The 72,089-nt window shown below is 38.5% G+C and overlaps 1 protein-coding gene across 1 annotated transcript; it reads right to left on the reverse strand.

Annotated features, from left to right (window-relative positions):
• Positions 1 to 11,859: 11,859 nt before the first annotated feature.
• ufm1 (ubiquitin-fold modifier 1) lies at positions 11,860 to 40,604 on the reverse strand. The gene is made up of 6 exons (XM_028799271.2): positions 40,505 to 40,604; positions 40,358 to 40,414; positions 39,871 to 39,928; positions 26,895 to 26,934; positions 26,416 to 26,448; positions 11,860 to 13,127 (listed from the first exon to the last, which is right to left on the reverse strand). Coding segments are annotated over exons 1-6 (258 nt in total). The 5' UTR covers positions 40,507 to 40,604; the 3' UTR covers positions 11,860 to 13,059.
• Between the last annotated feature and the right edge of the window lie 31,485 nt (positions 40,605 to 72,089).

Here is a 72,089-nt window from a genome sequence, read left to right on the forward strand (position 1 = left end):
ATCTTCAACCACTCAAACGTTTAGTGCTTCACTGTCATTGGCCCAAGACAGGTATCTCCACCATGGGTTGTGACAAAATGCTTGCGTTTACCCTCTTTGATCAGTAGGCCCACCCATGCCAACTCTTCCTCCAGCTGGACGAAGGTCTCCTTGACCACTTTAAGGTTTTTGCCAAAAAGATCTGCATCATCCACATATGCTATTTAAAACCTCTGTTAAAGACAATGCTCCTCATGACTCCCTCTTCCATAAGGCTGAAGAGGCCACAAGACAAAGAGTCTCCTTGCCATAGTCTGCAATTCACCTGGAAATCTTATGACATGTCATTGTGCACCTCATCTTACATGCAGAATTGATTAACATCATACACACTAGTCTCATCAGTAACCTGGGCACCCCTAGTTGATTCATCATCTACTACATATATCTGCCATCTGCGCTGCCATATACATCCTTGTAGCTGATAAACAGTTGATGTGCTGGGATGTTGTACTCTTGATATTTTCTCAGGAGGCATTGGGCCAAGAAGATCTGGTCCATTGTGGACCTACTGCAGCAAAACCACATTATTGGTTGTCTCCCAGGACTTGCTTGGCAAAGGGACTATATTGTCTGGATATCAGCTTGGTTAAGACCTTGTATCCTACATTCAAAAGTGATATTCCACAGTAGTTGGCACACTCCAGGTCTTTCAGCCATACATGACAACAGGCCAAATAACCATCCTGTATAAGGTGTTCTTGGTCTTCTACGACAGAAAGCAAGATCTCATGAGATGGTGAAAGCTGATGTAACGACAATTTCTCGTGATTATCCTTGCCATGACCGTGGATCTCTTCTTGTGGATGGGATTGATTAACATGACTCTCCACTCACTCTGCAATGCACTCCTTGCATCAGACTCTGGTAATAAGGGTGTGTAGCTCACCCTTGATCTCCTCAGCAACATATTTGTACGGTACCCGCCTTTACCATGTCTTTCCCTGGGGCCTTGTGGTTCTTCATTCTCCCAACAGAGTCCATTGTTTTGGGCAGTATACGTTTGGAGATGTCCTTGTCCTTTGATTCTAGAAGGTTCTTGCTGCTCAGGTTATTGCTCCCCACCAGTGCTGGATAGCTGCTCATCAAAGTGTTCCAAACATCACTCCACTTCTGCATCTCATTGGCTGGTATTGGTGGTCCACTCATTAATTGCTTTAAGCTTAGAATCTGCCAGGGCTGTTTCTAAAGTTGCAATGATGGGAAGGGTGTTGAGCGTGGGTTGGTATTTTTCATTCTGTATAATAAAATGGTTGGTTTCCCTGTTTGATGTCTTTCATTTGATGCTTTAACAATTTTATTTATATCTTTGATTAAGATTGTTCTAAAAATGTCACAAAAAAACATATTAGGACCATAGCATGGCTGACACCACTCTGAGACTCTAGGCAATCTTTTTGTAAATTGCACACTATGTCACTACAGTTCTATGCCACATGTTACACAAAGCTGTAACTCGAGCAAGCTAGATGCAGAAAATTATTACGCTGGATACCACAGCATGCAATTGAAAGTGATGAAAGATTAAGGCTTACTAAGAAATTGAACTGGAACAGCTTCACTTTAGCAAATTTAATAAAGCTTTTGATTCTGAAAAGTCAGTAGAAAGATTTCAAGAAAGATAGAAACTTCCGAATTGCCTTTTGAAATCGCACTTTATCAGATGCTGATAATGTTCATGTCATTAGTTTATTTTAATCAAATGTATTCAAATTGGTCTGTAACTCTCTAGTTCAAGTTCAAGTTCTTTATTGTCGTTGTATAACACAGTGCTTCCCAGACTCGGTCCTGGGGACCCCCTGTGGCTTCAGGTTTTTGTTCCAACCAGCTTCTGTTTTTAATTGAACTCCTGGGCTAATTAAGTGAATTGTTAATTGCCAAGTTCTGTGTTTTGGAAACAATAGAGAAATTAGAAAACTTGGTTTGGTAAAAAAAAAAAAAAAATTAAAATGTACCAGGCTGTTATATGGGAATAATGTTTTTATTTTTATTTAACAACTAGGGGGCTTTTCCCCTTGTTTGCTTCGCTCGCCAACCCCTGTGCTTGCGCTACGCGCTAGTCTCTTTGTGGTTCTCCTGCTCGCGTATGGGAATGCGGACGTACAATTTACTATTTTACATTACAGCGAGTAATTAACCATATTAAAAAATATTAAAACGTAATAATTTGAATGCAAATTATGTTTCATGTTGCGTTAGAGTTATTCGTTGCATAATACGATTTCATTCTGTTTGGCTTTGAAATTAACATACAAAAACTTTTTAAACTTACACTTTTACTGTAAAACTTAAGTAAAAACAATTTTTTGAATTAAATTTTCATCAATATCGCACTGAATTGTGATTCTGTGTTTGGACTTTCATCGTGACAATGCCACATATAACTGCATGTGATTGAATTTCGTTTCTTTCTCTCTATTAAATAAAATGACTTTTTTGAATGTTTGGCTCTGAGATTTGTAAATTGTCTTTGCAAAAGCTATTCTAATGGAAACTTGTTAACATTTTAATATGAATGGCATATCAAGATCTCCTTTGTTGTCTAATGTTATCTTCTGAAGATGTACTACATTACCTTTCTTGGATACATCCTTCTTTCTACAGTAATTCGTGTGGAGGAAGACCGGACAGTGTTAACGGTTGTAGATATTCTTTGGGATATTGTAAGTTGATGTTTTTATCTTCTGCACGATCACCACCAACTGTTTCAGCATAGTCTAGTGATACGCATTTAACCAATTTGCAGTGTAACCGCTTGTTATTTTTGGCGTTAATTCATTTGACTTCATCGTTTCTTGGTGCTAGGATTGCCCGTGTACTAATTTCTTCTGTTGATAACCCTTCGTAATGAAACATAAAGTGAGGAAAACGTTAAAATTTAAAAGAGCTGAGAGCAAGAACTGTGTCTGTCAAAAGCATTCACACGAATGAGAGGTTAGAGTACCATGTGCGTGGTTTTCTATGGTTGAGAGGAGGGCATGACTTGAAAAAACCTCCTGGCCAAAGTCTCGACTCGCGAGACCAGAAAGTCTTGTCTCATCGAAAGGGTTTTTTATTATAATAGAGAGAGATTTTCATCTTGATTTTCATTCTGCTTTTCCAGATGTTCTAATTGTTTAATCAATCCATTATTTACTAATTAGTGAGTCTGACACTAAAGTAGTTGCTGCTTTTGATTATTCAGTGTTGTTTGTCTGGGTGTCTACTCTGCTCATTGTTAATTGTCATTAATAAGATACAACGAAGGGGAAGTCTGCACAGAGAAAGGGCAAACCAGAATGAAATCAACAAAAGAGAATTAAGCATTTAAATCTCTAGCAAACGCAGAAATATTTCTAAATGTCTTATAAATGTAAAAATCATGCTGCTGTGCTTTTCTGAATGTAGAATAAAAGAAAAACAAATACCAGCTAATTAAATGAGATCAGTGTTATCAGGTGTTGTCACCGATTATGAATCTGGTTGGAACAAAAACCTGCAGCCACAGTGGGTCCCCAGGACCGAGTTTAGGAAATACTGGTATAACACAACAAAATTACTTTTGTGACAACCTCAAGGTTATCAGCCATACCACATGCACTTCAGAAAAGGTCATCCACCTGAAGCTAACCATTTTCAGGCCTGGCCAGTACTTGGATGAGAGGCCATCTAGGGAAAGCTTGGGTTGGTGCTGGAAAAGGTGTTGGTGAGGCCAGCAGGGGGCGCTTATCCTGAGGCCTGAATGTGGATTACAATTTACCAGTGCAGTGACGGGGACACTGCTGTAAAAATGGCGCCGTCCTTCAGATGAGATGTAAAACTGAGGTCCTGACTCTCTGTGGTCATAAAAGATCCCTGTTTGTCCTTCATAAAGAGTAGGGTGTATCCTGATGTCCTGGCTAAGCTGACAAGCATAGTCTAGCCATTCTGGACCCTCAAACACCCCCAGTCTCTTACTGGCTAGCTCTCTCAACTCCTAATAGCTAATGTGTGGTCAGCATACTGGCACAAAAATGGATGTCGTCGCATCATCCATGTGGATACAACATATTAGTGGTGGTTGAAGTGGCTCTGCATTAACTGAAGTACTTTGAGTAGTGAGAAAAATGCTATATAAATGTAAAGAATAATTACTATTATTATTATTATTAACGACTTCATTCTGAAACTTGCATAATCATGTATGTGCTGGAGGTTATCCTGGGATTATTGAATACAAGGCAGGAACCAACCCTCAATGAGTGTCATTTTTGATTCCTCCCTCTCTTATTCCGCCCACATAAATCATATTAAGAAACTTTCTTACTTTCACCTCCATAACATATCCCATGTTCGCTCCTTCCTCTCCTTCTCTAATGCTGAGAAACTTGTCCATTATTTATCACATCCCGCATCGATTATTGTAATTCCCTAACAGCAGGTGCCCCTTCTAATCTTATATCACAGCTCCAGCTGGTTCAAAACTCAGCTGTAAGAGTTCTTACTCGAACCAGCAACAGCGAGCACATCACATCCATCCTGCTCCGTCTTCACTGGCTCCCTGTGTCTTACAGAATTGAATATAAAATCCTACTAATAACCTACAAAGCCTTAAATAACCTCTCACCAAACTACATCAGTGACCTTCTCCATCACTATGTGCCTGTCCGCCCACTAAGGTCCTCTGATTCTGGCAATCTTGTTGTACCCCACACTAATCTACACTCCAGGGTGACAGGGCCTTCAGCTGTAGAGCGCCCAGACTCTGGAAGGACCTACCGAAATTAATGAGATCAGCTGACTCCATGAATTCTTTTAAAAAAACAACTAAAAACTCATCTATTCAGGAAGGCTTTTAGCTCTACTTGACTTTATTACCCTTCTCTCAGTTTACTTCTCTGTCAAGATGCTAATGTAACCTGTGTGTGTTTGTGCTAGACCATCAATTATGTTGTCTGTTTTTTTTTTTTCAGAATTCAGTCTTAATCTTCTTTATTTATTTATCTGGTTTGTACAATGCTATATACTGTATACGCTGCTGTTCTTTATTATATTCTGTAAGTGCCTTGAGCATGGGAAAGGCGATATATAAATGTATTATTATTATTAATGACACTCACATTCACATAATGAATGTTGAATCTCCAATTACCTGAACACAAAGACACCTTTGGGATGTTGGGAGAGTGTATGAAACAAAATGCATGGGGAAAATGTGCAGTCTCTCCTCTGACAGCAACTATAATAGTAATCCAAGGCAAAATTTTAACAATGAGGCCAGTGTAATGCAAGTTCTGTTGGATGATGGACAATTTAGAGCTTGGCTTGGAGGAGCCAGACTTCCTTGAAGGATATGCTAGCTGATCCAGCACCTCAAGCTCAGGGTCGCTAAACTGGAGTTGACTGGCCTGCACTGTAGTAGAGAATTGGCATACTTTGGCACAGGTGTACCTTAGAGTGATAATATGCATCCCTAAGGTGGTGTGGGAGGAGATTCCAGACCAGACATTTGGAGATAGGTGGGTTACAGTCACAGGGTAAAGGGTGCACACTGTCCAGGAGCATCAACTCCAGAATTGGAAGTATCAAACCATTTTCAGGTCCTTGTGGAGCTTGACAGTGTCTCTGAAGATTCTAAGGTGGTAGGCAAGCATGAGGTGTCCCAATGGGACACATTAAGATAGATAGATCTTTATTGTCATTGTCACTTTTACAAAGGAACAACGAAATTGAAGGAACAACGAAATTAAAACCAGTTCCCAGAAAGAGATATGGTGGATTTTCTCACTATCACAACCTAAGGCAGACTGAAACGCACACTTGCTCTAGATACAGAGAGTATCACAAGGCATGTTACCTTCTGGGGGTAGAGGTGGGAGACCTCCCTGGAAGAATTAATTGGCATTTGGTCTCTTCATGGCATTAAATCTAAATCCAGACTCTCTTTATGTGTTGCTACTAGTTGGTGGAACGAGATTCCCACTTCAGTTCAAACTGGGGACTCCCTTAATGTGTTTCAGAAACTTATGAAACCAGTCTTGTTCTGTGAGTATCTGATAATATCTATGATGTGTTCTTTAAACTTGGAAAATATTAACTCGCCTTGTGTCATTGTGTATGGGTTTAGAGCTCTTCATTTGTGATGGTCAGTTCTGTAACCATGTCCTGTAACACCTGCACATGAACCGAGCCCAGAATGATGTTTACTCAGTTATGTTGATCTCTTTTTGTAAGTCACTTTGGATAAATGAGCTGGCTAAATGAAGAAACATAAATGTAAAAGATTTTTGATTATTTTACCTACCCCATGCAGAATTATCTATTGTTACATCTTGGTGATATTTTGCTCTAATGTTTCATGTATACTTTACATAATTGTCTTGCTTGTTATAGATGTTTAATCATTTTTCATTATTTTAGCATTTGTTTTCATTTATTTTTATTTGCACTTATTTGTATTTTTTCTTTTTAACAGCCATTATATTGTACCATTTTTCACTTTTAATTGTTAACACTCACTATAACTATCACAGTACCCTCCATAATGTTTGGGACAAAGACATTTTACTTGATTTACCTCTCTGCTAGACAGTTTAAAATTACAAATCAAACAATTCAGACATGATTGAACTGCACATTGCATATATTCTTTTAAAGGTATTCACATACATTTCAGTTACAGCATGTAGCAATTACAACACTTTTTCTATGTTGTCTCCCCATTTCAGGGCACCATAATGGTTGGGACACAGCAATGACAGGGCTATTAAAGCTGTTATCATATTTAATACTTTGTTGCACATATCCCTTACATACAATGACTGCTTGAAGTCTGTGATTCATAGACATCACCTGGTGCTGATGATCTTCTCCGGTGATGCTGTGCTAAGCCTCTAATGCAGCCATCTTCAGCTCCTGCTTGATTCAGAGGGTTCTCCCCTTACGTTTTCTCTTCAGCATATGGAAGGCCTGCTCAGTTGGATTTAAATTGGGTGACTGGCTTGGCCATTCAAGAATTTTTTAGCTTTGAAAAACTCTTGTGCAGCCTTAGCAGTATGTTTGGATCATTATCTTGTTGTAGGATGAAGCGCCACCTAATTAATTTGGGGGTATTTACTGGAACTTGAGCAGATGAGATGTTTCCATACACCTCACAATTAATTGTGCCACTGCCGTCAGCAGTTCCATCATCAATGAAGAGAAGTGTGCCAGGACCTGTGGAAGCCATACATATCCAAACCTTAAGACCCATCTCCCCATGTTTAACAGATTAGGTGGTCTACTTTATATTTGGACAGATCCTTTTCATCTTCACACTTTGCTCCTGACATCACCCTGTTGCAGGTTCATCTTTATCTCATCTGTTCACGAGACCTTTTCCTAAAATTCAGCAGGATCTTTTAAATCCTTTATCATAAACGGTAATCTGGCCGTCCTGTTTTTGTGTCTGTCTAGTGGTTTGCATCTTGCAGTGTGGCCTCTGTATTTCTGTTCATGAAGTCTTCTTCTGATAGTCGTCTCTGATACATTCACATCTGCTTCCTGAAGACTTTCTAATCTGTCAGACAGGTGTTTGGGGCTTTTTCTTTACCATAGTGAAGATTCTTCTGTCATCAAAAGTGCAAGTCTTCCTTAGTCTACCAGTTTATTTGTGATTACTGAGCTCACCAGTATGTTCTTACTTCTTAATGATATTCCAAACAGCTGATTTAGGTACTCCAAAGGTTTTACTGATGTCTCCAATTCTTGTTCTTCAGCCTCATAATGGCTTCTTTAACTTTTATTGGTACAGCTCACATCCTCATGTTAAATAATGGCATCTACAAACTCTAAAGGGTAAAAGCAGGCCGAGGAATCTTATGAAGGCATGAAACACACCTGAGGAATCAAACACACCTGTGACACCAATTGCCCCAAACATTATGGTGCCCTGAAATGGGAAGACCATCTAGAAAATTCTTGAAATGTCTACATGGTGTGACCAAAATGGATGCAAATGTGCACTTTAATCCCAATGTCTGAAGTGTTTGATTTGTAATTTTAAACAGTGGAGCAGAGGGGTAAACCAAGGCAAAAAAATGTGTCTTTGTCCCAAACATTATGGAGGGCACTGTATTGTTTGTGTTAAACACTGTGACCATGTTTATTTTTGTTATATTTATAAAGCTATTTTTATTATCTTTAACTGTAGATTTAATTTTTGGCTGTAATTTCTGAGATTATCCTCTTTAATAAAATCCCTGTGTGCGTCCAGGTGTCCGTGTGTGTGTGTCTTCTGGAGAAGTGCGCATGCACAGGGCACAGTGCGATGTGCGATATTACTGTCAGAGAAAGTTAGAGGCGTTTTACGGAAATACAAACCAGTATTACTGCGAGAGGAAATTAAAGGTACACAATACAGTGACGCATATTACAGCCATACAAGCCAGTATTACTGTCAGAGGAGATAAAAGGCATATTTCCGACACGCACACTTGTATTACCGCAAGAGAAAATTAAAGGTATATTACAGATGTACAAGCCAGCGGACGTACAAGACAGTATTACTGTCACAGAAAATTAAAGACACAATACATGGCGGCAGCCCATGAAGAAAGGTCAGCTCAGCAAGTAATCAACAAAAGAAAAATACGACCAACAAAAAGAATGAGGTCAAAGTCCCTTGCCATTTAATATAGACTGTTCCTACTAATGTTTATGCAATACTGTTCTAGCGCCCATTATTGTAACGGGCTAAATGACTAGTATATATACACTGCCTGGCCAAAAAAAAAGTCGCTACCAAAAAAAAAGTTCACACACTCTAATATTTCGTTGGACCGCCTTTAGCTTTGATTACGGCACGCATTCGCTGTGGCATTTTTTCGATAAGCTTCTGCAATGTCACAAGATTTAGTTCCATCCAGTGTTGCATTAATTTTTCACCAAGATCTTGCATGATGGGTGCATCACTTCATCTGCCTCTCTTCTTACCCTGATGCACCCATGCTTACTCTGGAACAAGGTAAATCTGGACCCATCAGACCACATGACCTTCTTCCATTGCTCCAGAGTCCAATCTTTATGCTCCCTAGCAAATTGAAGCCTTTTTTTCTGGTTTGCCTCACTGATTAGTGGTTTTCTTACGGCTACACAGCTGTTCAGTCCCAATCCCTTGAGTTCCCTTCACATTGTGCGTGTGGAAATGCTCTTCCTTTCACTATTAAACATAGACCGGAGTTCTACTGTTGTTTTTTTTTCGATTTGATTTCACCAAACATTTAAGTGATCGCCGATCACGATCATTCAGGATTTTTTTCCGGCCACATTTCTTCCTCGAAGACGATGGTTCCCCACTATCCTTCCAGTTTTTAATAATGCGTTGGACAGTTCTTAACCCAATTTTAGTAGGTTCTGCAATCTCCTTAGATGTTTTCTCTGCTTGATGCATGCCAATGATTTGACCCTTCTCAAACAGACTAACATCTTTTCCACGACCACGAAATGTGTCTTTCGACATGGTTGTTTAAGAAATGAGAAGCAACTCATTGCACCAGTTGGGGTTAAATAACTTGTTGCCAGCTGAAAGATAATCGCCCATGCAGTAATTATCCAATAGGAGGCTCATACCTATTTGCTTAGTTAAATCCAGGTGGCGACTTTTTTTTTGGCCAGGCAGTGTATATATATATAAGGAAATGCAGTATGTAATGCTTTATCATTACTCTTTGTAACCTCTGCCATTACACCAAATCCATGTGCACCATGGCACACTGGTTTCAGAATTCCTTTGCCCTTCTGGCACCTCCTTTGAAATACCTTGGGATACTTGCCCACATATTGCCTAAAAAGGTGAACAAGGAATTGAAAAACACCCACAAACCCTCAAAATGTCGGTGAGATGATTAACAGTCTGCCGTTTCATTGTTTTGCTTCTTTTGAACCTGAGGTTATATTGTCAGTAGTTTCCTTTTGCACATCACCACAATAAATGTCTTCTGTACTGTATCATACCATCTAGTTCAATTTACTATGTACATTTGTCAAATAAATTAAACTCTGAATACCTCACTGGCCTCCTTTAAGGTTATATACTGCAACACTTACAAATCAATACGGGGAAAAAATAAAGCACTTAGAAGCTGTTCATGGCCACTAATGTGTCCATACATATAATGAGTCACAGAGTACTTATGATACACATGGGACAGTTGACATCACTTTATGAACTCATCCATTCAATTCTTGAACTCACTTATTCATTTATAGTGCTAAATTATTCTTCTTAAAAATAACTACTTTGTTTCTTCACATAAATATTGTTGGTTTTAAAGGCAAAAACAGGTCTGATGTAATTTGCACTCTCATTTTATCATTTCAGGCTACAAAAGCTTACATTTCAATAAGGGTGGATAGACTTGTGATATTCCCTGCACATTTACAAACTGTCTGATCTTATAACCTTTCTGAAAAATATCTAGATACATTGAATTCAATTTAGAATTTTTAATCACTTTTTATATGTGAAAAAGATAAATACACCCCATGTTGAGACTTGATCATAATTTAACAGTATCTATAGATAAAGGTGATATAATACAACACACATCATGCCACATTTATATTTTGTAGTCCAGAGAATAATTTAGATAAACAAAAATGCATATCTCTCAGGTAGATAACGTCCACCCCTACATTTACCACTACCTCAACTACATAAAAAGGGAATCATAGTGTACCAGAGCAGGATGAAATGATTACAGCTGTATTTGAGAGGATCTTGGATAGACTTGTGTTATGTAAACCTAAAACATTTAGCTTAGATTGCTCTTTGTTGTTGAAGTGTATCTTAGCACCATCTTTAGGTCAAAAAACATATCTGAAGCCTTCAAAAAGAATGTTATAGATGCCCAGGAGTCTGGGAAGGGACTCAAAAAGATCTCCAGACAAATGGAACTCAACCATCCTACTGTCCAGAAGATCATCGACAAGTGGATATATCAGACAACTGGCAATTAGATCTACATGTGAGGTGTGCCATTAGGAAATCTTTGCTATCAGAAAGAACACTGGAGCAAGACTAAAGTCTGACACCTAGGCAAAGACCAGGGCTTCTGTAACAATGTGCTTTTGTCAGATGCCAGGGATAGAGTTAATCGGTCACAGTATCAGAATACATGCTTGGTAAAAAACAAACATAGCATTTGACTTGATGAACCCGATACTAACTATAAAGCATGATGGTGGTGGAAAAGTTCTGGGTCAGGGCTGTGGCAGCTCTCCATCACGGCATCCACAATGAATTTGAATTCTTCATTATACCGGAGGGTTGTTTAGGATAATATGGGACCATCTGTCAGAAGACTAAAGCTCATCAAATTGCAACTTGACAAATGATCATAAACATTCCAGCAAATCCACCAAGAAATAACTAAAACAAAATAAATGTTAGACTCTGTAATGGCCAGGTCAAAACCCAAACTGGAATCCCATTAAGTTATTGTGATGGGGTTTAAAGTGGGCTGTGCACGCAAGACACTCCTCAAATACTGCACAGCTCAAAGAAGTTTGCATGGGAGAGTGAGAAAACCTTTCTTCCAGTTGATGTCAGAGAATGCTAGAAAGTTCTAGGAAATACAGAGTTGAGGGGGCAAAACCAGCTATTAAAGCCAAGGGTGGACTTACTTATCCCATAGAAAGACATGGCATACCTGAACATCTTTTATTGAATAAATAATTGCATCAACATTCATTGTCCCCCCAAATTTCATCACATTTATCTAAATATACTGTTTAAAAGGAAGATCAAACCTTGATTAAGTCCACATGTGTTAAAAAGTATATAAAAAAAAAAAAATAAAAAAAAAAAAAAAAGAACACACATTTCAGGTACTTATTTTATCACATGACTGTATCTTTAGTAACCTTTACCATGATTTGAGAAACTAGAAAGATTTTAAACTGGATAGCAATGACACGTTTAACCAAATATATATTCAGTATGAGTCATATTAAATTGTGCTGGAACATTAGCATAGTACAACATCAATCGAAGTTCTCCTAACTGATGTATTTTAGTAATAATTGTCTAAACCACTGCTCAAAGTACAGGCTGTCAATGTTAACAGTACTTCTCTTACCCAATACCAAACAGACACATCTAGGATAGAATCTTGTTTCTGCTTTCTTTCAAGGATTTTTGGTCACATCAGTCTAGAAAATATTTCAAACTGTTTCAGATAATAAATAAATCACATTTAATATATGTTTTTAATTCTGGGGGAAAAATATATCATACACATACTGAAATATATTTTAATTCTCCCTTAACCATTTAGAACCTCATTTAACAGTTTTTCTCTATCCTTATTAAATCATAATCAGTTCTGCAAAATAATAAACATATTTAAGTGCACATGGTAAAAATGAATTGAAAACATTTTAAATTATGGCCTCATGAAGAATTAAAGGCCTATAATACACTATATTAACATTTACACAATAAAGTACCAAGTACATTGGAAAAAATGTTAAAAGTAACAAAATATTTTAAACATTTCTTTACTTTTAATTTTGGACTTCAAAAAGAAATATACAAACTTTTTGATAGTAATACAAGGTTTGTATAAATCCATTCAACCATCCGTTACATAAATTAAATAACTACCACATCAAAATATGGAGTCCTAGAAGGTGAAGCCCATCCAAGTAGCAACAGTAACAAGGCAGGAACCAATTCTGGACAGGTGGTCAGTCCACATAAATTGTTTTTGTAGATAAGGGTGTTTTAAAAAAAAGAGAAGAGACAGTATTTGAAATCCTAAAGTTCACAAGTGAACTTTTGATTTGCTGGAAATTATATCATATTTGAAACAGAATGACCGAGTACACAACAAAATATGAAAGTACTCGATTCCAAAATTGCATCTGCCAATTGTGATACTCAGGGATTCTGAGGACATTCCAGTCTTTTAACATAATTTTAAATGGTAAATTTATAAAGTCTGGTATGAGTGAGGCTGCAGCTAAAGATTATTCCAAAATAAAAGTATTAAAGTGTCTTAAAAAGCAATGATCCAGTGCTCAACACCATCCAACTCGGTCTCTGGGAATAATCCTCAATTCTGATCCATACTTCAGAAAAACATTTCCTGTAAGGAAATAAGAGAAATGTTACTAAAGGTGGAAATGTACATCATTAAACAGTAATTTATTTCAAAGTTGTTTACATACTATTACAAGTCTCCAGGGAGTGAAAAACAAAACCAAAAATAAATAAATAAATAAATACAAACCACAAACACAACTAGACTGCCAACAAAACATTAACGCCGCACCAATTAATAATTTTCAGGCTCTCATTTACTTTTAATTAAAAGAAAACTGCATCTGCTTTATGCCTGCGTTATATAAGCATCCCATTAAGAGCAACTGTTTTATGCAAATTTCAATATACAAAAATATTTTACTATCTTTTTTCTTTTTACAAACCAAAATTGAAGCTGAACTCTCAGGTATACAAACACTGTATGGGGTGATTTTCAGTGTGCACAGGTAGTGCTAACACCCAATCACCTTTGGAGTTACTGCAAGTTCATCTAACTGCAATCTGAGAATCACAGCCTGTCATTCTCACAAAAGATGCTGCGTTCATGTGCTGAGGTTAGGTCAACTTGTCATGTATGCTTTTCATTAGTCTACTTGATTTTTGGATTCAAAAAAACCATAGAGCTGGGAAATCAAGGTAGTTGTGAAAGGCCATTCTTTTGAACATTTCTTAGCTATAGCACATGAAAGCAATAAAGTGTCAGTAAACGGCCTTATTAAATAGTATTATATGAAAGGAAAATGTCTCATTAGAAATGTTTGGTTTGTTGACTAATTTTGTGAAGAGGCTTAACAGAATTGGTTAAAAGCATTATGGTGTTTTTTTTACAAAAATAGGGGCCATTTCATGGGACCAAGTAAAGCTTAATTTACTTGTAAATTTCAAATTAACAGCATTATGTGTTTGTGTTAAAAAACTAGGCTTACAATGGAGCTTTCATGAATGCATTAGCTTTACAAAGTGAGGGAAATATTTACAATGAGAAAGTAAAAAGAAAAAAAAATACAAACATACATACACACATATACAGTGATCCCCCGCCTATCGCGGAATTTTTTTTTTTTTTATGTTCCAGATCCATTAGCAATAGGTGAAAATCCGCGATATTAGAAATAAAACATTGTTTTTATAGTTTATGCCTTAAAATACCCCTCTCACATGCTTTAAACACATGTAAACTTATTAAAGCACACTTTGTAAACACATATATGTGGATGTCGGGCTAAGGATATGAGTAACATCTCTCTATTATAAAAAAAATCTTGGCAGGGAAATGAGGCTTGATTTTCTCAGAAGACAATTTGACATCCGTGAGAGACATTTTAACGTCACGCAAGACAAGGCAGTGTGACAGAAGGACAGCTGCTGTACAGGCTTTTAAATGATCGGCGCGCAGAGCGACAAGCAGAACAGGCATCTTGGCAGAAATAGCACAAACTCAGTAGCTGATCCGTTCACTTCTGCTTAACGTGCGTTCAGCTCCCCCCGATTCACAACACAAGCAGGAGAGACGTGAAGTGGCAGGAGCGTAGCGTGCCACCGGGGGGGTGGGGAGGGGGTTTGAGCGAAGCGATCGAGACCAGATCATCTCGGAGAGACACTTTGACGACACGCAAGACTAGACACTACAACCTTAGGAAGCAAAACCCATGAGACGGTGACTTTTGTACGCCACGCCCTACTTACAAACAATTTAAAACAAGTTCACTGACATCTAACCTAGCAGTTGTTGGAATGCTTTTGGCAGACAAACTTCAGGTGCTCCCAGCTCTTAAAACAACGACAAGCAGAACATGCAGCTTGCCAGCAGCAGCTGCAGCAAGCCAGCAGATGATCTGAGCACTTCTCCTTAGCGTGCGTTCAGCTCTAACCCCATCCCAGCCCCCCCCCCCCCAATCCTCTTCCTTCAGAACGCTAACGGCAGAGAAGCAAAGTGGCAAAAGGACAGCAGCTATACAGGCTTTTAAGTGATTGATGCAAAGCACGACAAGCACAACACACAGCTGGCCAGCAGCAGCAAGACACCAGCTGACCCGATCGCATCTCTTTAGCGTGCGTTCAGACCCCCCCTTCACAACGCGAGTAGCGTTATAAGTCCCGCAAGAAAGAGATTTAACCACGCCCGGGGCAGGAAATAAAGGACAAATACTGTTTGTATAAAAGTTTTAAAGTAAAAATTAAAATAATGCAGATGTAACAATTCCCATGAAAATAACAATCTCTTTAAATTGTTTATCCAGTAAACTGAACCCGGGGTAGGGCGGGCGACGCACCCTAGTAATAATAATAATAAATCCACGACTTAGCGGGGGCGCGATAGCTGAACCGTGATATTGTGGGGGATCACTGTATATACAAATACACACATTATTTATTTTTTATATATCACACACACACACACAGTGGGGCAAAAAAAGTATTTAGTCAACCACCAATTGTGCAAGTTCTCCCACTTAAAAAGATGAGAGAGGCCTGTAATTTTCATCATAGGTATACCTCAACTATGAGCGACAAAATGAGAAAAAAAATCCAGAAAATCACATTGAGGTATACCTATGATGAAAATTATAGGCCTCTCTCATCTTTTTAAGTGGGAGAACTTGCACAATTGGTGGCTGACTAAATACTTTTTTGCCCCACTGTGTGTATGTATATGTATATATATATATATATATGTATATGTATATGTATATATATATATGTATATATATGTGTATGTATGTATATATATATATATATATATATATATATATGTATATGTATATGTATATATATATATGTATATATATGTGTATGTATATATATATATATATATATTTTCACGGCATTCGAAGTCTGTGTCACAATCTGATTGTATGGGTGGTTACCTACCAGGTAACGCTTGTGGTTGGCCAGCAATCTGCTAACATCCGCCACGGTGCCCTCAGTTTGTGAAGAGCAGATCACTGTTCCCAACATAGTGAATCTTTTAAATGAGGTCCGTGGGACATGTGTTTAATGATTTTGTATCATAATTCAGGATAGGTTTCTCTGTTTTGAATTTCAGCACAGACAAACCGATCTACATTATCAGCAGTTAATCATTTATTTTGCAAAGTAACCAATAAATTATCTATCTATCTATCTAAATGCATGCGAGGCAAACTCCGTTTCCGAAATTCTATCGTGCAAATGTATGCTCTGATTTGACCGAACACTGATTCGAGTTCTTTCAATAAACTAATACTTTCTGATAAAAAAAAAAATCTACTTACGAAAGTCGGAATATCCAGAGCCAAAGTAGCCGGTGGCATTGTTCTCAAGAATCAACGAATTTCTGGCCAATGTGGATTGCAAGTCATTGTAATAAATAAATCTGGCTGACCGATAGTTCGGGATATTGCCATTGCTTCATGATAACTGTTGCAATGCTCTTGGACTGCCTTGATACGATGATAGTAATATTACTGCTTTACCTACTTGGAATTTGTTGGCGCTATTGATATTTGAATTTTGAATGTGATCAATGAGACCTTGCATATATTCCGTTCTAGATTTTGCTTGATTCGATTTAATAAAGAGATGATTAGCTTCGACTTTTAGATACGCATTAATAATGTAATGTTGCGATAGACGTTGAGATGACAAAAGTGTGTTAAATACATTGGGACGTATGGCTAATTTTGACCCAAAATATTGTGTGGGTGTTATTCTTTTAACCAAATTCGTTTGATTCATATTATACGACCATCCTGTTTTGCCATCTGGGAAAAGCAAAGGAAAGATTAAAGGATCAGAATGAGGAGAATTAGTCAGAAACGTTGAATCGTGCTCTGCTTTGGCATAAACACAAATATCAGCTCTGTCTTTGATATCTCAGTCTTTCGAAACTATTATTCCTGACAACTCATCACATATTGGTTTATTATAAATGCAAGTGTAATCTTTCGGATTCATATAGAAATCCAAGAAAACTTCTTTGTCCGTGTTTTGCAGACAAATTTCGTGTAAAGTGCGATACTTTTGGACATATGGTAGGTTTTCAATTCCACTTGGTCTGGGCTGATTATTACTTTCCTTATTTTCAGAATTTGCACTTAGATTATTATTGTTCTTTTTGAATTCTTTTCTCTTCAACTCATTTGGGCATCTTTTCGACGCACTGACCTTTCTTCTTCACTTAGTCGTTGACGAGTCATCTAGAATGTTTAAAATTATTGTCCAGAAAAGGACTACAACAAAGGAAACAGATTGTATGTATAAAAATACTGTCCAGAAAAGCTTCTTTAAAGGATGAAACCGAGGACTTTTCATAAACGACTTAAAATGAGGAAAAAGTTAAAAATGTGTAAGAGCTGAGAGCGCAGGAAGTGAGTCGGACAAAAGCATTCACACGAATGAGAGGTGAGAGGACCGTGGGCCATCAACCGGAAATGGTTGAGTCCAACTTGAAAAAATCTCTTGGCAATAGTCTCGTCTCAAGATTTTCTTTAATAACAGAGAGATAAATTCAATGCATCCATCAATTTAATTTTTTGAACCTGCTTTCCAGCATTAGGTGGTTTAGAATCAAAGCCTGTCCCAAACCAGTGTTGTGCAGGATTTTGGCTGCTTTGTTTCAACAGAGGTACTAAAATGAGAGCATCCTAAGATATATAATTTAGTCAGGAATTAAACAAACGTCACCTCCTTTAACCACCACCTTATCGTGGTGGAGGGGTTTGCGTGTCCCAATGATCCTAGGAGCTCTGTTGTCCGGGACTTTATTACCTTGGTAGGGCCACCCAAGGCAAACTGGTCCTAGGTGAGGGATGAGACAAAGAGCGGTTAAACAAACCTCCTATGATGGAAAACAATTTTGGACGGCGTTTTCCCTTGCCCGGACGCGGGTCACCGGGGCCCCACTCTGGAGCCAGGCCTGCAGGTGGGGCTCGATGGCGAGCGCCTGGTGGCCGGGCCTGCACCCATGGGGCTCGGCCAGGCACAGCCCGAAGCGGCAACGTGGGTCCCCCTTCCCATGGGCTCACCACCTATGGGAGGGGCCAAGGAGGTCGGGTGCAGTGTGAGTTGGGTGGTGGCCGAAGGCGGGGACCTTGGCGGTCCGATCCTCGGCTACAGAAGCTGGCTCTTGGGGAAGGAGCCTGAGCTAGTGCGCGAAGTTGAGAGGTTCCGGCTAGATATAGTCGGGCTCACCTCGACGCACAGCTTGGACTCTGGAACCAATCTCCTTGAGAGGGGCTGGACTCTGTACCACTCTGGAGTTGCCCCCGGTGAGAGGCGCCGAGCGGGTGTGGGTATACTTATTGCCCCCCGACTTGGAGCCTGTACATTGGGGTTTTCCCCGGTGGACGAGAGGGTAGCCTCCCTTCGCCTTCGGGCGGGGGGACGGGTCCTAACTGTTGTTTGTGCGTATGCACCGAACAGCAGTTCGGAGTACCCACCCTTTTTGGAGTCCCTGGAGGGGGTGCTAGAGGGCATACCTTCTGGGGACTCCCTCGTTCTGCTGGGAGACTTCAATGCTCACGTGGGCAATGACAGTGAGACCTGGAAGGGCGTGATTGAGAGGAATGGCCCCCCCCCCCCCCCGATCTGAACCCGAGCTGTGTTTTGTTATTGGACTTCTGTGCTCGTCACGGATTGTCCATAACGAACACCATGTTCAAGCATAGGGGTGTTCATATGTGCACTTGGCACCAGGACACCCTAGGCCTCACTTCGATGATCGACTTTGTGGTCGTGTCGTCGGACTTGCGGCCACATGTCTTGGACACTCGGGTGAAGAGAGGGGCGGAGCTGTCAACTGATCACCACCTGGTGGTGAGTTGGCTTCGATGGTGGGGGAGGATGCCGGTCAGGCGTGGTAGGCCCAAACGTGTTGTGAGGGTCTGCTGGGAACATCTGGCAGAGCCCCCTGTCAGAAGTAGCTTCAACTCCCACCTCCGGCAGAACTTCGACCACATCCCGAGGGAGGTGGGGGACATTGAGTCCGAACGGGCCATGTTCCGTGCCTCTATTGTTGAAGCAGCTGACCGGAGCTGTGGCCGTAAGGTGGTCGGTGCCTGTCGTGGCGGCAATCCCCGAACCCATTGGTGGACACCGGCGGTGAAGGGTGCCGTCAAGCTGAAGAAGGAGTCCTACCGGTCCCTTTTGTCCTGTGGGACCCTGGAGGCAGCTGATAGGTACCGGCAGGCCAAGCGGAATGCGGCTTTGGTGGTTGCTGAGGCAAAAACTCGGGCGTGAGAGGAGTTCGGGGAGGCCATGGAGAACGACTTTCGGATGGCTTCGAGGAGATTCTGGTCCACCATCCGGCATCTCAGGAAGGGGAAGCAGTGCAGTGTCAACACTGTATATGGTGGGGATGGTGCGCTGCTGACCTCGACTCGGGACGTTGTGGGTCGGTGGGGGGAGTACTTCGAAGACCTACTCAATCCCATTAACATGCCTTCCAATGAGGAAGCAGAGCCTGGGGACTCAGAGGTGGGCTCCCTCATCTCTGGGACTGAGGTCACCGAGGTGGTCAAAAAACTCCTTGGTGGCAGGGCCCCGGGGGTGGATGAGATACGCCTGGAGTTCCTCAAGGCTCTGGATGTTGTAGGACTGTCTTGGTTGACATGCCTCTGCAACATCGCATGGACATCAGGGACAGTGCCTCTGGATTGGCAGACCGGGGTGGTGGTCCCCCTCTTTAAGAAGGGGGATCGGAGGGTGTGTTCCAACTACAGAGGGATCACACTCCTCAGCCTCCCTGGAAAAGTCTATTCAGGGGTCCTGAAGAGGAGGGTCCGTCGGATAGTCGAGCCTCGGATTCAGGAGGAACAGTGTGGTTTTCGTCCTGGTCGCGGAACAGTGGACCAGCTCTACACCCTTAGCAGGGTCCTGGAGGGTACATGGGAGTTTGCCCAACCAGTCTACATGTGTTTTGTGGACTTGGAAAAAGCATTCGACCGTGTCCCTCGGGGAATCCTGTGGGGGGTACTCCGAGAGTATGGGATACCGGCCCCCTTGATAAGGGCTGTTCGGTCCCTGTACGATCGTTGCCAGAGCTTGGTCCGCATTGCCGGCAGTAAGTCGAACCCGTTTCCAGTGAGAGTTGGACTCCGCCAGGGCTACCCTTTGTCACCGATTCTGTTCATAACTTTTATGGACAGAATTTCTAGGCATGTTAAAACCATAATTAATAGAACTGCCATCATTCAGAAAATATATAACAAATGTAATATAATTATATACAGTGCAGACACCCAAACATGCACACATAAGGTGATCAGGAACATTTTGAGTCTGACTTTAGAAACACCAGTAAAACAGAAGTTTAATTTTTCATTATATTACAAAGTTAAATGTCATACAGAGGACCAGGTGGTAGTCACAGAGGGGCCTGGTCTGGAGAACAGTGTGGGTAGGATATCTCTTTGAACTTCCCAGGGTTCCTTTGCAACACTTACTGAATACTTACAGTGCAAGTAGGGTAAACTGCCATGATGCACAAAGTGAGTAGCTAACAGTTTTCCTCTACTGCTTTGCCCTGTCTGAATTCCACAAATGCCAAAGCCAACAGACATTATTTTCCTAGCTTGAACCTTTGATTATGTTAAGTGGTGAAGAATCACTATGCTTCCCTTGTTTCAACTGTTGCTTGTACAAAATGTCACAGTAACGTATTAAACTTTTATGGCGAGTAATGATATACATTTTTTTTATTCTAACAGTCTGAAATAATTTGCTCGAGAATGTCTTTGAACATTGGAAGACAGTGATGTTTCAAGTCAAGCATTCTGGTACATACTTACTAGGTGGGAATGAATTTGTAAAGGTTTTCGGTTTCCTACCTTTAAAATATGAATTATAGAATTAACATTTTATTTTGGGATTCTAGAGATGTGTTATTTATATATTTAAATTCACAGAAACTAATCATTGGCCATGAACAATATCAGTAAATCAGAATAGCCCTTTTAGGTTTAGTCTCAAAACCTTTTAGTCACTCTTATAAATATCATAAATTGGTCCCTGTGACAGTTACAATGCTTGAAGAATGTTACTGCTTTATACCTACATCAAAAACTATGCAATTCCATTATAACCTAGTGCCTATTTTTTCTTATCACCAAATGAAACTATTTACACCTTAATTAAAAGTATCCAATACACTCTAAAAAGGACAAATGGACAGATGAAAAAACATTTTCTCTTTGCCAGAAAATTCTAATTTCAGGGTCACTGAAATTTGGATTCTGTCTTGGTACAAGGCAGGAACCAACCTTGAGCAGGGTGTTCATCCATCATAGAGCACACCCCTACATGCATTTAATACTTGGCCAGTTTAGAGATGTCAACCCACTTAAGAGGCACCTTATGGATATGGGCAAACAAAAACCAGAATATCTGGCGAAAGCCTCCACAGAAACACCATCTTGGCAGTCATTTGATGGCAATATGCTGGCTTTTTGAAGACATTAGGTGGTTGCCTAAATATACTCTAACATTCACAATTAATTGGAAAAAAAGAATCAATGGAAAAAGTTATTTAAAAGAATAGTAGTCCAAGGTTTTTAATTTTAATGGAGGGGAACAAACGGAAATAGAAGAGAGGAAGGTTTAACATTTCAATGGCCAAAATTTGAACAGAAGAGTGGGTATTTGTGTCAGAGCACCTTGATAAGACATGGCTAATACTAATTTGGAATAGAAGGATAAGTTACATTTTAATGTTTTTAATAGAGAAGGAAATCCACAACAAATACATTGAAAGAATCAATTCAGCTCTTCTCAATTTCAGGGTCTAGTTATGGTGGAAAACAACACGATTATAACAACTGCTGTAAACATCAGACAGGCAACAATTATTGTCAGTAAAAAAAACAAAACAAAGGTGCATCCTAGATGTCTCTATTTTTTCATTTTAAATATTTACTTTTGATTGTACTATTTCTTTAATTGCACACATTTTATCGGCACATCTAACATTTCTTTAAAGACCGAATACATTTTTGGAAACTACTTCTTTGGACGAGGTGCAGCCTCAATTTAATTCAAAGACTGCGTGGGTGTTACATGACTGTCACTTGCATACGAATATTATCTGCATAAATGTGCCACTTTCTTCATTCAGCCCACGTTATAAATTCTTCCCCAACCAAATTAATTTATTCATTAAGGGTTTGCCATGTCACATCAGAGCACACAAATCGAGATATCTAATCCTCTCTTGTTTGTTATAAGAACAGATGAATTTTAAAATAAGATATTAGCACTATTATACTACAAATAGATTATTCTTACAAAGTATGTGCTCAACATTATGATTGCAAGGATTGAGTTTTTTTCCCTTTTTTGGGAAAACAAACCAAAAAAAAAAACTTTAGATCTGGAAAACTGTATTATTGTGAGTACTATGACAAAATACACAAGTAAGAGAGGAGGTGCAGTGCAAGTATTTTGGGACAGGAAAAAAAAAAATAATGAAACAGACATATAAAATAATTTAGGACTATTGCTGAATTGGTGTGCTTAAAGCATATCAAGGGACAATAGAGATACAGAATTTGACTGATGTATTACAATGCATAAGAAACAACACCCTACTAAATAGTGCCTATGTAAACATTTCAGAAAAAAACTACACAGTGGATTCATAGTATCCAGCCCACTTCACTTTCTGCACAAATTTAATGTGTTGTACAGTCATGGCCGAAATTATCGGCACCCCTGGAATTTTCCCAGAAAATGCACCATTTCTCCCAGAAAATTACTGCAATTATAAATGTTTTTGTATATACGTGTATTTCCTTTATGTGCATTGGAACAACACAAACAGAAAAAAAGCCAAATCTGACATCATGTCACACAGAACCCCAAAAATGGGCCGGACAACATTATCGGCACCCTTTCAAAATTGTGAATAAATCATTTATTTCAAGCACATGATGCTCATTTGAACTCACCTGTGGCAAGAAACAGGTGCTGGCAATATAGCAATCACACCTGAAGCCAGTTAAAATGGAGAAAAGTTGACTCAACCTTTCTGTCTGGAGAACAGAAAGAGCAGAGAATTGTCAGAGGACTTGAGAACAAAAATTGTGGAAAAATATCAACAATCTCAAGGCTACAAGTCCATCTCCAGAGATCTTCATGTTCCTTTGTCCACTGTGCGCAACATGATCAAGAAGTTCACAACACATGGCACTGTAGCTAATCTCCCTGGACGTGGACAGAAGAGAAAAATTGATAAAAGACGGCAACGAAGGATAGTCCGAATGGTGGATTAACAACCCCAATCAACTTCAAAACATATTCAAGCTGTTCTGCAGATTCAGGGTGCAACAAGCGTCAGCTCGAACTATCCATCGACATCTGAACGAAATGAAACACTATGGCAGGAGAGCATGGAGGACCCCACTGCTGACACAGAAACATAAAGCCAGACTGGAGCTTGCCAAAATGTACTTGAGGAAGCCAAAGTCCTTCTGGGCGAACGTCTTGTGGACAGAGGAGACCAAGTTAGAGCTTTTTGGTAAAGCTCATCATTCTACTGTTTACAGAAAACGGAATGAAGCCTACGAAGAAAAGAACACAGTACATACAGTCAAACATAGTGGAGGTTCTAAGATGTTTTGGGGATGTTTTGCTGCCTCTGGCACTGGATGCCTCGACTGTGTGCAAGGCATCATGAAATCTGAAGACTACCAAAAGATATTGGGGCGCACTGTAGGGCCCAGTGTCAGAAAGCTGGGTCTGCGTCATAGGTCATGGGTGTTCCAGCAGGACAATGACCCTAAACATACCTCTAAAACCACCCAGAAATGGTTGAAGACAAAGCGCTGGAGAGTTCTGAAGTGGCCAGCAATGAGTCCGGATCTAAATCCGATTGAACACTTATGGAGAGATCTCAAAATTGCTCTTGTGAGAAGACGCCCTTCAAATCTGAGAGACCTTGAGCAGTTTGCAAAAGAAGAGTGGTCAGAAATTCCAGTTGAGAGGTGTAACAAGCTTGTTGATGCTTATAGGAAGTGCTTGATTTCAGTTATTTTTTCCAAAGGGTGTGCAACCAAATATTAAGTTGAGGGTGCCAATAATTTTGTCCACCCCGGTTTTTGAGTTTTGTGTGAAATGATGTCAGATTTGGTTTTTTCTCTGGTTTTTGTGTTGTTCCAATGCACATAAAGGAAATAAACATGTTTATACCAAATCATCTGTAATTGCAACAATTTTCTGGGAGAAATGGTGCATTTTCTGGGAAAATTCCAGGGGTGCCGATAATTTCGGCCATGACTGTACATTTAACTTTAAATAGACACATTTGTCATTTTTGACCCATTTTGGGATGTTTTCAGAAACATTTGCAAAAATATTCAAATTCAAAACCTGAAATTTCTCATTTATACATCATAAATATTCCTGTATATATAAGGTCAGACAATTCACATTGAATATCGGGTCCAAAACCAAGTCATAAAGTCCAAGGAACTCTCTGTAGACATCTGGAATCAAATTAAGGTGAGGCATAGATCAGGTTAAGGATATAAAACTGTGTATAAAGCTTTGAACTACCAGAACTCTTCCTATATAACCGGGTAAGAAGTGCCTTGGTTAAGGAGGTGACTAAGAACCCAATAGTCACTCCAAAAGAGCTTCAAACGTCATCTGCTGAGATGGGATAATCTCTCAGAAGAATGACCATCTCAGCAGCACTATGTTAAATAGGTGTTAATTATAGAATGGCTAGACAGAAGCCACTTTTGAGTAAAAGGCATATGGCAGCCTGCCAAATGGCCTTTAAAGGACATTATAAATGGGTGCAGAAGAATACTTCAGTTTTAATAACAATATCCATGTTTTTAAAATCCATACTATACCAAAAACTGTTCTATCATTACATCAGCAAACCCACTGCCAGCTATACACAATAAAGTCAAAAAATGTTCATTATAAATTATACACTGTATTGTTTATGTTGAGAGATTTCAAATGCCAAAAGATGTAATTTTAGTGCTGGGCTTGCCTATTTAAACTTAGAGTTACAAGATACTATAATACGTGAAATTCTTTTTATCTGAAACTATGCAGGAAAGAATGAGAATTTGAACTGCATTAATATTATAAAGTTATTTAATAAAATAAAAAATATGCTGCAAACAGGACTCATTTGCCATCTACCAGTGCCTGTGAAATTTAAAATACATAAATAAGTTGACCTCAAACCAAGATCGGTGCCAGAAAAAAAAGCATGATAAATAGATCGATCAATCGATCGATACTTTATTAATCCCAAGGGGAAATTCACATTAAAAAAACCCATACTATTTTCAGTTCACAACAATAAGCAACTTATTTCCACAATCAGAACATCATTTGTTCACAAAGCAGTGCAAGAGGATTGCAAAGTAACAAGACAAACAAATCAAACGCACTTAACGTTTGTGAAGAAAATTATTAGCACTAAACCGGAAGGAAACATGAAATAAACTAGTTTTTGCTTTTCATTTATCTTAAAATTACAAATGAACTCAGAACTGGTATTGATATTAACCTGTATTGAATTAATTTTTTACTGGCACAAGCAGTATCGAAAACTTTCCTGTAATGCATTTTGAGTTGCCTGCTTTAGCTGAATTTTTGGGTGAAACCTATTTGCACATATTATGATACTGAAGAGATTGCTGCGTTATGGTTGTAAAACACTAACAACAAATATATCATCACATCCTCACACAATCATAGACAACATGGAAGAAAACCATTTCAGTTTTGCTTACATAGGTGATTTAAGATGCTAAATAATTGTAAAAAATACCTTTTATAAATTGGATATTTTAAAATCTATTTCAACATTTAAATGATTTGAAATAAAAATTGGAACATTCAGTTTCTCATTAAGTAGTCAGATGTAAAAAAAAAAAAAATTCCAAATTGCAATGAAAATACCCAACAGGGCTTCTAACAGATTCATTTTAATATCTTTGATATAATGATGGCTTGTCAATACTGGAAGAAAAAGGTTCCATTAGCCTTATAAAGCCATACAAAAAGATCCATTATCTGTGGTAAAGGGTAGTGGTCAACAGAATGACATTTACGAGGAATGCAAAAAGCTCATTACATTCATCATGAAGTAAAGGTGCTTTCTTTCAACCACAGAAGTAAACGACTGCAAAAGATGGAGCTGTAGACCCAGAGGGAAATCATCATCAATTAGATTAGACAAACGTAATTTAAAAACAACAAAAGGAACATTTTAAAAGGTATAATGACAGATAAGTATATTCTGTAATTATGATCACAAAGGAAGTATGACCAAGGCACTTAAAGGAAAAAAGATAAAAGTGAGATAAAATGAAGAAAAAAAAATGTACCTGCTGTTTGAGCTGGATTTATTCCAATTCCATCTGTAATAGTAGTAGTAGTAATGTTAATAATTTCTACCAAATTAGTAGGCTACTAAATATTACATCATAATATGCAAAAATTTCACCCATTCATTTTCTGAACCCACATTTGCCATCATAGGATTATCAAGAACTGGAGCCCATCCTTCCAAAATCAAAAGCAAGGCTGTACAGTTATCCATTTCCATATAAGGCCAATTAGAGCTCAGCCTTCAAACTAACTTGTACATATTTGCCATGTGAAAGGACCATCCAAATACCTAAAGCACACCACAGCAGACAGAAGAGCATACAAACTGCACAAAGACAGTGCCTATGTTCAGAAACTATGACATATAATTAGAAAGATATATAATGTATTATTAGTAGTAGAATTTAATATATTTGATGTCCATGCAGTTACTACATTTAAAGACAGCTCCACAAGTAAAATCTTAAAAGCTTACCATTTGTTATTATAGCACTTGTTGCTGCTGGAACCTTAAACTAAAAAAAAGTGGGGTGGGGAAACAAAATAAAAACAAAACAAAATTATTCCACATTTTCCCAACATAAAAAAATTAAGTAGGCTTTATATTAGCATTTTTTGGAAAAGATGATTTGCTCTTCCAATGTCAAAGAAACCATCCGCAAACTTTGACCATTTACTTCAGTAAAGATGTGGGCAATACAGGAAAAACAACGTCTACACATAAAGAGTCCATTACGTTTACACTGTACATTTTAATAGAGGGCCAAGTTTAATTTTTAGCCTGTTCACTAAGGAGCTGATTGCTTTGGGTAAATTTGACTGCGGCTATCAATATGTTGGGGGCACCTTCCAGGTTTGATTCCTGCCCTGGAACCTATTCGGCACACATAGACTCTGCATATTTTTCAGTGGCATAGCATGTACACGTACATTTGTATCTTAGTTACATGTTTTTTACATTCCCAACATATTTTGCAGAAGTATACTTAGGCATTAATGAATTATCAACCAAACCATACACATAGAAATCATATCCTTGCAGACTGGGTATCGATATATAATCGATTCAGATGTAATTTAGGAGAAAAAAAATAATTGAGCGCTTTTAATCGTATACCTTTAATACAAGGGACACTGATCTTCACAGAGCTCTGAATTTTTCATTACATTAGCATCTCTGGGCTCAAACCGGGAAACTCTCTGGATTAACACTCCATTATAGACCATATGTATGCACATGTTCACACTAGCACATTTAATTGTTGCTAAAAAAATATATCAATTTTTCAAAATAATCAAATAATCTCCCACCATTTATACAGCAATGCTTCACATGTGCTTATAAGAGAGCAGCAAGAGGTATCACGCAACTAATGGATCACCAATTCTGGCTTCAAATACTGATCTCTACCTATATGAAGTTTGTACATTCTCACTGTGCACTTTGCTGAGCACATTTTAGGAATGTTGTGTTTTTTGGCTCTGGACTTTCTGCTACATGTATTTACTCCCATTTTATTTGACTCAGAAGGATGGAAAAAAAATGTAATTGTAGTGCCATGATACAAGCAACCAATGTATTTGTGTAATAATAATAATAATAACAATAATACATTTTATTTCAAAGAACCTTTCTAAACACCCAAGGATACCGTACAAACAATAAAAATCATAAAACCAACAGTAAGCAAACATGCATGTATTGTATTATACTCTATTGTAGGCATGGAGCTGGACAGTTTGACATCCGTGTCAGAGCGACGGGCGCTGAGCAGGTTCCTGTCAATCATGGAGAATCCACTGCATCCACTAAACAGTATCTCCAGACAGAAGTGCAGCTTCAGCGAGAGACTGCGGTCACTGTTCTGCTCCACTGACAGACTGAGGAGATCGTTCCTCCCCCACACTATTCGACTCTTCAATTCCACTCTGGGGTAAACGTTAACATTATACAAAGTTATACCTGCATTTTTATCACTCTTTAATGTATTGTTTTTTATCAGTATGCTGCTGCTGCTGGATTATGTGAATTTCCCCTTGGGATTAATAAAGTATATCCATCTATGTAAACATACACATATATATATATATCTATGGAACTGAAAATGAACAAAGCAAATAAGAATACAGCCTAAGGTTATGTAGTGTAAGCTAATCTAAATACTGTAGGTAAGTCTTAAAATGGAATTTGAAAAGGGGTAGGGAATCAGTATCCCGCATGTTTTGTGATAGTGAGTTTCATAGATAAGGAGCAGTATGACTAAATGCTCTAGAACCCATGGTGATCAGGTGTGCTGGGGCAGGGGTGATGAGGAGACCAGATAAGGAGGACCTAAAAGTGAAGTTGGGGGTATAAACATGTATGAGGTCAGACAGGTATAATGGAGCAAGGTTATGAAATGCTTTGAAGATTAAGTAAAAGGATTTTAAAATCAATGCAAAATTTTACCGGCAGCCAATGAAGCTGCTTAAGAGATCTGTTAATGTGTTGAATGGAAGAGGTGAGAGTTATAATACAGGCAGCAGAGTTTTGAACAAGCAGGAGTTTATGGAGAGACCAAAGAAATGAGAATTACAATAATCAATGCGGGAAGTGACAACACATGAGTAAGGATAGTGGTGCTATTTAGTGTGAGGGAGGGTCACAGGCATGCAATACTACAGAGATGAAAAAAAGATGACCATGTAACATTATCAATATGGAATTCAAAACACAGAGTACTATCAAACCCAAGGCATAGTACAACCCAAACTCTTAACCTGAGGTACCATCAATGTTAAGTGAAAAACTATTAGATTCTGATAAAGCAGGCTTGGAGCCAATGAGGAGAACCTCAGTCTTATAGCTATTAAGATTTGAGGAAACTGGAAGAAAACCAATCATTGAGGCAGAAAGGAGGAAGGACAGAGTTGGGCTTTGTAGATACTGTATATAGAGCTGAATATCATCTGCATAACAATGAAAATTTATTCCAAATTTCTTAAAAATGCCACCTAAAGAGAGTAGATATATTAAAAACAGTAATGGACAAGCACCAATCCCTGGAGAACACAATTAGTGACTGAGAGGGATCGTGATTGAGAGTTTTTTTAGCTGAACAAACCGAGTATGATTAGACAGGCATGAAGGTTAACCAAATGAGAGGGGTATCACTAATTCCAATGGCAGCTAACCGATTCAACAAAATACTATGTGATACAGTATCAAAGGCATCAGTAATGTTACTGTTTTTAAAGTTTTACATTATTAACAGTATAAAATTAGTCCCAATTAACATTTAGCTTTCTGCCACTTGGTAAAAAGGGATAAAATACATTGAAAGCAGAATGTTATATTTTATTTGTTGTGGTTCAATTTAATTCAATTTAATTTTAAATTTAAAATGTATTTTGTGTGGGAGTAATGATGGCTACATTCACAGAGCAACTGAATGTGACTCAGCTTCAATATTTGGCTCATATCGAACTTCTTGCCTGAACTACTCCTCACTAATTTACTGTACATTCAGTTAAGGGAGCAAAACCCACAGAAAAGGAACTGAAAATAATATGATGAAAGGAACTGAAAATGATAAAAGGAAAATAAGTGCTAAAAAAAATACAAAAATTCCTAAAATTTCTTATCCATATAAATGTCATACTAGCACATTTTCCTGAATGCAACATAAGAGAAGAAAAAAAAATGTCAGCAAACTAAACAATTACATCAATTAGACAAAGGACTGACCCAAATATTTATGAAATTGGTTGGAATGAAAACCTTTGAAATCCCGGGACTGAACTTGAGAACCTCTTTTCTAGAGGAACCCTCAGGCCCAGAGTATACCATGCAGCCACTGGAAAGACTGGACAACATGCATGACTTTTCCAAAACATGGTTACAAGTGGAAAAACCTGTGAGCATGCAGGTAGCATTTTTCACATGTAGGAAACAGCAGAAGGGAAGGTCCTCTAAACTGTATAGCCCCTGGCTCAGGAGCTGAGGAGTTCTACAACAGGGGGATGGTGTTTCAAGTTAGGAGCGGATATCCCCATTTGGAAGTACAGTTTTCTTAAATCAAGACCAGCTAATGCAGACAGGCCATTCAGGAGGCAAAGCCAACTGTGGAATCTACTGTATCTTACCGCATCAGAGTCTTGGTCAGAAAATGATTCTTCTATATGAGTTACACCTAAATGCTCTCCAATACTGCCCCTGAGTCATTCAAACAACAGACCCATCTTTTAGGACAAGGTCTAACAGCACTAGCACCACCAAATGACAGCAAATGAGTCTTCAATATAAGGTATGCCTGAATGCTCTCTACTAGTGACCCCGACATTGTAAAAACAGTCAAACTACTTCAAATCACTTCAAATAAACCACTCGGACAGTGTAATGTCTAACAGCAGAGCCTTCTATCAATGCTATGTGATAAATGGATATCATGTAAAAGATTCAAATCAAATGAGTTTCTGTAGCCGAGAAATAAAGTAAGGAAAAATTGTTATGAGAACTTTGCCCATGTGGAACTAACTGAGAACTTTACAACTATTCATAAATTATCAGGTAAGGATGAAACAGTCCCAGGGGGAATGGCAGAAAAGACACCACACAATAATAGAATAGTGGTTTGCTGGATGGGAGGAACAGACTAGGCAGGGGATTGCAACAAGAGGCATTGAAGGACCAGAACATACTGGAAGCAATGCATGCTGTGAGAGCAGTGAGAGTAGTGATAGTTGATTGCAATCTGCCTTGGTGTTGTCAACTTTTGATTTGTAGAGATCTCCTGAGACAACTAAAAAAAAAAAAAAAAACCATCAGAGATAGTATGGATGTGGACTAATATAGTCTGTGGCAATTTACAGTGGAAGATGGGAGGGCAGCTAACTTATAAAAATGCTTTCAATAAATGATCTCATGCAAGGCCTTTACCTCGCTATTTGTTTCTGCATACCAGTCCTTTCCACTGTCATCTCAGGTAGTTACTATATATTTATAAACAAATCTTTCTTTAGGAATATTTAAAACAGTTGTATCTTTATTCATTTTGAAAACAAACAAGTCTACAATTCTCAACAGACACTGCATTCACAACCCAAAAGATCTCTGAAGAGACTATAGAATGAATCAGAAAGAAATTAATCTGTACTAGGTCTTTATGCTTTGTTCTGCACTTCAATTACTAATAATTAGTGTCAACTAAGCAGGAATCCAGTATTTCAGCAAACGCTTGGAATATGGTACTTACACAGGAAATATTTTAAAAGAGTTGCTACTGTCAATAGCACCCTTAATCATATATTTCCACTATTCTAAAGCCCTGGAGAGTCTCAGTAACTTAAAGTTGCCATTCCAATCCCACCCGTTAGAACCCTAATTTACATTTTATCATTTGTTAGTGCTTCCTCCAGCCACATCAACGGCATATATGAATGATGCATAAGCACAAAAATGTTGCGTACACCCGTTTCCACCCTCACTTCGAGATGTATAAAACTAAACTTGCAATAAAGTCACTCACATTTTCACAGCAGCCTCATACCATACGTACGCACATTTCTGTCTGGTTTTGCAAATGAGCGGCACCCAGCGTCTAAGCAGTGTTATTGTGTCATTTTCCTTTCTTTTTAGGTTCACATCCATAACGCAGGCTTTATCAAATACACCAAATTTAATTAAATCTGTAAACAATATGCAAGGCACTTGATTGTAATCATTCTGTAACAATATAATTGTGTATGGAATGGCCTATTCCAAATACCATAGCTGCTTTAATGTTACTTTTAGGGAACCACGGAGAGTATTTTAACTCATTCTATCTATGTGTGGTATCATAGCTGCACACCAGCTGAAGGGAAAGCCCTACAGCGGGTTGTGTTGAGTGTGCAGAGATATGTATAGCACACACTGCCTCAGGAAAGCCACCAGCATCTGCATGGATTGCCACAATCTATTTAAACTTCTCCCATTCAGCAAAAGCTTCAGAGCCTTTCCTGCACGGACCTCGAGGCTCAGAAAGTTTCATCCCAAGCGCTATAAACACACTCAATCAGTCAATCAAGTGCTCTTGGTAGAACTGTTTGTACTTATAAGTACAATTACCTCACAGAAAATTTGCACTTGTAATACTGCACAACCTGAGCCTATCTGCACTATATGTACATAAATATTGTACATTACATATTAGTACATTACAATATAAGGATGTATACTTGATATCATTTTTATGATGAAATGCATTAAAGTATGTATATTACATTTTACAGAAAAATTGATATACATTATTTTATATTGATATACATTTATATACATTAAGTTTAATAACTAAACATCTGGGGGGCACAGTGGTAGCATCCAGAGATTGTTCGTTCCTTCCTTGAATTGTATGCTTGCTGGGACTGATGTGACTCTGGATGGATAGATGGATTTAATAATTAAACACGAATAACGAAACTTTTTCAATGTTCCTTAAATGTTTTGAAGAATCAGCATTCTGAGCTTACAGCTGATTTGACATTTATTACAGGTGCTTATTGTGTAGCGATTGGTTACATGGAGAAAGAAAACAGAAGGACAGGAATTGGGGGTCAGTACATTTGACAGACACAGTGCTACTGCAATAAATTACTCCATCCAGGATCGCACACATCCCAGCAAGCATCTTGCAGAAGGCAGGACAATCCCTAGACGGGGCGACAGCTCACTGCTACTGCTGCGCCACCATGACCCCACATGTTTCATGCATGCTTTAATGCATTTCATCATGAAAATTATATCAAGTACACATGTTAGTATTCTAAAATGCTCAGAGTGCTGTAATATCATGAATGTAATGTATTCTGCATGGTGATCACTGTAAAAAGTGAAAAGATTGAATCTGAGAAACTCTAGTAAATTAAACATAGATTTTAAGATGGAAGTATATGACGTTCTACTTTAATGACAAAATAAACTGAGATTAAAGTGGAAGTCCCAAGATTAAAGTTGAAACTTTGACTTTAATCTCAACATAGACCCTTTTTTCTTTTCTGTGTCCCTATTTTTTTCCTTATCATATCACTAAATAGTGAAGTGGAGGAAAAAAAAACCACTTACTGTACTAAGAAGGACTTTGCATTCAGTGAAATTCTTCTTCAGCTTTTTTTTTTTTTTTTTTTTTTTTTATAACATGTGCTTTTGCCATTGTCTTAACAAAGGCTTAATGGAAGGGCCTATTTATATTGATTTGCATGTTCAAACATGCAAAATTCTGGAAGGAGTCGGGTGGGGCTATAGACACATGCATGTACGTTAAAATTTACACTGATTGGGATTTATAAAAGGGAGGTGCTTGAAACTTTCCTTACGCACATTTTATGCATGTGCATTTTTTGTGTGTACGCACATTTCTTTTTGTCCGTACACCTTGTTTTAGTGTGAACTCTAAGCATGGTGATATACGTGCAAATACTGGTCACTTTGATATTGTAATTTTTTTCTTTTTCAAGATTATCATCCAAATCATTAGGAATTCTCAATATTTAATTTTTCATTTTTCCATTTCATTCTAAATATTTTATTGAAACAGGTATTTGATGAACACAAAACATTTACACACAAGGCAAAGGTAGATGGCTCCTACATCATTTGCATCTCATTTTTAACTGAAGGCTGGTTAAGACAACAAGAAGTACTCAAAAAATACAATGAATACAATTGTTTATGACTAAAAGAAGCAGATAAGTTTGTGAATCTTAACAAGTAACTAAAATGAAGTACAAAAATGTTGGTAAAGCAATAATTGCAATAGCAGCAATAACCTGGGTCTAATTATGCTCTTACTATTCAGTAAGCCAGCTAACACCACAAGGCTTGTTTATTGTACTTTACCTATAGCGTGTGCTGAGATTCCCACAATCTTAGGAGGTGAGGAAGACAGACAATGACATCAGCATCCTGAACTTAACAAGCACTGCAAACACTTTAAAAGTTGTCCAGGGTCTCCAAATACATGCAAAAGAAGACCTCTATACTATCAAAGGCAAAAAATACCACTGCCTATAAGAGCTGTACTACAGTATATGCTTATCTTGTACATGATGAAAGACCACATCGACAACACACAGATTAACACATAGATCAAAAGGCTGGGAGACCCCGTTCAAATTGCCTGCTTTACTGAATCTCTACCTAAAGATAGGTTGAAACAACTATTACAGAATACCGTTCTTCTTTCATTGTGTATACGAGGAGTGTATCGTAAAGCTCATATGGGCACAGAAACAGACTGAAAATGTTTTTAAAAGTGTAAGTAAAAAAGTATAGGCATTTAGAAAAACCTACTTTGGAAAGGAATAAAGCTTCCAAACATGCCAACAGTCTTTTTGTATTACAAATTTATTCTCAACTTGTCTTGTATATTATTCTAGTTTGGAAATATTCTTAGGTGTTCATACATGTACTGTCTGAGTAGAGATGTTCTGTAAGGTTTTAAATTACTTTCAAGTCTACAAATTGGGAAGGTCATCCCAAAAGTTTCCCCTTTTACTCCTGTTAAAGTACTTTATGGCTGATTTTGAGGTGTGTTTTGGATAGCTGTCTTGCCATAACATTCAGCTTAAGCATAATAAGCATGTGACTGGATCTAATGGTTGTCACTTTTTTTTTTCATCTCCAAATACTTTGTTTTTCTTCAAAATTCTTCTTTTTGCGACAAAAAGTTATCATTTTTGCTTCATCGGTCCAAAATGTTTCTGACTTATCAAAGAATTATTTTGCCAGTTTCATGTCTTTGATGTTTGTAATGTGGATGTAGGAGAAGTTTCATTCTGAAAACCCTTCCCAATCACTGATAAATTTTGTATAACCAACATTATATTGTGGCCTATTACTCCTGTGCCAGCTAAACATTTCTTTAAATTTTTTTTGCAGTGATATGGGTTTTACTTTACATATCAGTGAATGACACATCACAATTCACAAGTCCTTTAAAGAACATACTAATTACAATACTCTATACTTTTTTTTATAATAATTGTTACACAAAAACATACAGCTAGAAAAAACAAACTGCATTAAAAACGTTTTTTGTGTTATCAAAAACTTGTTTTGGTTGGCTCAGTTTGAACCATTAAAAATGTATCTGTGTTTTCTTTTTAACATACTGTACACATCAAATGCACAATTTACTATTATGTCAAAAAAAAAATCTATTAAATTTGGATGGATTCTACTGAATCCCATATTAGAAAATTATAGTTTGACCAACTGACTGCTTTCACAAAAGTGTTATTGTTAAATGATAGTGGTTATAGTTTTAATTAATTTGTTTGTATACAGCATCTCATTCATATACTGTGAGCTAGTAGTTACATGGCTCTAATAATGTCAAATAAGCTGTGGATATGGTGTTATAATTAACTGAACTCTTACTAGCTTGAAAATTACAAGCTACATTTCCAGTCAGACTAACCTGTGCAGGATATGTGGTTACTCTGCAACTTGCCATCATTGTTACAGTTTTATGCAGTGATCTTTAGAGGCCTAAGTACAATTCTTAGCTGATATAACCACACTCCTGAAATTACAGAAAAAAGCAAAAATGGGTTGTATTTAAGCGTGTACTTGAAATCTTTTATTTCCATCACTATGCACTGAATTAATGCAGAATTCTCAGCAACAGTTTAGGGATTCTAAGATAATATGGAGACGTATTTAAAATGCACTTCTAATGCTGCAGGTACTCTAGTCAAAGTTGCTATCAAATTTTATTTTGTTCTTCATTTTTAGCTTATCTGTCTTTACTGAATTTCTGTTTGTGTGTTTTGTACTCAAAGACCGTAGAATCTCTCAAGAATAATTTAAATGTAAACAAAACAAGCAGCCAAACAAAAGTGGTATCATAGTACAGCACAGCATAATTATACAATTAGAAATTAATCATCCCTACGAAAACCTAACATTTACTCTCGTACAAGTGGTTTTGTTTGAAATGCAGAGTTTGAGTGAAAAAAAAAACTTTAATTTAAAAAAATACAGTGTACCAAGCAGTTTATTATACCAGAAACTACTGACCTCCAGTTATTGGCACCCCTGGGAAAGAGAAGTAAAAGGTTTATTATTTTTTTTAATCATCTTTTGGTGAATTACCTTAATGTTACACTGAAAGAAATAGAGAAATCTGACCTTTTAAGTTTTTTTTTTTCCCGACAAAATAATAATCCTTCATCAAAAATTAGTTAACAAAACCACATCTGCCAGGATTATTGGGTCCCCTAGAAATTCCTATAAACAAAGGGTAATTGAAGCATTGTTTCCATGTATATCATATTTTATGTTGATCAGAATGAGACAGAAGCTTCAATCAGCAATCCATGGCTTACGGTTTCACTGGGGTATCAATAAGAGAGGGCACAGAGGCCAATTTCCTTTACTCAATTCATCAACATGGGAGAGATAAGAGGAAAAACAACATAACTAAGGGAGAAGTGTATTGACCCTCATAGATCAGGGAAAGGCTATATATTTACAGTGGTGTGAAAAACTATTTGCCCCCTTCCTGATTTCTTATTCTTTTGCATGTTTGTCACACAAAATGTTTCTGATCATCAAACACATTTAACCATTAGTCAAATATAACACAAGTAAACACAAAATGCAGTTTGTAAATGGTGGTTTTTATTATTTAGGGAGAAAAAAAAATCCAAACCTACATGGCCCTGTGTGAAAAAGTAATTGCCCCCTGAACCTAATAACTGGTTGGGCCACCCTTAGCAGCAATAACTGCAATCAAGCATTTGTGATAACTTGCAATGAGTCTTTTACAGCGCTCTGGAGGAATTTTGGCCCACTCATCTGTGCAAAATTGTTGTAATTCAGCTTTATTTGAGGGTTTTCTAGCATGAACCGCCTTTTTAAGGTCATGCCATAGCATCTCAATTGGATTCAGGTCAGGACTTTGACTAGGCCACTCCAAAGTCTTCATTTTGTTTTTCTTCAGCCATTCAGAGGTGGATTTGCTGGTGTGTTTTGGGTCATTGTCCTGTTGCAGCACCCAAGATCGCTTCAGCTTGAGTTGACGAACAGATGGCCGGACATTCTCCTTCAGGATTTTTTGGTAGACAGTAGAATTCATGGTTCCATCTATCACAGCAAGCCTTCCAGGTCCTGAAGCAGCAAAACAACCCCAGACCATCACACTACCACCACCATATTTTACTGTTGGTATGATGTTCTTTTTCTGAAATGCTGTGTTCCTTTTACGCCAGATGTAACGGGACATTTGCCTTCCAAAAAGTTCAACTTTTGACTCATCAGTCCACAAGGTATTTTCCCAAAAGTCTTGGCAATCATTGAGATGTTTCTTAGCAAAACTGAGACGAGCCCTAATGTTCTTTTTGCTTAACAGTGGTTTGCGTCTTGGAAATCTGCCATGCAGGCCGTTTTTGCCCAGTCTCTTTCTTATGGTGGAGTCGTGAACACTGACCTTAATTGAGGCAAGTGAGGCCTGCAGTTCTTTAGACGTTGTCCTGGGGTCTTTTGTGACCTCTCGGATGAGTCGTCTCTGCGCTCTTGGGGTAATTTTGGTCGGCCGGCCACTCCTGGGAAGGTTCACCACTGTTCCATGTTTTTGCCATTTGTGGATAATGGCTCTCACTGTGGTTCGCTGGAGTCCCAAAGCTTTAGAAATGGCTTTATAACCTTTACCAGACTGATAGATCTCAATTACTTCTGTTCTCATTTGTTCCTGAATTTCTTTGGATCTTGGCATGATGTCTAGCTTTTGAGGTGCTTTTGGTCTACTTCTCTGTGTCAGGCAGCTCCTATTTAAGTGATTTCTTGATTGAAACATGTGTGGCAGTAATCAGGCCTGGGGGTGGCTACGGAAATTGAACTCAGGTGTGATACACCACAGTTAGGTTATTTTTTAACAAGGGGGCAATTACTTTTTCACACAGGGCCATGTAGGTTTGGATTTTTTTTCTCCCTAAATAATAAACACCATCATTTAAAAACTGCATTTTGTGTTTACTTGTGTTATATTTGACTAATGGTTAAATGTGTTTGATGATCAGAAACATTTTGTGTGACAAACATGCAAAAGAATAAGAAATCAGGAAGGGGGCAAATAGTTTTTCACACCACTGTATATAAAAAAAAAAAAAAAAAAAAAAAAAAAAAAAGAAGTTACTCGCCTGAAAATGCCCATATATACAGTTATGTCGATTATTAAAAAGTTCAAACCAATTGGAACTGTTACCAACATGCCTGAAAAAGGACCCATGTTTATTTTGCGTTCACGGCCTGTGAGCAGGATGGTATGAAAGACTAACAAAAAAAAATCCCAAAGGTTCACTGTTCGAGAAATAAAGAAAAAAAGTAGTATCTGGGGTTACCAAGACACCAAAACTACCATTAGAGCACACCACTATGCCTATAGATTATTTGGAAGGCATGCCACAACAAAGCATTTCCTGTCATTTAATCACAAACTTAAACACCCAGAGTTTACTAAATGCAAACCATGGTCTATGGTCAGACGATACAATTTTTTTTTGTTTACAACAAACACTCAAGGTGTGTTTGACATATAAAGACGGATGACTATACCAAAAACACCCTGAGCCCCACTGTCAAGAATGGTGGAGGTTCTGTGATGTTGTGAGGCTGTTTTACCACCAAAGACACTGGGACCCTTGTAAGATACATGGCATCATGGACTTCATGAAATACCTGGAGGCTGTACATTTAAATCTAACTGTCTCTGTCAATAAACTAAAATTGGGTCATCGCTGGATCTTCCAGCAGGACAATGATTCAAAACATATATCTAAAATCAACACAAAAAATGGCTAAAAAAACATAACATTAACATTCTATCACGGCTCCATTGAAAACATGTGAGTTGAGGTGAACAGGAGAGTGGACAAGAGAGGACCTATATTCTCCAACCTTGTAAGATGTTAAAGGAGAAAACTCAGTTGTATTTTATTGGCAAAGTGAGGATGTACAAAGTATTAAATGCAGGGGTGCCAATAATTGTGGCACGTGTTTTTGTTAAAAATAATCATTTCTTGATGAGGACTTTTTTTTATCTCAGAATAAATATTCAGTTAAAAGGTTGGATTTCTGTGAATCTGGATCCTTTTTTCAGTGTGAAACTTGGGTAATTCACCGAAAAGTGATTTAAAAAATAATAATAACTTTTTACTTTTTGATACATAATATGTATACTAGACTGGTGTACATTATTGTCAGAACAAATAATTACTTCCATTACCGATTATGCAACCTTTCAAAATCCTATCACTGATGATCCTCTACATGTAAAATTGTGATGCTGTATAATCATTTAACGGGTCAGACAGGTTCTGTTCATAAATCTCGTAAAAGGTAAAAGAGAAATACCCAACAATATTAATTCAAACGATCTCGGCGTCACCATAGATATTTAGCTTACATCAGCAATATACCACAGTTGACTCACCTCCTCTGCTGCAAATTTAAGCACAGCTGTGAATGGCGTGCTTTCAGGGACATTTAGTCTAAGGAAAAAGAAAAAAGGAAACACATAAAACAAAAGATGCCTTCTGTTAAAGAGTTAAGAAAACTATAACCATTATGATACCATACATTTTTCATCTTCATTTCAATTGCCTTAACGTATATCTTGATATCTATAAAAAAAAAAAGTCCCTTCACAAAATAGGCGAATTAACGATTATATGTATATTTCGCTAAAAACAACAAACAAGACGCAAATAAACATGAAATGTAAATAACGTCAGTTTCCAGTAATAATCATCAGAGCATTCTCTGATATGCAGGGAATGTTTTGTACATTATACCTAAAGTGTTGATAGGTAAATGTCATTTGAATATAACAAACCATTTAAGGAGACAAAATAACGGACAGTGAACGTAAGACTACAGATTTTACCGAAACAGCAGGTAATGAATGATTCAATACTTACATTTTATAAGGCATTCGGGGATCAGACGTTAAAATAATTTTAAAAGCTACTTTAGACCTATAACACAGAAAGAGAAAGTTTATCTGTTATACTTTCATTCACAGTCTTAGTTTCTGAATAAACAAATATTCAATTCGCAAAACTTACATTTTTTCCGCCTTTACTGACAACTCAACCGGAAGCCCAAATCCAATGAAACACGTCTGTCTACACTGTCGTCCGAGGACCCCCGCCGTGACGTTGAAAAATACGTAATCGTTTTGGTCGCCTTAAGGCGTTATTCTTACTTTTGAAGAAATATATATATTTATCTTGTCAATCATCTTATTATTTTAGTTTCGGTGTGTACAGCTGATTTTTTTTCCTTTTAGACAGGCATATTCTTAGATACCTAATATCAGAGCTTGGTCTGCCCACTCATAGACATACTGTATGTGTATATAGATAGACGCCGCATTCACTGTGTTGCCCAGTTGACACGATACGTCAGTGCGTCCGCCATATTGCGAGTGGCAAAAGTGCCATTTAAACTAATACAGGTAAACGTGGAAACCTGGTTTTCTGATGAAAAAACAACAACGTTTAAAAAAGTATTATTTACATACAACAGATTTTGGTGAATCGTTTAAATGCAATTATTTATATCCATTTATACACTAATAATGGCAATTATTAAATAATAATAATAATAATAATTATTATTATTATTATTATTTATTATTATTATATTATTATTAAATAATTCCTCTCAGATAAGTAACATTTCTCGGACTGCCTTCTCCCATCTCCGAAACATTTTTAGTCTTCGTTGTGTTCTTACGCAACACAGTACTGAAGTATTAGTCAATACCCTACACACCTCACATATAGATTACTGTAATGCTGTTCTCTCTGGCATCCCACAAAAACTTATCCATCGCTTACAACTTATACATAATTCTGCTGCCAGGATAATAACCTGCTGTTCTAAATCCACTAAACATATTACACCTATTCTCTCTCAACTTCACTGGCTCCCTGTTCACTACCGAATACAATACAAAATACTGCTCTTAACATTTAAAGCTCTCCACAACCTCACTGATCTCCTCCAGACTTACACTCCCTCTCACTCACTTAGATGCTCAACTGCAGCTCTACTTTCTGTACCGCACATCAAACTCTGTTCTATGGAAGCTTGAGCGTCTCTCATAGTGGTCCTCAACCCTGGAATTCTCTTCCCTCTCATATACGTTAGCTCGATTCAATAACTCATTTTGAAACTACCCTCAAAACGTATCTTTTCAAACAGGCATACCAATTGTGAATTTTGCACTCTTACTGCCAGTTATCTTTGTTTGTTTGTCTTTGTTTGTTTGCTAATTATTGCTTTTTGATTTATCATTCTCTTGTTGTAATTTTACTGTTTAATTTTATTGTAAGGTGTCCTTGAGTGCTAAGAAAAGTGTCTATTAAATAAAATGTATTATTATTATTATTATTATTATTGAGACGAAAACTTGACCAATGTCTGAAAGTCAAAATAGTAAGACTGCAATTGGCAGTCTGGTCTTTCTTTTAAGAGTGAAATGATACACTCAATGACAAAAATAAACAATTTTATTGTATACAAATTGGCTTAATAATTTCTGAATGCATTTCACTCATTCCTCTCTCAATCTCTCACTCTCTCACACACACACATGCGCACACACACACACACACACACAATGTGGTTACTTAAATATATACAGGATAGGATCTAAAATCCATGAAACAGAACTGTCTTACATAGCTTTTTCCATGTGTTGCCACTCTGTAATTTGAGAATTCAGTCTGGCAATATGGTGCGTGGAAGACAGGCACAACTAAAGACATGAGCATAAAATTATGGTTGTCAATTTCAAACTGTGTTTCCTCAATGAACTCCTTGATAAAAAACACATCATCTGAACCAATCTCAGCCCGAACAAACTGATTGATCAAAGATACACTGACAGCTTGTCCTAATGTCGACTGTTGGATAACACGCTCAGCTACTTTGATCACCTTGACTGTACCCTCAGAATGAATCATCACACCTCCTTTGTTTTTTTAATGTGAGCAAGTGGTAGCTTTGATCATATGATGCTGGTACAGCATCTGTTACCAGACTAGCACGGCACACATCACAGGACAGCTTTCTCAAAATCCTGTCTAAGGGCTACCTCCCACTGCATCCTCAGGTGGATTTCTTTGGGAAACTTTCAAAGTTTGAGAAATGTTAACAGCTAACAACAATCTACATAGTTAGTGACTAAATACGTTTAGCCAAAACGTTGTTTGGAGGCTCACTTGAGCACATAAATGCATAGATTTTCTAGCTTAGCCTGGTGTAGCTAAAGTTAAGATTATAAAACGGGATTTTGTAATGGCCAAATATAACCAATACAATTGTTCAGCTTTACCTATGAAATGTAATCCCTGTGATCTGGTTTGGAGTGTACAGTGGTTTTGTACAATCCCAAGCAGCACATGTGTGAGGTATCTTTATCCACTACTTCACGCCACAGCAGTGCCACTCGCAATATGGCGGCGACATTAACATATGATGTTGCTGGTCATGAGGCGTCTAGTAATTCTATGTCTATGTGCCCACCGCCATAAAAACCGAAGAAGAAGGGTATCAGAGCTGCTTGTGGCTATGAGCTGCCAGACGTTCGGTTGTTTGTGTATTGTGTCTAGGAGAATTTTTTTTTCATGATTTATTTCACATTGTTACGAATCATGTTTCGATTTTTACCCAGACTTAACCAGCCGTGTACCAATTAGGATGTTGGGTTTAAAAATATACGCGGAGAAAAACTCACATAGGTACGTGGAAATATCGTGTAGGCTCCAATTTGAAATTGCTAGGGGCAAGATTTCGAACCCAAGACCGCTTTTCAATTGGTAATTAGGTTATGTTATAAGTATTTAGCACAAAATATTCACACTTTTTGTGTGAGTTTTTTTTTTTTTTTGGCACCACATCTAGCACAGTAAATTCAAACCAGTGGAAATAGAAATATTATTACAGCCATACTCAGTTTAGCTCTTTACATTTAAGATCTCAGCTGTGCAAACCTTTTGAAATACAGCAAATTAATTTGGTAAAATGAATCAAACACATGTATTAATTAAAATGCAATGTAATAAAACATGAAATCGCCGTGTTCAACATAAAAATATCAAGCAATGTTTACACCGAAATAGCTTCATTTTATATAAAGTTGCATGTCCAATGAGAGACTCACTGACTGGCCAAATACTGTATCTTGGCTATTTGAAGTCAACCAAAGGGTAAACAGTTTTCACAAACTAACAGAAAACTTAATTTTAGTCAGAACAGTACACAATGTTTTGAATTTAACAGTTAGAAAGGATTATGTTTGTGCCTGTCTTAAGTGGATGTCTTCTATCCTGCAGTGCTCATTATTAGTTCTCTTGTCTGATTTGTTTCAGTACAAATATTTATTTGGGAGTTTAAAGTTAACCAGTTAATAAGTACATTATCAATATTCTGTACATAACACTGTTTATTACTGTTATGATAACTCCTTATCCGTTACATGAGAGAAACAAAATTGGTTGCAGAATCCAAACTTTACTGTACTACTTGCTGTTTCTTCTTCTTGTTAAGCTTTTCTCACTTTCATGTGAATTTGCTATGTTAGAACAGCATCCTCTGTTCTCATCTGTTGTGCACTTATTTGCTTGATACACATTTCTCCCATACATCCCTTTTCACACAGTTCACCCACATTCTGTTTGGTCATCTTCTTCTCCTCCATCATGACACCACTATATCCATGATTCTTCTCACCACATAGTTTTTAACCTTTCATCTTTAAACATGCCAGTACCTCTTTAACCTTCTTCTCTGTATTTTCTTTGAGATTTCCCAGTCTATACATGTACCTCTTATTCTCTCATTCCTGATTTTATTGAGCTTTGTTACTCCACCCATCAAACTCAAAACTCACAATACCTTTTTTCAACCTGATTACGATTTATGATTTATTTCTAGACCTAGCTCTCAATCCTCTGTTATTGTTGACCCTAGAATTTGAACATTTCCACCCTTTTAAGTCTTTCTGCCTGAAGGTTAACTTCTCCATCTTGTTAGATATTCTGTCTTTTTTCCTTCTAATTTCTTTCTAATTTTAAGGCCTGTAGGCATTGCATTGCATGATGTCATTTGCAAATAGCTTGCACCATAGGACCTGATCTACAAGTCCCCTAGTAATAACATCCAAAACAAGAATAAAAAGATTTGGACTTAATAATGATCCTTTATTTTTGTTATTTTAATATTGATATACATTATTAATCCCTGAAGGAAAATTGTCTTTTCGCATGGAAGTCCCCCAACCTTAACTGCAAATCCATCTGTTATTCCTACACTACTTTTCACTTGTGTTTAGGCCCCCTGCATACAAATTGTAATGACCTGAATGCAAGGAAGACTGCTGAAGAGACACCAGTAATTTCTGAATGCTTTCTTTATTGTATGCCCCACTGGATTCTAAATCGCTTTCTCAAACTCCTGCTATATGGTCATGGGAGATGCCGCCGCTGGTGTTCAAAAGCCTTCAGGCATCAGGCCCTGTCCGATAGTGCAGTACAAGTTGTCTCATCTCCCCTTCGCAGTTACTCTTTAAGGGTCGATTCCAGGTAGCTGTCCTGGTTCCTTTTTATGTGACTCCATAGTCATAGCTCCACCCCTTTCCTCATCTGCTGTACAGACCTCACCTATGTTGTTTCCTCTGAGGTCCACCGTTATTATCTCTTTAACTATCCTTACATGCTTCTCTGGTACTCTCTTCTCTCTAATACATCTCCAGATTTCTTCATAGGGAACCCTACTATATGCCTTCTGTAAATCTATAACTACAATGTGCAGTCCTTTGTGTTTCTCTGTGTATTTTTCCATTATCTCTCTCAAGGTGAAAACCACATCTGTTCTACCTTTTGCTGGCATTACTCTAATCTATTGTTTTGTCATCCTCTCTCATTTCAAGTTTTTATCAATTAACCTTTCCCATAATTTCATTGTATGTATCATTTATATTTATATAATTTCCAATACCCATGGTGTCTCCCCTTTTCCGCTACTCCTTACATAGAGGTACAGTCACACTATTTCTCCACTGCTATGGCATATTCTTTTCACAACAGATCTTTGGCATCAGCTCCCATAAGAAATCTATTCCTTCCTCCCCCAAACTTTACGTAAGGACATAAGCAATTTAACAATCTAGAGGAGACCATTCACTCCATCAAGCTTGTGTGTTTAGCTAATAGCTAGGCTGTCCCAGTATCTCATCCAAATACTTCTTAAAGGTTTCAGCTTCAACTCCATATCTTGGTGTTTTGTTCCAGATTCCCACAACTCATTGTATAAAGAAGTGTTTTCTGGCTTCAGTCCTAAATACAAAGAGGACTATTTCATTTATGTTAAGTAGAATGCCCAGAGGGGACTGGGCAGTCTCGTGGCCTGGACCCCCTGCAGATTTTATTTTTTTCCCCAGCCGTCTGGAGTTTTTTTTTTGTTTTTTCTGTCCCCCCTGGCCATCAGACCATACTCTTTTTCTATGTTAACTAATGTTGTCTTATTTTAATTTCTTATTTTGTCTTTTATTTTTATTTTATTTTCTTCATTATGTAAAGCACTTTGAGCTACTTTTTTGTATGAAAATGTGCTATATAAATAAATGTTGTTGTTGTTGTTGTAGATGCATTTGCCTTTAATTTTCTTTGGTGTCCTCAAGTCCATGATTCACTTTTAAGTTAAAGAATTTTGCTGGTGTTTACACCGGAATAGCTTCAGTTTATATAATGTTGCATGTCCAATGAGAGACTCATTGGCTGGCAAAATACTGTATCTTGGCTCTTGGAAGCCAACCTAAGGATAAACAGTTTTCACTAACTAATCAATCTCATGGCCAGCATCACAGAAAAGTTAATTTTAGTAAAGTCAAAAGAGTACACAATGTTTTTAATCTTTGGCATCAGCTCTCATAAGAAATGTGTTACTTTCTTCCCCAAACTTTACGCAAGAACATAAGAAATTTAAGAATCTAGAGGAGACCATTCACGCCATCAAGCTTGTGATCTATAGTCTGTGGCGAAGGGCAGGTTTTTAATTAACAGAGCTTCAATGTGCAGGTTTGGAATGGGTGTGGGTGTGCACAAGATGGCGCCACTCCAGGGTTGATTGTGGTAGGTTGGCTGATCATGCACACACATGCAGAAGGAGCCGCATTTATGCCTCACAGTGTGCAAAGGTTTGCATTTGCATCCAATCAGGCTAGACAAAAGGAGCCTGCACAGGATAAGCAGGTGAACAGAATGTTCGGGAATAGAGAAAAGAAAAAGAAAGAAGAGAGTGCAAGGAACGGACGTTAGAAGGAGAAGAGAGAGCATGAAAGACAGAAAGAAAGGTGAGAGAGAGCCCATGCGGAACAGAATGGAGGCAGGTGGTCAGGAGCTGAGTATCTGGGCATGGAGCATGGGGCTGAAGAAGGGGAGCTCCTACTGAGCAATCGTTACAGAGTAGGAGCAGCCTGACATGCAGTGTCTCCCACAAATGGGGTGGGACAGGCGGTGGGAGATGTGTGCAGAGGGTCCAGCAATGGGGAAGTGAATCTGAATATAATGCTTGACTACACCTGTTGCCTCTTACTGCAAGGTCTGGAAAGGATAAACAGTGGAGACACCAGATTTTAGGTGGAAGCACTGGGGCTTGTGAATTTTTAAAGGAACTGTCTCTTAGATTTTAACCTCGTTTTTAAGGGTTTGTTTATAAATTGATTTAAATCTCCACAGTCACTCTATTTTATTGGATTATTTATTTATCATGGATAGAACCCTGCACCTTTGCACATTTTTTTGATGGTTTTTAATAAAGACACTTTTTGCTCCTATCCCTTGCTATGTGTGTGTCCTCATTTGCCAGGCTCATCTCGGTTATGACTATTGACGGTGGTGGGTTCAGAGGCTCCCAGACAGAACTGGGATAGTGGAGCTAACCCACACCATCACATCACAGATCTATTTTACCAATGCCTTTGAGAATTATGAATATTTGGGTTAAGTCCCCATTCAGTCGGCTCTGTTTGAGACTAAACAGATTTATTTTTCACAACCTGTCAGAGCAGGACATGTCATTATGTGCTGGGATGCACTTGGTTGTTCTCCTCTGCACAGCTTCAAGTGCCTCTGAGTCCAGCTACAAAAAGAACATGGTAGCACTGGAAAAGTCCTGAGAAGGTTGACTAGGCTGAATCCAGAGCTACAGGGTATGAATTATGAGGAAAGATTAAAAGAGCTGAGCCTTTTCAGTTTAAGCAAAAGAAGATTAAGAGACAGTGTTTAAAATTATGAAGGCAGTAAGCAGAGTGGATTGAGATTGTGACTTTAAAATGAGTTCATCAAGAACACAGAGACACAGTTAGAAACTTGTTAAGGGTAAATCTCATACAAACATTAGGAAGTTTTTCTTTACACTGTGAGCCACAGACATATGGAATAAGCAACCGAGTAGTGTGGTAGACAGTAGGACTTTAGGGACTTCCAAAACTCGATTAGATGTTATTTTAGAAGAATTAAGTGGATAGGACTGGTGAGCTTTGTTGGGCTAAATGACCTGTACTTGTGTAGATTCTTCTAATGTTCTAATGTCTTTTTTTGTAGTGTGGTGACCAGAATTACAAACAATACTCCAGATGTGGTCTCACTAGTGTATTATATAGTCTGAGCATAACATCCCTTGTGTGGACACTAGGTGGCACTGTTGCCCCTTTAAATCCAACAGACAGACACTCAGGACACAGGGTAAAAGCACCAAGAAGATATTTCTTCTTCTTCTTCTTATGCCCTATGCACCACAGCCATAATAAGATAATCAGTCAATATAATAAACAACACAATTCTCTCTCTATATATATCTCCTCCACACCTCCCAGCAAGCTTCGTCCACCTCCACCCGACTCTGGCTCACTTGCTGGCTTCACAGCAGTCCTTTATATAGTCCTTGACCTGGGTCAGATGGAGAACTTGAATTTTCTTCAGCCCAGGCTATGAATGAGATATGGCTCCTCCAGTTCTCTTATAGCTTCCCCTGGCGGCACCCATGGAACCAGCAGGGCTGTGGTATTAAACTACATGTCCCATAGTGCGCTGCGCGAATCCGGGGCACCGCTGCAGTCCAGGGGAGCTGCCATCTGGCGTTTTTGGGGAAGCAGTGTCCTTGAAAAGCTTCCTTCCCCCATCCTTCCATCTCAGGGGCGTCCCAGGCTGGGTTGAGGTGCCGGCTGTCTCTTACACTTGATTTTTGCTGAACAGTTTTTAAGTGCTAACTTAACATTTTATTTGACTTTGTAATTGCTTCTCCACATTGCTTAGATGATAAAAAACATTGTGTCAACGTAAACCCTTGATTCCTTTTCAGAGGTAGCTTCCTTTAGGACAATGACTATTTATAATCGATGCTCCATTTGCCTATGTTTAGTACTTTCCACTTTTATACATTAAAGTACATTTTTCCAAGTGTTTGCCTAGTTCTGAAGCTTGTCGAATTGTTTTGCTGTTTCCTTGGTGTCTGTCATTCCTTCAATTTTAGTGTCCTCTGCAATTTTTACAATTTTACTAAGTGTACCAGAATCAATGTTATTAATATAAATCAGAAAAAGTAACAGTCCAAGGACAGACTCCTGAGGGACTCCACTGATGATCTCACTTCACGTGGATCATTTTTTTCTTATCTGTACTCTTTGTCTCCTGACAGTTAACCAACTTGAGATTCAGGTTTGTAGGTCACCTGTGATGCTTATAGTTTCTAGTTTTTGAATTAATCTTTTGAGTGGGACTGAATCAAAAGCCATTTGAAAGTCTAAGTAAACTATATTGCATGACATTCCTTTTGTCAGCTATTTCTGTGACCTGCTAACAAAAATCAACAAGATTGGTTTGGCAAGTTCTGCCTGTCATAAACCCATGCTGTCTGTTGCTTAGTACGTTATTTTGATTAAGTACTTTTCTAATTTATTTTTTGTTACAGTTTCCATAGTTTTGCATGGCACAGAAGTAAAACTTATTAGTGTGTAATTTCCACAATTAATTTTGTCTCCCTTCTTGAAGAACACCCAGTAGCCTTCTGAGACATGTTCTATCTTAGGTGCTTCTGTTCATCTCCATAGATCTGCTGTAAAGCAATGGCTTTATTCAGTTGACAAGACTTCACAGTTATCTTCTATGTTTTAGAATTTATCCTGAAGACCTTGCTTATGAAATGCATAGCTTGTCTGCCAAATGTAAAATTGTGTAATGACTGGTGATCTCAGAAGTCAGTGTTTTTACTGATATCAAACACAAACAGTTCACACACATACAGTACACACAAAAAAATCTCTTCCATTTTTATTATACAGGGAGATTCACTCGAAAGAGGCCCTGAATATTCTGTAATAACTCTCGCTAGGACGAAGCAATTTGAACGAAACAACATGCAATGTGCTCCTTAGTATATGGAGCTTCGAACCAGCCGGGATACCCTTGCGATGGAGTGATGAGGTAGGCACCGGACAGCCATCATGATGTTTAACTTCCGTTTGCAACTTCTGGGTGCATACCGCCTGTACCCCTTCACTTAGTCACTCGACTTCTCATCAGGATGGTGGTGTACAGTATTGAGCAGTACGTCTTCATGGTGCCAACCTATTGGGTCACCAATTCATTTAAACAATGTCAGAATCAACTGGATGATCATGAATTAGTGGAAGGTTACTTCCAGCAAGATGGAGCAACATGTCACACATCGTTGAAGAGCAGGGCAGAAATTGAGTCCTTCTTTGGCACCTGGGTAATTTCAAAGGGGCTTTGGCCACCATGGTCGCTGGATCTGACACCACCAGACTTCTTCCTTTGGGGTATGCTCAAAGGAAAAGTCAATTGGAACAAGCCTTGCACTGTGGAAGATTAGAAGGAAAAAATCCAATGCAAAATTGCTGCTATTCCCCCGAGATGCTTGCCAATACATTCAGGAACATTCAGAAACTGCTTACAGCATTGCATGTAACGCAATTGATTATACATACGTCAAGGTATAGAGCGTATTTTTTTGGTTCAGATTGCTTCATCCTAATGGGAGTTACAGCACAATATTTGGGGCCTCTTTCAAGTGAATCTCCCTGTTCTTTTTTGGAGACGTTCTTCCATTGCTTCTGAAGATTGTTGAAGTTTGTTGTTCAAGTCAATTGATCTTTACTCAATAATTTTTAAGTATCCCTCCCATCTCTATTTTAGTGTACCTATTCAGTATTTGGTTAAACTACCTTTTGCATGTATTACAGCAAGTAGGCTTTTTGTATAGGAGTCAATTAATTTTATAAAATGTGATTGAGCAAAATTTGCCCAGTCGCCCATTGCACCCTTTAAAGTTGCTCAAGTTGTGCCAAGAACAGCAATTTTTAAGTCTCACCATGAGTTAAAGATAGGACTCTGACTGGGCCACTCAAGGACATCAACTTTCGTCATTGTAAGCAACTCCATTGTTGGTTTGGGTCAATGTTCTGTTGAAAGACAAACTTCTTCCACAATTTAAGCTTTCTAGCAAAGGGTGTATTTTGGGGGCAGATTTTCCTGCAGGGTTCATCTGTTTTGTGCAAGAATTATCTTCTTATCTGTCTTGCCCAGATTGCCAGTGCCTGCTGCTGAAAAGCATCTCCACAGCATGATCCTGACACCAGTACAGTTTACAGTGAGGATGGTGTTACCTGGCTGATGCACAGTGTTACATTTACGCCACACATAACATTTAGTGTTCAAGCCAAAATGTTCAATTTTAATCTCATGAGACCACAAGACTTCCTGCCACATCTTTAAAGTATCTCCCAAGTGATGTTTTGCAATTTTTTTTATCAGTCAGGCCTTCTTCCTTGCCACATTTTCCAATAAAGGCCCATTTTGTGCAGTGAACTGGAGATTGTTGAGCCATGAACATCCTCCTTAATCACAGTCACTCACTTAAGCAAATCAGTCAAAGTGACCATTGACGTCACAGTAGCCTCTATGGTAAGTGCCATTCTTGTTTGACTAAGAAGTTTACAGGGGCGGCCTGACATGTACAATGACTATAGTTTAATATTTTTTCCATTTCTGTATAATGGTCTGGACTAAACTCTGAGATAGTCTTGATCTGGCTCTCCAGATCTCTGCTTCTCTTTAATTATGTCCCTAACTTGTTTTGAATGCTCTTTAGTCTTCATTTTTGTTCGCTTTTGTGGAAAGTTCTTTTATGCGTTTGGATTTCAGCAAGGGAAGGTGACATTTAGCCTCATACATTAATTGAGAGAAGTAATTCTTTGCATTTATATAGCGCTTTTCTCACTACTCAAAGCGCTCAGCAATTGCAGGTTAAGGGCCTTGCTTAAGGGCCCAACAAAGCAGTCTCTTTTGCCATTTACAGGATTTGAACTGGCAACCTCCCGATTGCCAGTGCAGATCCTTAGCCTCAGAGCCACCACTCCACCTATAAGGTAATCTAAGAATTTCCTATACAGGTGTAGACCATCAACAAAGTAATGAATTGTACCTGAGCACAGTTAGCTGTATATTCCCACAAGGCTGGAATGCTTTTTAAATTTCACAATTTAGATTTTAACTTTATAGCAAGTTGCTGAGCGGCTTTCAATTTCATTTGTTTTGACACGAGATACATGGTTTTGGTTGATGAGCTAGAACAATGTGTACTTGAATTCATTGTAAGTTTAGAATCTGAGACAATAAATGGTGTACAGGTAGGTGCTAGAGAGGAAGGACAGGCATCCTGGCTGGGATAAAGGAAAGATTCATGTCCGGCCAGGTGGTAATAATAGATGGACTGGGGTGAGCAGGCTTACCATGAGCAGTTTATTCCCCCACATGGCAGGTGGCAGTGTTCCTCAGGGCTAAACACAAACACGACACCTACAGGTTGGCATGGGAGTTGGAGTCCGGAAACACTGCCCTGTGTATGTATTAGGTGACCACCAGAGGGTGCTGCCAGGGGAGGACTACCCTAGTTTCTACACGACCTGGAAAAGCTCCGGATGACCTGGACAGGAGACCAGAAGTTCCCAGGTCTATATTAAAAGAAAGCCTGCTGCCTCACTTTAATTGAGTCAGAGTCAGGAGGCAGTGGGAAATGCACCTTTGGAGGAGGAAGAAATGTAAAGTGTTTATTTTTACTGGTATTTGTATGAAGAATGTGTTTTGGAAAACAAAAATTCTTTATTTGAACTTGGAGTTGTGTTGGGTATTGCTGTGTCTAGGGTTTGGGGCTCAGTGGCTTGTGGTTACAATGGTAAAAATAGTTTTGGGGGCTGAATATTATTTCAAGGTACTGTAAACCTCCCTGGAGAATTAATGCAATCCTCTTAATGTGAACTAAATAAAAGACAAAACAGTTAGGTTTGAAGACACTTAAACCCAGTCATCTTTATACTTTCCCCTATTTGTTCTAGGTTTCTTGACATTTTCAAGTAAATTTGATTGGTATTTGTAATATTTCTTTTTGTCTATAACAAATAATAAACAGTATCCTACTGCACTGTGTGTATATCAGTCATAAAAAAATCAGTTTGTGCTTTGCACTGAGTAGAAGTGCAAAACTTTTATGCAATGAACTAAATACCCATTTAAGATCTACATACATCAACACATAAATCAAAGTAAATAATAAACAATGCAAACAACAATATGTTTTGTTAAAATGTTAGAGAGTAATGCTAACATAAAATTGCAGCTAAGAGAATATAGGACTAGTTGACAATAAAGGAGAAAAACTAAAAAAGAAACTCCTGTTAATAGGTTTCCTTGAGACTTTTCATGATTGTAGCAGGTGAAATGAAAGTAGGTACACAAATGCAATGTATACATGGACCAAAAGAATGTTTGTTCCCTGATAAAAACAAAAGGCTCTTGATGAGGCACCTCTGTCTTAATCAAAGGCTGGTCCTAAACTGAACAGCAGCTTCCAGGTTGGTGGTCATTTAAATAACAGACATGGCAGAAGAGGTGCCTTTGTTGGAGACATCAGAGGTTTTCTAAGGTGTTCTCCTCCATTCTATATTGACACGGGCTCAGAAATCGATGTAAGTACGGTTAAGCGCAAGTCATACTCAGGGTAGTATGTAATGATCAGCTTTACGGTGTTAAGCCCGAACAATTCTAGGGGCAGTGTTCTGCTGCTGTCTAGTGGATGAAATAACATCATGCTGCAAAAAATCATGAATCTTTTTATGTGTTCTGACACTTTGTGGTAACTCTATGGTAACTCATTAATATTCAAAATACCATATATATTTGCGTATACGTCAAGTTTTGAAACCCGAAACATCGATCATAAAATCAGACCATGACTTATACGCCCATTTTTACATTTTTTCCTTCCTCCAATCTCATACCAGTTTCTCAGACACATCGAACTTTGTTGCAGCAGCGCAGTTACCAATTTCTTTCGCCACTTCAACAATTTTTAATTTAAAACCAGCTTCATATTTTCTTCTGATCGAATGCTCTATCGTAGATAAGGGATGCTCTTACGATAAAGGTGTATGAGGGTGTGAGATACAAAAAACACAAACCAATGCAAACGTCACTTCGGAATAGTTTGGGTATTACTGTGTGGTCACGTAGGTACAATACGTAGAAAAAAAAGGCAATGTTACTGTCTCAGGTGGGCTTAAGCATATCATAATCTATTGGATCAATAGCATGAGTTTTCTGCATTCAACTTACATGACTGACATTATAAAATACCGGAAATTATACGGTAAAATCAAGCCCCGACTTATACGCAGGAGGACTTACACGCGAGTATATACGGTAATCGAAAAGATGTAACAATGGGTGTAGAACAAACTGAAACTGAACCATTGCTCAAATCAAGCAATAGTGATAATGACATTATTATATTTCAGCCAGGGTTCCTCCCCTGGCTGGCTTATAAATCTTTATTTTATATCGCCTTTGTTCATTAATGACTCTTTTGTTTATAATAATGTTATTTATGTTTATTTGCATATTTCTTTGTAGTTGATTTTGTCTACTTGTCAATGCCTTTGTTGTGTGCCTTGTTTGTGGTTCCCCAAGAGGCAGGACTACATGCCCATCAATACCAGGGACTGCCCTCATCCCAGTGAAGGTGACGATTTCCTATAGTTCCTGACAGTTCATTCTCAAATGCACTAGGGAGTTGGTGAGTTCTTGTGCTTTTGCGATTTTCTGGATTTTTGAACTTGTGCTCATGTTTTTGACTTCTCTTTGGATTTGTGATTTGGATTTGTTTGCACTTTTCAGGCAGTTCCTTTTTGAAATTTGTGCTCCACAGAGATTTTCTTGTTAAAGAGCATTTTTGTGCAGAATAAGTATTTTTATTTTATAAAGATTCTTGTTGTTTTCTCATTTTTCTCTCATTGCCACACTTTTTCTCTCTTTAAAAATAAAAAAAAATTATTTACCAAAAAAAAGAAAAATTCTAAGTGGCCCTTTGTGTTACTAGCCAAGTTTTTTTTTTTTTAATAAGATTTCCCCTTCTAGTGGGCATATTTGGAGCTGATCACGACTTGCATACTTGGGAACTTTCGAGCAGCGTAACAGACATGAATTGGTCATCAGACGTTGACACGGACGGTAAAACTGACATCTGCTCAGTAGATTCCGACGTGCCAAGTTTCAGTGATTTTCATGTTTATTTCTGGCTTCATACTACAGTTGAAAATCCTGCACCTTCTTGTTGCCCATTTACGAGTAACCTTGGCCTAAAGATGTCTGATGATTATGTGGACTATTAATTATTTTTTCAGTGATAGCCTGGTGGAGAAAATAGTTGTTGAAATGAAGCTCTATGCTGAGCAGTGTCAATAAAGTCACAGTAAACCAAGTTGTTTCAGACACCCATTTCAGCAAAGTTATGAGTGAGTGTCATTTTTCTCTCATTATGAAATACAAGCATTTCATTAATAATGATGACTATGATGAAGCCAATCACTGTGCACTGAATCTATGTAAACTGTGGGATGTGTATCAGGCAATCATCAAAAATATACAGAAAGTTCATGATCCCAAATGTTACATAATTATTGAAGAAAGTCTCATAGGTTTTAAGGGAAGGCTGTCATGGATACAGTATATTGCATCCAAACTGTCACAATTTGGTGACAAGTTGTACGTGCTTTGTGACATCACTTCAAACAGTGTCTATGTGCGTTGGTGACACACAAAGCATGTATACTAAATCTGCGTCAGTACAGCAGTGGACACTAGACATACCTTAGCTGCTTTGATTATGATGAAGTTTTGGTATTAACATGTTTCTGTTACACATAAGAACATTTTTTGTTGTTGAAAAAAAATCAGTGCTTTTGGCTCATTTTTCCAGGTGTAAACGCTAAGGAAGCTACAGATGTTTTGAGAAATCATTTGAAGATTCTGTGAGGTTAGGCTTTGTCCTCACACCAGAATAAAGAAGTGTGAATCTTAACTGGAAACATTGTCAAGCAGGAGAATTAGCACTTTTGGGAACTCCTTTGTTTGGGGACACTGTGGTGGAAACATCGAGGTTGCGTTCATGAATATGTGACTGAAGTGCTTGAAAAGATTCACAATGGAAAAACATCGGGTATGGATGAGATCTGTAATGAAAATGGCAGATATTGTTAGATAGTTTGGTTAGGGTAGTAAAAAAGAAAAGTGCTGTTTTCTGAAAACTGAAGCCAAAGTATTTTGAAGTTACTGCTGGATAACATTTCTGAAATTCTTTAAAAAATCAAATACTATGAAGTTGGAGCAGTAATGTAGGTTAGAGCCTGGCAGTCTTGCAAAGGTTTGAGATATTTTGATTAACATAAAGGGATGTTAGACTTTGCCAATTTTGATTCTGCATGCTTCCTGAAACAGAAGAAGGCATCATGGCCGTGTAGCTAGAGATTTATTGTGCACAGTTTTGCAAGATATGGGGTGTGTCACGCGGCTGGGCGTGGCACCCAGCTGGCCGCCTATATAAGGGGCCGCCTCCCTTCTTTGAGGGCTGGAGTCGGGTGAGGAGAAGGACGAGGTCTGGGAGGAGGCAATGAGAGGCCTGAAGAGTGAGAGAGAAAAGGCTCAGTGTGAGGCCTGGACTTTGGGGGAGTCTTGGGGTTTGTGTGTGTGCACTTTTTAGACTGTAAATAAACGTGTGGTGGTACAAAATACCATGTCTGCCTGTTTGTGTCTGGGGCTCGTTCCACAGGGGGTACCTGGATCAATTGTTATGTGCCATTTTTCTTCTGTATTTACAGAACTAGATTTTTGTATTAATTTGTATAGGATTTTGTCAATGCTGCATCATCTCCCGCTTACTTTTGACCATTTTGCAATATCGCAAAATACAAGCTAAGTATGTACACCTAAGCTTTTCATCTCTGTTATGTGTGTCTTATGCTTGTCGGACAGTGTTCTTCAGATTAATCTGCTGTGGCTCCAAGCCAGTTGAGTTATGGATGGATTGACAGTCATCTTCTCCAAATCAGAGTTAAAGGTGGGTAGATGTACTAATATAAGCAAACCAGTCATTTTAATAGATTGTTGCACTGGTTAAAGCAATATGGCGGAATGAAAGGTAGCTAAAATGAGGTCACTCTGAATGGTTGTTAGATTCTCTGTCAATAATAAGCCAAGACCCTTAATAGTTCAGTAGGGGGAACACTTGAATCCTTTTCGGCATCTAATGAAATTGTCTCCCTGGTACCTCACATTGGAGGTTTACTAGAAACGGAAGAGGTCAAAGATCAGACCCTAGGACCTACTATGTGAAATATAACTCACAGTTAAGCTGTTAGCATTTGTGAAGTCTCCTGGAGAAGACCGCCTCTAGAGAAAAAAGAAGTCTGATGTTTCCTACTCTCCTTGTTTCCATCATGAAAAGTATGTGAGCAAAGCAGTGCAGAAAATTAGATGAGGCAAGAAGCAATGGAAAGAGTTACAGTATATACAGATTATATTTCCCTTCCATAACATAAATGCTTTTTCTTTCTTTTCTTGATTATTGTCGTATTTGAACCAGCTCTTGTTTATAAAGAATACATCAGTGAAAGTGTACATATTGCTTTTTCAGTGATAACACTGCTAAATTGCAGCAGAAGAAAAACTACACAGATGGAAAAATAAAGGGAGATATTTCAAAATTTAAAATTTTAAGTCAAACGGTGAAAAGCAAATGTTTTATTTGTACATAGCCTCTCATTAAGTTATTATTAAGTCCACTGAAATGATGTCAAAATATCCAGAATATCAATGTAATTAGAGTTGGCACCACCAAGAAAGTCAATTTAGTAGGCTGTTTAATTTGGATGGCATATTGTTTTATCAGGTTGTCATGTAAAAGGTTTAGCTACAGTTATTTTGTTTCAAATTACACTCAGAAAAGCGCCTTATACAGGAGACAAAGCAAACTTTTTCAGCAGGATAGATCTATATATTGCATATTTCCTCAGCAAGTTTTTGTTTAATATTTTTGTGACTCAGTTTTGTTTATTACTGTAAATGCTGTGCTTGCACTTTAATGTACTTTATGCTAAAGGAATTAAACAGTGTTCAGCCTTCCATACAAAAATAGTTTAAGTCTGCAAATCAATTCTATTAAACTTCAAAATGAGTAATTTTTTAATAAAACCGTCAATGCAGAATGTAAATTTAGAAGACAGAAGTGAGAAAATGTAATCACCAGCTCAGTACTGAAAAAGATGCAGTCCTTTTAAAATTGTGTGAGATTAGCAGATGTTTCAAGTCAGCATAACTGAAATACTACTGATCTCATAGAAGCAATGACTACAAGAGCATGACAATGACAATAATACATTAGTATCATTAATAGCAGTAATAGTAGCCATGAGAATTTTACAAATCCTTTCTGTTATTAAACCTGCTTATTCTAATGTTGGGTCATGCAACTCAGTGTCTATTCTGAATTCTCAGAAGCAAGGCAGAAAATACAGTGACTTTGAATTATGTACCATAAAAATCCATTATTATTATTATTATTATTACTATTATTCAGTATTTATGGCTTAATCCCAGACATTGGGGTAGTATTATGTGGTGTGTATACTGTATTGGATGGTATGCAAGGACTGGCACTCCCTTCCCTTATCAGACTGGAAGTTCCAGGTGGCAAATGGACAGAAAGAGTGCCACGGTGTTCTCTGCCTTAGCCAGGAGGGTGGCAGACAGGGTTGGACCAAAAAACAATACCCAGCCTGGAGGCCAGTGTGACTGAAGGACAGTGGGAGATGACTTGTCAAGACTACAGGTTCCTCCGATACCCTGCATGGTGGCATCCCTGGGTCAGGATTTCCACATAGACCCTCACAGAGAGTGCTGGGTCCTGTATTCCCATGGGGCAGCCATGTTGGGTTCTATGGACACTTTTTGTGACTGAAGACAGAGAAGAAATTAAAATTAGTAAAAACCTTTTATTGATACATACCAGGCAAGGGTAAAATGACAGAGAAATACAGTCCTAGGGCATCGCACTTCATCTGCCTCGAGCGCAGATATTCTTGTTCTTTTATAGCTTTCTAGCCTCCTGATCGTAGACCACGTAAGCAATACAAATAGCGTCCTGACTCATTTTGTATTATTCCAATTGGTAAAGTCTTTACCCTAAAGGTACATTTTCTTGTCACACACATCATTGAAAGAAAACTTCCAGAAAGTATATATGCTTTTTGTCACGTACGCAAAACACAAACAAGTTTGATCATTCTGTCCTATTTTCTGTACTTACACACATACATTTTGTTCAATTACATCATTTTATGTTTTTACAGGTCCATGGGGGGCCGCCTGGAGGAGCCGACAGGATTAACGATCCCTACTTTGTGGGGCTTCCGTTTGACCCAGAAGTACTTCCAATGGGCTATGCCCTCGTACTGAAAATACGCCTGGGTCCAAGATAAAAGAAGCCTCCCAACTTCATCCAGGTGAGTTGTGGTCAGGTGTGGAGGATAGACAAAGCTTACATGGGACTTGAGAAGCAGAAGATGTGCGAATAAACCTTTTACTTAAATCCAAACTTGTGTCTGTGAGGTTGTGTCTGAGGATTCAGGTGCTGCAATGTCGTCTGGTGGTCACAATAAGTTTTAGGGGACAGTGTTTGTGTTAAGAAATTTGCTCACTATGTGCCATGTATTTAAAATCTCTGCTTTCTATCATTTTTTGTACTGTTTGTGTATTAGTTAAAATGTAATGTCTGTAGGCTTTTGTGTAATGTATATGGGATGACACCAGTGGTGGATACAACAATAGGCACAATGATCACTTTGTCCGTCTTCTTTCAGTTCTGTGTACTTTTGCATTTTATTTGTGTGTGTATTTTGTATGTTGTGTGTATTTTCTACGTCAGTTTAAACAATATAGTGCAGTTTGTCTACAAGGGATGATCTCTGGTCAGTTGTGGTGAATAGTTTTGTCTATTAGTAAAGTTCCTTTCCAGTATAGTTTTAAGGGTAACAGTTTCTAGTATTGTGGTGGAGATGTATATATAGTATGGTTTGTATGCAATGTTGCCCCTGACTAAACTGGGGCTCTAAATGGAACCTTCTTCTTGGGCTGACAGCACTCTCCAACTGCCCCTCCCTGAACCCACTACATTAGTATTTCTCATAACAGGTTTAATTTGAATAATAAATATTAAATAAAGCAGCATGCATCACAAACTTAACTATAACTTTCTGATTTGTTTCCTTTTAGGCCAAATTAGTAATAATAATAATAATGGTCCAATGTATTGATATGCTGTTACTCTTTGTTACTTGATATAGCTAACAGTATTGCTTGTGACATGTGATACAACACCGAAAAACAATCATTTTAATAATGTGCTGAATAAGCTTACTTAATGAAGTAAATTATTTTTAAAAAGAACACACACACACACACACACACACACACACACACACACACACACACACACACACACACATATATATATATATATATATATATATATATATATATAAGAATATATCACCTGCACTTATGAATTTATCGAAAATTCATTTTGTCCTTGCAGTAACTGTAGATTTCAGTAAGGCATTAGCTAAATCAATAATGTTAACTACCAATAAAATTATCCAATAACAGAAGTTAATCTGAGCCAATTGCTCTTTTTTTGGATGTTGAAGTCACTTGCCTGGTGCTTCTCCACCAGTAACTGACTAGTAAGCAAAGAACCACCTGTGAGTTGGTAAAATTTACAAACGTATCCTCAATCCAACAACACTCAGAGCCTTTAACAACAAGTATGGTCCTGAGGTTTACATGGTGGTATTAAATAATTCTCAACCTTATGTCAGCTAGGTATTATAACATCATATAAAATCTGTTAAAGACTCAACATCAAAACTATTACCAGGGGTGCACATAACTGGTACGCATGCGCGACAAAGATTTGTAAATGTGTAACGTCATCTGTGTCCCTGCGGCACAGGTGCGTACCTGACGGCCAGAGAGGGCATCGACACCTCATGTTGCTAATATACGTTGTTTTCTTTTTGGTTTTGATTATTTTGTGTTGCCAATATGTCTAAAAAACAATAGACATTAAGCAGCAACTTTGACGTTTCATCGCCTGCAAAGAAACAACAAGCCGAGGCAGAGTGACTGAAAAGTGGCTCCAAGATGTGCCGTGGCTTGAAGCTAATGATGAGCGCACTGAAATGTGGTGTACGTTGTGCCGCTCGCATCCACATATCGCAGACAAAACAAGTGCCTTTAACACAGGCTCAAAGAATTTTAGTCATCCGTTATTTGACAAACATGAAAAGAGCAAGGAGCACATGAATGTAGTACAAGCTATTTCTAATAAACAAGCTAGTCAGGAAGAAATTTCCACTCATCCTCTAGCTAGATGGCAAACAAAGGTTTATGAATTATGAAGCCACACTGAGTCTTGACAAAGACACAACTGTCACATAATGGAGGCGCTTAATGCAAACAGGGAAATGCTTGGCAGCATCCTCTGTGTATGACTTGGTCCAGATAATAAAAACAAGCAATCCAGATCTTTACTCCAACATTGTCAAATTGGTTAACTGTCTCTTACACTGCCTTTGAGCAGTGCAGCCTGTGAGAGGGGAGTCTCAAATCTTAAATAATAAAAAAACAAGCACAGATCTCGTCTGTCACATGCTCGCCTCATGGCCCTAATGCACATCCACCAGTCAAAGAAGAGCACAGAGACATTTGACCCAAAACCAGCGGATGACCTGTGGATGGAGACAGCTAAGCAGAAGCTTAACCAAGGAGAGGGAGATTCATCTGTAGCATCATCATCTACCATGCAGGAAGCTAAAGTAAAGGACTGTGAGGTAGACAGCGAGGAGGATAGAGAGGAAGGTTGCACTTATTAAAACCTTACTCTGTATAGAGTAATCAGGTATTTCTGATTCATACCTCTTTTTAAGTTGCTGCTATATTTTAATTTTATTATTGTTGTTGTTGTATCTGTATTTATTTTTTTCCCTAATTCTTTACCTTACTGTTAAATCTGTTATAGAAATTGTTTTATTTCAATTTTTTTTAATTTCTTTGGCAGAACTGTTTATGGTCATGCCAATAAAGCTCTTTGAATTGAATTGCGTACGAAACTCCATCTGATGGTACTCATTTGAGTAACTCACTGAAAAAGTTATGTGCACCCCTGACTATTACACATAATGTTATTGTAATTCAATTGTTACTCCAGTAAACCACTAGCTTTAGTGTAGTGGTAATTGATATAACATTAGCTAGCTGTAAGCCGCTAGGGGGCATAGTGCCACCCTAACCCCCGGACACAGACAGGCAGGACACAGGTTCATTCAACACCCATGTTTATTTACAGTTTGACTAATACATTTGACTAATCTAAATTGCATGTCTTGTGAGGGTGTTCTGATTATTTCTAGTAGCTGTCATAGTTGTTTGTTTGTTCCTGTATGTTGTCCATATAGAGCAGATGTGATGGGGTGTATTGTTGGTGTTGGTGTTGGTTTTTGACTTTGTATCCATATTGTGGTTTGTTTAATCTGTTTGAGAGTGAGACAGAACCAGACGAGGTTAAATGAGTTTCCCTGGTAGGGGCTTTGTCTTATTTGTATTGAGTCTGGGTGTATTGATGTGTTGTTGATTCATGCATGTGGTGCTCTTCTACAGTGTCCCATTAGTGTTCATGGGCAGTGTATGTGTATATCTTGTATAAATATAATATTTGTACTAGCCATAAGAGTGGGACATTGTAAAATGTTTTTTGTAGTCATTGAATCCTGTGTGTAGGTTTCTGTATTTTTATATTCCTGCTGGAGTATCACAGAGTCAATTTCAAGCTGTTCCTTCCAACCCATTTGTTGCCTTTGTAGTACATCAGGTCTGCAGCTTAACAATCAGGAGCCTGTTTGAATAAATAAATAAATAAATAATTGTCTGGCTCGATCTCAATGGATGTGTGTGCTCATGCAGTTCCGGGAGGTTGGTGGAGTAATTGGGGTGAGATGCACCTGCATGTGAGGGTGCAGTCTGCCTCAAATGCTTCATTGGCTTTCAGCAGTGCGCAACTGAGGCCTTGTGCCCATGGAGGCATATAAGGGAGAGGCGGCACGAGAAAAGGAGAGAAAACACATGAAAGGAAAAAAGGAAGAACATAGATTGGCCAGCGAGTGAGTAAGAGGAGAAAGGAAGGACTGAGGTTAAAAGATACAGAACTGAGAGAGCAATAGCCCATGTGGGACAGAATGGAGGCAGGTGGTCAGGAGCGGAGCCTCAGGGCAAGGAGCCTGAGGATGAAGAGAGGGCACTTCTACCCAGCGATCGCCAGGTGTGTATAATGGATGTCAATTCGTCTTCTTCTTCTGCTATTATCTTAACTCATCTTCTCAACTGTGTTTCCTGGTGAAGAATGTGGCTCTTATTATTATTATTATTATCACCAACCTTCTCTCAGCACACTAAGATACACTTGTGCATCCACTAGAGGTCAACCAGACCTCTCAAGCTTTGAACACAGTTTGTTGTTCAGCTGAGGACTTGTCGAAGAATGTGGGCCATGCTGAGGAGTGTGATCTTCTGGATCTGTTTTGCTGTGACTCTGCACCGGAGTCTGTCCAGCTGATCTTGGAACCTGGTCTTGATGGTTCCCAGTTGAGCCTTTGACTACTGAAGCCACTCTTGTTACTTGTGTTCCACATGTGTCTGACTTCGATCTCTAGGTCTTTATACTTGATGGCCTTCTTGCCTCCTTGCCAAGGATGATGTTGTTATCTGGGATCATCACATCGATGAATACACATAACTTGCTCTGCTTGTCATGGAACACAATGTCCGGCCTATTGGCTGTGATGGTACGGTCTATGGAATGGTCTTCTCCCACATGATGACAGAGTCTCCGGTGTCCACGACCACACCCAGCTGTTGGCATACTGCCCAGTGCAGGTACATTCTGACCTTGTTGTGATGTTCAAGATATTCCTTCAGGGCCAGTACATGGAATTCGGACACCTATTAGCCCATGTGGGACAGAATGGAGGCAGATGGTCTCCTCAGCTTTACCACACCTACTGTGTGGTTATTATTATTATTATCCATCCATCCATCCATTATCCAACCCGCTATATCCTAACTACAGGGTCATGGGGGTCTGCTGGAGCCAATCCCAGCCAACACAGGGCTCAAGGCAGGAAACAACCCCTGGGCAGGGCGCGTTGTGTGTTGTTATTATTATTATTATTATTATTATTATTATTATTATTATTCAGTGTAATTTTGTAAAATGCTTTTCACAGAGTTCAGGTCTAGAGTGTTTGAATAACTTTACAACTTCAATGCAATTAAAGAAATGATTAAATTATGAACTACATACACTTAAACACACAAATTATGTTGAACATACAGTTAAGCAAATATTTTCAGTTTGATTAACATGAAGAAATCATGAAAATAAAACTCCATAAATATTATAATTATGATATGGATAGTTGATAATGGAAGTAAGAATAAAAAAAAACTCCAGCTGATAATCTTCTTGGAGAACATTCTGTGGGATTCATGTTGGTTATTACAGGCAATGTCACAATGAAAGCCAGATACAGTCACGGTTCTTCTGACCTAGAACAAACTAGCTATCTACTTCCTCCTGGACATTTTACAATATTATAAGCATGCCATAGGCAGTCCAATAAAAAAGGTGAAATCCCTTCTTCCTTGGAGTCAAAGGTTCATGCTTACTTTGGTGTGACTTCCTGTGGACAGGAGCAGCAGATTGGCAATATAGCAGTAGCACTAAGTGCCACAGCAAGATACTGAGAAGTTAAATATAGCAGAGCAGGGTCAATAACAGTTCATAGCATGTATTTTGATGCAAATGGCTAACAGAGTTGCAATGTGAACAGTGTTTTCCTGAACAGTTCCAGTCTGTTCAGGATATGTTGGACTGAATGAATCAGTCTTCAGCTTGGATTTAAATGCTTGGAATCTCTATTAGACTGGCATCTTGAGATCATAACATAAACTCTGGTATGTATGTATTGATACGACAGATAAGTATATACGGCCTAGGCCATTTAAAACTTTATAAATAAGAAGAAGGATTATGAAATCAGCAGTAAACTTAACTGAAAGCCAGTGTAAAAATTTAAGATTAGGTTGTACTCTGTGAGGTTATACTTCCCTATCAGCAGGTTTTTGAGAGAAGATAAAAACCTGCTGTAAAATTTCTTTGACCATAACACATTAAAAACAAGGATGCTCAGCCAGTTGATTACAAAGCAGATGTCTTTAGATCCACACCGGAAATGACAGGCTGAACAAATGGATTTGTTGCACTTTGCAAGGATTGCGACAGGCTCCCTTAGTTTCTCTGCTGTTCATAAGATTTAATATTTTTCCTATCTTCTTTCTATCTTTTAGCATATAGTATATTACTACAGCAATGTTATAACACATTCTATCAACAAGTTATTCACACAGGAGGTGTCTAACACAGCACTTACTGTTAAACCTAGAAAGTATGTTGTGGACAATCAAAATGAGTTCAGGTTCAGGAACAAATTCAAGACAGCAAAAACTTGACAGTGTCTTCAAGAACCAGAGGAGGATTTTTTAAGGACTAATGGCAAATTAATATGTGTGATAATAAACAAAAAGAAACAATACAATGTACAAGAGGAATTATCAAGCTAGAAAGGTCAGTAAAAATAAATCTGAGTTGTCAGACAATTTTTTAAGACCTATCACAATAAAAATAATAATAATAATAATAACAATATTTCTTTACATTAATATAGCACTTTTCATAGTGAGTGGGGAGCCACTTCAACCAGCACTAATGTGCATCATCCACGTGGATGATGTGACGGCAGCCATTTTGAATCAGTACGCTCAACACACATTTTATGTTAAGTGGTGAAGGTGTGAGAGAGACATGGAATGAGTGGCTATGGTGCAGAATGACTAGGCTGAGGTGGGCAATTTAGCTAGGACATCAGGATATACCCTACTTTTTATAAAGGTTCCCCAGGGATCTTTTATAACCACAGGCTCTCAGGACCATGGTTTTATGTCTCATCTGAAGAATGGCTCCATTTTTAAAGCATAGTGTTCCCATCACTGCACTGGGGCATTAGGATCCACACACAGTTCTTTAAAAAAATGACAAATATGAGGCAGGAGTGTCATCAAATGAGACTAGTGTGTAGGTAATGCTCAAAAGATCTTGTGGGTCATGTCCTAGGTGAGAAGCCTTATGGCCGGAGGACAGGAGCTCCTCTTGAGCCTCTCTGATTTCAATTTCAATTTCAGCAGGAGGAATAGTCCATCAATAAGGTGGGAGTAGTCCTTGATGATATTGGTTGCTCTGGCCCTGCACTGCTTTCTGAAAATGACTTGCAGGGGGAGAAAACAGATCTTATGGTGTTCTCCACTGCTTGCACTACCATTTGCAGGGCTTTGTAGTCTTGGTTTCAGCTTTTAAGATTCCTGGGGAGACCTTAAATTTCAGATGGTACTGCCTTGCCTTTTGACCTGAGCTTAGATATGCCAAGTCCATGTCAGGTCCTCCGAGACAGAGATATGAAGACCAAGGTACCTGAAGCTGTTCACCGTTTCTATTATAGCACTACTGGTACAGACTGGTGTGAAGGACTACTGCTGCTTCCTGTTGAAATGTACAACCACCTCCTTAGTTTTGACATTCAGTTGGTGGTTATTTGAATGCTACCTCGATGCCAAGTTCTCCATCTGTTCCAGAATGGTTGTCTCATCATTTTTAGAGATGATATCTATCATTGCCTTGTTGTCATCAAACTTTACAATGGAGTGAAAGTTGTGAGGAACCACGCAATCTTAGGTATAAAGTGAATACAACAGAGGGCTCAGAACACATCCTTGAAGGGCTCCTGTATTGAGAATAACAGTGTTGGACACACAGTGTCACAGTATCACCACCTAGGGTCAGCCTATGAGGAAATCCAATATCTGCTCATAGAGGTGTGTTTTCAATTTTGCTGTTCACAGGAGTGAGGCTGGTGTGTATAACGTAAGAGATGGCGCCTCTTCAGTTGACCTATTAGGGTGGTGAACAAACTGCAGCAGGTCAATGGTGCTGGAGGTGGAATGGCAAATGGAGTTTTAATGATCATTTGATGTTAGTGCAGAAGTTGGTAGCTCTAGCATTTTGGCCATTTCTGAACCCAGAATTGAACTTTAAGAATGTCCGTACTTTGCAACCCAAGTGAACAGATAAACAGTTTTTAGTGGGGTTAATGCAATTAAAATGTTCCTCTAATAATAAATTAGCATTTATACATGCCTAATTAAGGATAAGCTAAGGGAGTTGACCATTAAGACAGTGAATGAATGACTGCTGAAAATGGGGCTTTATAGTCATACTAGCCAACCCGCAGCGTAGCATACGCCGCATAATTATTTATTGATGGGTGAACACTTCCTAAACGACACAGTTGTCCAGATGGGGTGGGTTTGAGGATACAACTGTGAGTGAATGAAAAGATGGAACTCTGGTGAGAGCAACGTACAATTGTCCGTGACTGAAAACTGGTGTTGGCAGATACAGGCATATCGTTTTGAAAGTTTGTCCCTGTGCCTTATTAATTGTCATTGCAAAGGCCAATCTAACAGGAAATTGTCTGCGTGTAAAAGTAAAAGGCAAATTTGAATCTGATGGGGTCAGGGACATCCAGGGAATAAGGACAGTTTGTGAGGTAGGAGCTGTGATAGTTTTACACTCCAGTACAGTGGAACCCCGGTTCACGATCATAACTCGTTCCAAAACTCTGGTCGTAACCCGATTTGGTCGTGAACTGAAGTAATTTCCCCCATAGGATTGTATGTAAATACAATTAATACGTTCCAGACTGTACGAACCGTACGTAAATATATATTTTTTAAAGTTTTTAAGCACAAATATAATTATACCATAGAATGCACAGCATAATAGTAAACTAAATGTAAAAACATTGAATAAAACTGAGAAAACCTTGAACAACAGAGAAAACTTAACACAGCAAGAGTTCGCGCTATAGCGCTACAAACCGCTCGCTAAAAACACTTTTTTAATGAGTTCTAAGCACAGGGAAAAAAATGAACATTTGAAAAATCCGTAATTTAATAAACCACCATGAAAAGTAACATTGCAACAATGCATGCTACAAACCGATCGCTGTAAACAGAAGTGAAAACAAAAGCGCACCTTTGTGTGTGTGTCTCTCTCTCGCGCGCCTGTGTGTGTGTGTGTGTGGCTCTCTTTCGCGCGCCTGTGTGTGTGTGTCTCTCTCTTGCGCGTCTGTGTGTATGTGTCTCTCTCTCGCGCACCAGTGTGTGTGTGTGTCTCTCTCGCGCGACTGTGTGTGTGTCTCTCTCTCTCATGCGCTTGTGTGTGTGTCTCTCTTGCGCGCCTACACAGATGAAAGCAACTCAGGTGAGGAGTTAGGGGTGGGCACATGAGCAGGCAGTGCGCATGCCTCGAGCGCCTGTGTGTATGTGTCTGTCTCTCGCGCGCCTGTGTATGTGTTTGTGTGTATCTCTCTCACGCACCTGTGTGTGCGTGTGTGTGTGCATGTGTGTGTGTGTGTGTGGCTCTCTCTCACGTGCCTGTGTGTGTCTCTCTCTCGCGCGCCTGTGTGTGTGTCTCTCTCTCTCGCGCGCCTGTGTGTGTGTGTGTCTCTCTCTCACGCGCCTCTGTGTGTGTGTGTGTGTGGCTCTCTCTCGCGCACCTGTGTGTGTGTGTCTCTCTCTCTCTCGCGCCTGTGTGTGTGTGTGTGTCTCTCTCACGCGCCTCTGTGTGTGTGTGTGTGTGTGTGTGTGTCTCTCTCTCGTGCGCCTGTCTGTGTGTGTGTCTCTCTCGTGCGCTTGTGTGTGTGTGTCTCTCTCGCGCGCCTACACAAATGAAAGCAACTCAGATGAGGAGTTGGGGGCGGGCACATGAGCAGGAAGTGCGCATGCCTCAGGGAGGAGGGCTAGAGTTAGCGGGCGGGGCTTTGTTTTGCATGCGTGCGTATCCCATGGTCGGGTGACTTGGTGGATTATATACAGAAAAGCAGCTGGAACCGAAAAGAACGATGAAAAGTCAACGTGGCTCAGAGGTGCATGTGGACTGTAGCAGAGACAAAAGCGACTGAGGCGGTGTTTGGTGAGGTGCTACGTGCCTCGAGAGCGAGGGTGGACTCGGGAGGAGGGTTAGAGTTGGCGGGCGGGGCTCTGTGGTGCGTATCCCATGGTCTTACAGTTGGTGGGCGGGGCTCTGTCTTGTTTGCGTCTTGCTTGCCATGGTCTGGTCTCTGTCTTACGTGCCATGGTCGGCTGCTTAGTGAACTGTGAATTGGCGGGCGTGGCTCTGTCTTGCGTGCGTCTTGCTTGCCATGGACTTGCGTGCATCTTGCTTGCCATGGTCTGGTCTCTGTCTTACGTGCCATGGTCGGCTGCTTAGTGAATTGTTGGTGGGCGGGGTGCTGTGAGTTGGCGAGCATGGCTCTGTCTTGCTTGCCATGTCTTGCGTGCGTTTTGCTTGCCATGGACTTAGTGAATTCTATATATAGATGTGAATGTTAAATTAAAACTCAGTCAGTTGAATGATTAATAAGACATTAGCAACACTAGTAATATCTTGACAGAATTTTTAAATCAATTTATTTGTGTCTTAATAAAATAAGGTATCAATATCAATCAAAAACATGAACTTTTCTAGATGCATCCAATTTTTTGACTGGTATTGTATGTGTTTCACATTTGGTACAGAAACTTCTGTGGACCACATTGCCTGCAAAACTGCATGTCTTCACTTGGAGACAATCAGAGCTGAAAGTTAAGATCAAAGTCTTTTTATTGTTACATGTATGATGTATGGTGAAATTCGTACTTGTGTAATGTTCCTTGCAGACACAATAATTAACATAAAATATCAGGCCCAAAGAAAACAGCTCAAACTGACATCTATTTTTCATAATAATCACAGTATATAACACTAAACACAACATTACGTACTCTAGAATCACAGATGTGGCACTTAATTCGCTCAGCTGATTACAGACAGTTTATTACATACATATGGCAGCTGAGCAGTCTATTACAGGTGAGTAGAAACTGTTCTTAGATCTCACAGTTGCGGTGTTAGTAGTCCTATAGTGCCTGTCTGATAGGAGGAAGGAGAAAAACATTCATGCAGGGAGATTGGAATCCTTTAGGATTCATTTTGCTTTTCCCAGATGGCGCTTGGCAAATATGTCCTGCAGAGATGGTATCTGTGCCCCAGTGATGATTTGTGCTGTTTTCACCACCCTCTGCAATGCCTTACAATCCTTAGCTGAACTGCTGCCATACCAGCACACCGTGCAGCATGTCAGGATGGACTCTACAATACATTTATAAAAGTTGATGAATGCTGCTGTAGACATTCGGGCCTTACTCAAATGTCTAAGAAAGTAAAGTCACTAATGGGCTTTTTTCATGACTGCTGTGGTGTGTTCTGTAAACCTAAAATCAATGGTGATAGTAACTGCCAGAAATTTAAAACTGTCTTTCCACAGCCTCTGTGGTGTGATTTACCTCCTCTTCCTGAAATCAATGACCATTTTCTTAGTCTTGCTGACATTCAAAAAGAGGTTACTATCCTAACACCACTCTGACAGGAGCCTAAAGGGAGGTTCGGGCTCTGTTTAATGAGGTTGAGCTGAAATCAAGAGTTAAAGTGGATCATTTTTGGAATTTACTTGCAGAAGACACAGACTGCAATGTCAGAGTATGTGGTACTCCGATTCTTTGAGACAGCCTTTGTGATTCAATGTTCTCTCATATGAAGATATTAAAATTTAAATTCTGTTCAGCTTTTACCAACTATGTATTGGATGAGTGCCCGGGATGCTCAGTGGGGAGATATAATCCTGTTTATGAAAAAGTTATAGACAGTGCTTAGTGGCAGTGAGCACAAGAGTTGAATTCTGTTTGATTCTACCGTTTATTTTTTGTGCATGATCCACTTTAACAACTTACTTGGGTCCTGCTGTTTTAATTAAATGATGCATAGGCCTATAATAGTATGGTGTGCATAAGGGTTATTTATTAAGGGTCTATTGCAATATTGAATGGCAGATCCCATTAGGCAGGTTGTTGATTAAAAAAGATACTGTAGAGCCTCTAGAAATTCTACATTAATATAATATAATATCATTGGAAACATAAGTTAATACTGTTAGTGTACTATAACCAGTTACAAAGCCAGATGAAAATTTCTCAAATACATAATCCAGATGAGAACAGGCCATTCAGCCCAACAAAACTTGTCAGACCTATCCACTTATTTCTTCTAAAAAACAACAAGTCGATTTTTGACAGTCCGTAAAATCCTGCTGTCTACCACACTACTTGGTCACTTATTTCATGTGTCTGTGGTTCCCTATGTAAAGAAAAACTTCCTAATGTTTGTGTGAAATTTACCTGTAACAAGTTTCCAACTGTGTTCCCGTGTTCTTATTGAACTAATTTTAAAATAACAGTCTCAGTCCATTGTACTAAAATAGGCTATAATCAGCGAGATGAACCTGAAGCTGCATGGCAAGTACTTTAGAAAGAAAAAGTAAAATTGAAATACAGTAGGTCAATAATTATTAAGCATATTTGGTTATAGCTCTAATTTTTTCAGGAATGGTCAAACAATTGGCATTTTTACTACATTAGGAACTGCCAAACAATTTATCAACAGTATTTCTAACATTATGAATAACTACCGCCAGAACAGACATGGAGCTTTTCACTAGCTTCAGTGGAATTGGGTCTAAGGGGCCGGTAGTAGGTTTCATTTTAAAAATTAAAGTTGTAATTTCCTGTTCTGTTATAAAGTTAGAACCGGCAGTGTGTTTCATTTTAAAAATTAAAGTTACAATTTCCTGTTATGGTTTAAAGTGTAAAATTACTAATGCGGTATGCACAAGGAGAGATAGTGTTTGACACTTCAATACTAAATTTACAATATGACTTTGAAATCTGAGATCTTATGCTGTTTGTTTTGTGATTAGAGACTTTAATAAAAGCTGTGCCACTAATGTTTCTGGAGATTTGCCATGGCAGTTGAGATTTTTCATTTGTCAGATTAACAACTGTTCTAAACAGTACTCAATGTCTATTTCCGTTTTCGAAAATTAATCTGAAATAGCATTGAGAGCTGGTCATA

Source organism: Erpetoichthys calabaricus, chromosome 4 (genome assembly GCF_900747795.2).
Source record: "Erpetoichthys calabaricus chromosome 4, fErpCal1.3, whole genome shotgun sequence".
Lineage (NCBI taxonomy): Eukaryota > Metazoa > Chordata > Cladistia > Polypteriformes > Polypteridae > Erpetoichthys > Erpetoichthys calabaricus.

Bases quoted from the DNA above. Each gene is read 5' to 3' on its own strand.
- ufm1 (XM_028799271.2), bottom strand. The intron at 39,929-40,357 runs GTAAGTATTGAA...CTTTTTCCTTAG, and splicing joins CCCCGAATGCCTTATAAAAT to ACTAAATGTCCCTGAAAGCA. The intron at 26,935-39,870 runs GTGAGTCAACTG...ACTTTTTTTTAG, and splicing joins TTAAATTTGCAGCAGAGGAG to TTTAAGGTTCCAGCAGCAAC.